General features: G+C 35.7%; 3 protein-coding genes and 2 pseudogenes across 5 annotated transcripts; all 5 read right to left on the reverse strand.

Moving 5' to 3' along the window:
• Positions 1-3,713: 3,713 nt before the first annotated feature.
• LOC147501588 (protein NRT1/ PTR FAMILY 4.5-like) lies at positions 3,714-8,207 on the reverse strand. Its single transcript, XM_086606630.1, has 6 exons — positions 8,069-8,207; positions 7,890-7,968; positions 7,543-7,760; positions 5,374-5,823; positions 4,949-5,073; positions 3,714-4,726 (listed from the first exon to the last, which is right to left on the reverse strand). Exons 1-6 carry the CDS (start codon positions 8,069-8,071, stop codon positions 3,847-3,849), a joined length of 1,755 nt encoding a protein of 584 aa, XP_086462756.1. The 5' UTR covers positions 8,072-8,207; the 3' UTR covers positions 3,714-3,846.
• A 6,208-nt stretch (positions 8,208-14,415) lies between these two features.
• LOC147501589 (protein NRT1/ PTR FAMILY 4.5-like) lies at positions 14,416-23,527 on the reverse strand (annotated as a pseudogene). The gene is made up of 5 exons (XR_015219835.1): positions 23,454-23,527; positions 23,106-23,323; positions 22,336-22,776; positions 19,795-19,919; positions 14,416-15,353 (listed from the first exon to the last, which is right to left on the reverse strand). The product of XR_015219835.1 is annotated as a protein NRT1/ PTR FAMILY 4.5-like (transcript).
• A 12,133-nt stretch (positions 23,528-35,660) lies between these two features.
• On the reverse strand, positions 35,661-36,912 carry LOC147501590 (uncharacterized). Its single transcript, XM_086603805.1, has one exon. The coding sequence runs from the start codon at positions 36,565-36,567 to the stop codon at positions 35,821-35,823; it is 747 nt and encodes a 248-aa protein (XP_086459931.1). The 5' UTR covers positions 36,568-36,912; the 3' UTR covers positions 35,661-35,820.
• A 434-nt stretch (positions 36,913-37,346) lies between these two features.
• LOC147501591 (protein ROOT INITIATION DEFECTIVE 3-like) lies at positions 37,347-44,782 on the reverse strand. Of its 2 annotated transcripts, XM_086606632.1 has the most exons (9): positions 44,532-44,775; positions 44,349-44,462; positions 44,140-44,273; positions 43,910-44,057; positions 42,953-43,152; positions 42,644-42,771; positions 42,125-42,372; positions 40,943-41,151; positions 37,347-37,466 (listed from the first exon to the last, which is right to left on the reverse strand). In XM_086606632.1, the coding sequence occupies exons 1-8, from the start codon at positions 44,736-44,738 to the stop codon at positions 40,990-40,992; spliced, it is 1,341 nt and encodes a 446-aa protein (XP_086462758.1). In that variant the 5' UTR covers positions 44,739-44,775; the 3' UTR covers positions 37,347-37,466; positions 40,943-40,989. The 2 variants fall into 2 exon arrangements, with proteins under 2 accessions (XP_086462758.1, XP_086462757.1); XM_086606631.1 differs by lacking the exon at positions 37,347-37,466 and having other exon boundaries at positions 40,809-41,151; positions 44,532-44,782.
• A 12,936-nt stretch (positions 44,783-57,718) lies between these two features.
• Positions 57,719-58,321, reverse strand: LOC147501592 (ethylene receptor 2 pseudogene; annotated as a pseudogene).
• Between the last annotated feature and the right edge of the window lie 2,993 nt (positions 58,322-61,314).

Consider the following 61,314-nt stretch of genomic DNA (forward strand, 5'->3'; position numbering starts at 1 on the left):
TCGGCTGGTGTAGTTATACAAACGAGTCAAAGCCCCAGGAGCTCAGCTTACTATCCAGCTCTGTAAAAGAATACTATATGTGACCACATGAATGGTTGAAGGAAACATGATAGATCTTAAGCTTGTTTATTATTGGACGCGAACCCATAACTAAATTTGAAACAAGTGCGGATAACTTGACCTCATGTGCGCCTAATGCCTCTATCAAGTCAATTCAAATTAACAAGAGAAACTATCCAGGACAAATCGGGGAAGGAAGTATTTTGTAAGTACACATATTTTTTTTAATCACTCACAAGAATTGGGTAGATGAAAATTCAAGTATACCCTTCGACGTAAATTAAAACGGTTCGGGTATATGAAATGTCAAGTATAACCCTAGTATGAAATAATAAACGCCCGCCCAACCGAAATGACACAGATATATAGTATGAACAATGATTGTTCATACCTATTTGGAAAGATTTAACAATCACTATTCATACATTAACATGAAGCTATGAACACTCATTGTTCATATAAACAATTATTGTTGATTGTTCATACTTATTCGAAAGATGAACAATCGGTGTTCATACTTCAACATACATGTATGCTCAAGAAAAACACATATTGGAGTATGAACAATCATTATTTATACCTCAACATGACTCTATGAACAATCATTGTTCATACTTATTTTTTGGTATTTAACAATCAATGTTCATACTTCAACATAATGTATGATCAATAAAACATTTATTTGGGTCCGAATAAATCATTGTTCATACCAATAGGTATGAACAATCAATGTTCATACCTTAACATAATGTATGATCAATAAGAACACTTATCGAGTATGAACAATCATCATTGTTAAATACTACTTAGGGTATGAACAATCAATGTTCATACCTAAACATAATATATGATCAATAATAACACTTATTGGAGTATGAACAATAATTGTTCATACCTATTTTGGGTATGAACAATCATTGTTTATACATCAACATGAGCTATGAACAGTCATTGTTCATACATATATTAGGGTATGAACAATTATTGTTAATACCTAAATATAATGTATGATCAATAAGAACACTTATTGAAGTATGAACAATGATGAACAATTATTGTTAATACCTATTTGGGGTATGAACAATCAATGTTCATACCTTAACATAATGTATGGTCAGTAAGAACACCTATTGGAGTAGGAACAATCAATGTTTATACATCAACATGATCTATGAATAATCATTGTTCATACATCAATATATTGTATAAGGTACGTTCACTTATTTGGGTATGAACAACTATTGTTAATACATCAGCAGAAGGTATGAACACTCATTGTTCATAATAAAATGACAGAAAGGATAAAATTGGAAAATATTTATTTTAAATCCGGACCATTTGTCCTTGAGGGTTATTTTCACGCGAAAAATTGGTTTTCAGAGTTATTTTCACACGAAATTTGTCCTTGTGAGTGATTATAAAAAAACTTTGTCCTCTAGAGTTGTTTTGAATCGAAATTGAGTCTTGGGACCAATTTCTTGTCAAATTAAAAAGAGGTCGGGCAAAGCCTAACAACAGATAATCAAGTGGTATATATAGGCAAACCCAATTGGATCTCCAAATAGGAGTCTTATGATGTCACTTATTATAAATTTGAAACAACCTTAATTAGGAAACATGCTCCTAATTAAGCCAAACTCTTGTAACACCTTTTTCACATGAATACAAATTGTTAACTTAACTATTAAAAATAAATAAAAAAATAAAAATAAAATACTTCTGTTTTGATATATAGAACTTTCACTAGTTGCATACCTCCATGCATATATGGTATTTGTGTATTATAACCTCAATGCTTCATGGCTTATAACAGGCACCTTCACACCCAACCGTCCCTGGCTATGTACTTAAAGTTAACTTTTCCGTCCAATTTGACTTTGTTTAAAAAATTATCAATCTGATCATGCGCTCAAAGGTTTTGTTCAATAAGTTGCACATGTTCGGGTGCAAGTAGTATATAAATTGTGCTTGGCATGTGTCAGGAATTTTGTATGCAGTAACATCTCGTAAACTTTTGGATGAAGCTTAGGCGATATAAGTAGTTTAGATTTCAAGTCAAATATCCATGATAAATAATGGGACGAAGTAGGACCGGTTCAAGCCAAAATATGGCCTTAGGAGATGCCTTTATTTCCCAGGCCATCTATAATCACCAAAAAAATTCACTATATATTCACAATTTTATTATAAATTAAGAACCAAAATTCAATATCAAAACACAAATCAAACAAAAACTACGAGAATTAACCAAATAAACATCAAAACTATAAATAAATAAAATAATAGATTTATATTGAAATTTTTAAAAAAAAAAAATCAAGTTTCGCAAAAACTACGAGTATTAGATGATGAATTGATGATTAACCATTTAAAACTCAAATAGTGAAATTGATAAATGGTTAAACTTGAAATTGGTGAAATAGAACAAGTGAGAGAGAAAAATTTAATTAGAGAAGTGTAATAGCAATTTATTTAATTAAGACAATTTAATTAAGAGAGAAGAAGAAAAGGCATAGAATGTGGAGATTCTTTCACTAAACGTGAGATTTCTCCATTTGTTTTTATTCTTCTATTGAAACAATTTGATTAAATGAGCACTCCCACAAAAACTGAAATTAGCCATTGGATTCATATTAATACTTCGAGATGTCATTTGTGCGGTGGACTATTGGATTGTATACACTCCAAATTAATTCACTCCGAAATTTAGTGGGAGAATAGAAAAGTCATTTGCCATTTGTAAACAAATTGACTTTCATATCATTTTTTAGTGTTTTTTTCTTTATAAAATTAAGTAATAATAAACAAATATGTGGACAAATTAGGTAATATGAGGCCTTCCAAATTTGAAGCCTTAGAGCGGCTAAATTGGGATGCTAAAAGGCACCACATAGGTCTTTTTTAAGATGTCCAACCATATTTGGTAGCCCAAAATCAAAACCATTTCAATCACACTTTTAGTTGTTGTTAAGTTGAATAACGAACGCGTAAGTTCTCGGGCCATCATGCATTAAATTAATTAAAACAGGGAGGCGGGGCCGGTATAGTGGCCCCAGATTTCATAGATAACCAACATAAATAGAAACTTCGTCCGTCCGTCTCTCGAAACTTATTATGGCAGCTGCTAGCGAAGGTCTTAACTTTGGCTAGATTTATGACAACTTCCAAATTTAAGACCCTTTTAACAGCTCTATTGGAATGACATTTTTGTGGTTGGGGTGTTATATAGCCCTTTAGTAGTCTATATAGCACTCCATTGGACTTGTTCTAATTAGGCGGCCGCCTGACTTGCCTAATGGTTGAGCCGGGGACGAAGATGGCAAGTTTATCAGCTTATGCTTCGAATCCTTCTTCGATGGGGATAGCAGAGGCATCTATCACTTCGCATTTGACTTGCTCACTGCAATAATGACAAAGCTTATGTGGCTATAGAGATTGGGGAATGCAGACGCAATATGGAGGCGATTAATGTAAGGGTGGCGGGATTTAATCCCTATTCCCCAATTATGCTTGTGCACTATTTTCTTCAAATTTTTTTTGGTGCAATGGGCCAATATATGGTTGACATAAAGGTCTGTGCGAAGAAGACATGCCATAAAACATAGACGAATCCCAAACCAAAATTGGAAGCGTCAGATTTCAACAACAGAACAAAACAAAACATCCATTCGCCGTTATTTATATCTTTACAAAGCACTCCTCGCACAAGATTCATACTGTATGTTACATATTACTAAATTCATATGAGATACATTAATTACTTCAATCAAAACAGTCTAGATACCCTCATCCGTGCACCTTTCCCATCTCATTGTTAGCCTCACCTTCACCATTACTACCTATTTGCTTCAGTTCTTCCACTTTTTTGTATCTATACCAAGAAGCACATAACAAATAAATTCCAAAATTAATCACACTCAATCCTGCCAAGAGCCAGTAAAAGTAGTTCAACTTGTCCCTATTCAAGTTGTTACTAGCCAACCATCCCCCACTCACCTTGTTCACCACCTCCACCACCACAGAACTCAAGTAGAACCCAAATGCCAAAGAAGACCATGAAATTGCTGTACCTAGTGACTTCATACCAACTGAGCTTTCTTGATAAAAAAATTCCAAGATTCCAGCGAATGTAAACAAATCAGCTGCACCAAATATTGCATATTGGAATCCCAACCAAAAGACACTCATAGGCAATGGGTTAAAGGAGTCAACCATGTTATGTTTAACTGCTACTGATTTTCGACGAGTTTCCATGATTCCAGCTATAGCCATAGAGATCGCTGAGAGCACGAGTCCAACTCCAATTCGTTGAAGAGATCGAATTCCTGTTGGAATCCCAGTGAACTTCCGAGCCATTGGCACAAATACCCGATCGTATATTGGAACAAGGAATGCCATGATCACTAGAGGGATAACTGGGAGGGATGGCCCTGGAACATGGAATCCGAATAGCGACGTGTCCATTGTGAGACTCTGTTGTACAGAGAATGTTTGGAGCTGAGCTAAGCAGGTGTTCATGAATATGGTACTGACTATAATAGGGAGCATTCGGATGAGGATCTTTGTCTCTTCGACTTGCGTCACTGTACATAAGTGCCATAATCCAGTCATATTCTGGGAGGAGGTGGTATAGGCATCCATGGTAATTGCAGCTCGATCTAAAAATCTGTGTGAAGGAAAATTATGCTAATTGAGTGAACTGAAACTTTCATTTGTTCTGTTAGTAAGGAAATCTAAGACTGGTAGATAACAAGAATAAGGTCTTAAAAAACTAACGAGAAGTCTAAATATATAAGCCTGCAAATTGTTCGATGGCATCCGAAAAAGGGGATGAATGAAATCTATTTATAGGCTAATGTTCCCCGAGACATATCTAATTATCTCATACCTAAATTGATCAGTTCTATGAAGAACTTCAGTTCCCATGCCAGCTTCTTTATCGTGTAGCTCATGTAGTTCGTCGGTCAACTCTGGTAGTGGAAGATTTCGCTTTCGAATGGCAGCTACAAATACCTGAAACTAAAATTGTCACACATCTAAAAATCGATGAAAAGCAACCATACTAGCTTGTTCGCAATTGGAAGTTTAATTAAATAACAAATATGAATGTATTGGTCAATATCATTCAATTTCGAACATAATCAAGAGGTCCCTTAATTCTCATAACCAATAAGTACTTGAGAGTCATAGGACATGTTTTTTTGTGTCTAGTACACTGCTGTCTGCTGATACTAATGAACTTCGAACCTTACTTGTGTGTTGTCTGCAAAAAGAAAAACATTGAACTCGGAGATAAAAAAAAAAAGTTGATACCTGTAGAACACGAATAATGGGGCTTCCTGTAGGAACATTATTTCGATAGAATGACTTGCCCATGCAGAGAAACAGAATTCCAAAGAAGACGGCAATTACACATACTCCAAATGCCCAATCCCAACCTTGGTTGGTACTGATCCAGACCAGAAAGATCACACCAGTTACTGCTCCTATAGTAAGGCTAAACAAGAACCAATTAAAGTAGCTGGATAAAAGGCGTGCCTCCTTTGGGTCTTTTTTTTCGTCGAATTGGTCTGCACCTAGTGATGGCAATCCTGCCTTGACTCCTCCTGTCCCAAAAGCAACTAGATACAAACCTGATAACAGCATTGCAACTTGTCCATTGTCTGCAGACTCACATTTCCCCATGTTGCTTGGTGCTACACCTTTGCAAGGAAATGGTCTTAGGAAAGTCGAGTGTGCTTGCACTGTTAGAATGGCGTACCCCTACAAAATTTTGCACCAGAATAGACATTTACATCGGATTAAACTTCTTTTCTTTGTATCATCAAAAATCAAAGTATATATATGGATTTAAAAGAGACACACACAGCTACTGAATGGGAGTACGGGACAAGTCTGACAAACACACACTAGACTGATTTTGGCAGTTTGGAACGGTTTGTTCACTGCGTCCTGCCTGCCTAAAATGAAAGCACACTAAATTTACTGTTCTCTCATTTTAGCCAGTAGCCACGCACCAAACAAGCCCACCGCAAGTTCGTTCCAAACTGGTAAAATTCGTATAGTGACAGGAGCAATGCTTCTTAACATTTTTAGTATATCCAATATTATTAGCCATCAAATTCATAGTTTGTGTCAATCGAACTGGGACGCTAGAAGCAATATAATGGCCTTGAAGAAAAGCCCATAAAATAAGTTGGGAATCTGAAAGATGTATTTACTATCTAGTTGCTGCAGACGAATGTGGATGAGTGATGACAAGGACATAACTGTCCTAAAATCAATTACTTAATTGAAAATAAATACCATAATCTCTCACTAAAACTTCTCTCACTAAAACTTGATTAGGACACCTAAGCGGGTGACTTTGGTAGTTCTACTCAGATTCCCTCTATAACTTCTTTGGGACTCCAAATCCTATTTTCTCTTTCAGAAATTCAAAAAGCAAGGGTATATAAACAAATTAATTATAAATAATTTACCTAATTAAATAGCTAATACAAAAAATAGTAACAAATAAATAAAAAAAACTTACTTATATTTCCATAATTAAACATATCAAACAAATAAATTAATTTAGTAAAAAAAAAAATTGGGTAAGTTATTAGTTGTTTATTTGTTTCTATTTTTATTTTTTTATTTTTGGAAAGAGAAATATAATTTGGATGCCAAATAATATATGGAGTGAGTTATTAAGGGAGTATAAATAGATTTTTCGGTAGATTATATATGATTATGACTTATGTCATAAATGTAACAGTACGTATCTTTAGCTCGTAACTATGACCCACCTTTTGAAACAAATAATAAAAACTAAAAATGAAATAGATTAATTATTCCACCTTTTCTAAATCAATTATATCATTTTCCTAATTAACAAATATTTCTTGGATCATATTGTAAACCAACAAGGGAAAAGTAATCCATTTTTTATTGCATATCCATAAATACTAGTACTTAGGTACTACATATTATAAACCTGGCCTCGTCGATGATTGTTATGAGTTGTTAGTACGTGCAAAAAAAATTTCTATGATAGATGCATTTACTTAGGATTCTCTTTATAAAGATAGTATTTATTGTAAATTTTAATAGTACAACTTACTAATTTTCGGTCGTACAAGAAATTATGCACTAAAAATATATGAAACTCGAGATAGAAATAGTGTTGAAGTAAATCATTCAATTGAAGTTACGTCCTACAACATAGTGGCCTAAATGCCAGTTAGAACTTAGAAGTTATAACATATTTTAAATAGCTAAGCTCATTGAGTCATTGTTGTCGCAATGGAATCAGTTATAGACACATTCTGGAATAGGGACATAGCGTACTAACGCCCTTGATGAATGTTGATCACCTAATGCTGCATAGTCTAGCTTACGTACAAACGGAAGACATGTCATTATCCACTAAAAAACAAAAACAAAAATCAAATAACAAAGACTGAAAAACCTGCAAGAAACTTTGCGGAATAGACTTACCACTAATTCTATACAACCAAAAAGGACAGAAGTCCTAAATCTTGATATGTATGTATCAGAAATAAATCCTCCAAATAGAGCTAACAAAAATGAAGTCCCCATCCAATTTGTCAGTGTTGTAGCCGATTTTGTTAAACTGAAGTTCATGTAACCATAAAAGTATGTGACCAAGCTAACAGCATTTGCGATAAATGCCATGTTCTCAAGCCCCTCCATAGCTGCATTAATCAATCAACATAGAACCAACGTAACTTATTAGGATTAGTAATCAATACTGGAAAATCATCTGTATCTACAAGTTCGATAAACATTTAGTAAAAAGAATCCATGTGAACAGATAAGATTACCATATACAAAGAGAACAGCCCTAGTTCCTCCAAGCCTATTTTGTTGGACTTTTTCAGTATTTCCATCTCTGCAAATGCCCTGTTATCACAAACCAAAGGAACTCAACAATAGTTCAATGCAAGTATGTAGCTAAGTTTTATGAGGAAACAGCCTTCTTAGGAGTGGACAATAACATTACCATCCTTTAGGGAGTTGAATGTTCCTCGAAATGCACCTGGTACTGATTCTAATCACACATTTTCAACTGGTATATATAGAATAAAAAGTTTGTCTTCATTACTTAAAATAAAGAGCAAATCACCAAAAAGGCACCTAATTTGCATACATGAATCCGGATTATTATGTACTCCAGAAAGTTAGATAGTAAATTAGTATAACATATATAACCACTAAATTATACCCAAGTATATATATAAGGGAGAGATCCATATACAACACTTTTTGTACAACAGTTTATACAACACCCTTTTTTAAGTTGAACTAAAAGCTAATCACTATCAAGATCATATCTACATTTCGAAATCTCAACGCCTTCCAAAAGTTTATTTATTTTTAACGGCCAAAATTTAAAATTTTGTAACCTTCTTTTGGCATCTTTAGAAATTTCCAAAGAAGTCCATTTTTTACAGGGTTGTTATCCACAGTGGAAATATGACACTACAAAAAATCAAATCGAAATTAAATTTGTAAAGTGATATATAGGTCATTATATAAATTGTTGTAAAAAAGTGTTATATATGGATCCCTATGTATATATTTTTGGATTATAATGTAATATATAATTTGGAATACGTGATCGATCATCAACTAGACATGCTCATGTATTGAGATGGCAGTCAGAGAAAGCATGGAGTTTAATGGCCACTAAGCTCTAGGGGGTATAAGATCAACATACTATGTAGTTTTAGTTTGTCTCATTTAGGGATAGGAATCTTCAGGATGATGTAGACTTCTGACTTTTGAGTTCAAATAATACTTTGAACTGTTAATATTGTAATATTATTAGTTAGTGCCACTTATTTTAGTTTTCTGTGTGAAGACTTGTAATTATATATGTGACAGATTACTAGATGACAAGGATGACGATAGTTAATTTAACAAAACAAACTTGCCTATAGTTGACCTCTTAGGGTATAGTATTATACATGTATACAGAACATTCGATCGGATTCCAAAAGCTATGAACACCAAGTCACCAACAGCAGAACTATGCCATAGGCCGAATATATGAAGTACCGAAGTGGCGAACGTACTAGTAAAGAAACAAGATAGTCTAAAACTAAAACCAAAATTGGATAGAGTCCAGATGGTCGGAAGTGAAAATATGAAGTGGTGAACGAGAGGATCGTACAATTAGAAAAGCAAATGAATCCTCCAATAGTAAAATGAATTGGAATGGCGAAGATACATTGCAGATTTCCCTCTTTTCCTTAAATAGGCTAGTGCGCTGTGTGCACGATATCTTAATAATTAGTAAATCATATCATTTCCCAATCACAGAAAATTTGTTCATGCGTTGGTTGTACTCCTGCGTTAGTTAGGATTTAGGAATACATATAAGTAGGGTGGGGCAATCTGCGAGGAGCATGAGCACAATCGTACATGTTGAAACAAAGCCTACCATCATCGTCAGCTAAGTCTACTATATATCTCGTTTTAAATTAATAATGAACCGACAAAATTGAGCAAAATACAAAATTCAAATTAAAAACAACTACGTGCAATTATCTAAAGATTAATTAATCTCACGGTCAAGAGGGTTTGCAAGTGGACGAAAGCAATTGATCTGCCTCGAGTTGCAATGAAAATCTTGATTGTTAAAGAGGAGAATCTTAATTTCATAACTTAGTGCTAAGAGACTCCTAATAGCCAGAATACTGACGAGTGATAGAGTTGTGTCTAATAAAATAAAACTTTGAAGGTTGAAAGGTTGAAACATGTGTGGTTGTTAACGAGCTATGTCAATGTCCCCAAAAATGGAGGCCTGGAGGCTGGATGGGATGTCAATTTATCATTCGGTGAAATTGATCCTAGCAATAAACATGTCAAATTTACCAGAAAAGGAACATGTCAAAACTCAAAAGTTCACACAATTGTGGCCCTTATATGAGTTTATTAATAGAGTAATATTATGAGTTCAGAACTAATATGAAACTGCTCTAAAACAAAAAAGTAATTTATTGTACGCAAAAAAATAACATAAATTAATTCGGTGAAATGGTGTCAATAGTTGTGAATGCAAGTGTCGACAAGCAAAATCGGTAAAATCTTTGAGTGATGATACCAGAAGTTTGAGGTTTGAACTCCACCAACATCAAAGAGTTATTGATCTCATTTAAAACGGACTTAAAATAAATAAATAAATAAAATAAAATAAAATAGTTGTGAATATGTTAATCCACAAGTATTATTTATTTATTATTTTGCTTTATTTTTCAATTTTGTATTGACTCGAAGTCTGGAATAGTTCACATTTTCGTTGCAAAAAGTTTGTCAACGATTACTTCTCTAGCTGTATCATGAAGAAATTCTTGATGACTTATTAATTGAAACCATTTGTTAATGTCTGTCTGACAATTTTAACTCTGGACTTCAATATATTTTTGCATATATCTTCTTATATTTTTTCGATAGAATTTTACATATATCAATATGCATGGTACTTAATGTCCAGTTTTGTATTTTTTTTTTGCTGGTAAATTTTTTTCTCTGTTTTTGGATAAAATGATCAAAACTATTGTTCATATTGGTGGACTTTATTCTTTCCAAATGACTCTTAAAATAATCACTTTACGACATACAAAACTTAATTTGATGAGTTTGAACGAAAACACTCTGCGCCTGCAAGGCTGCAAATAAATATAATTCCCAGCGTATGTATGATAAAACTCTTATAACATGTCAAATAATTGAATGGAGCTAGGTTAGTTAATTAATGAAGATTCTGTTCTCTAGAAACTAAAGATACCGTTTGCTTACTTGTCTATCACCTTCTGTTTGGTTACTCCTTTCTGGCTTAATTATTTAAAGAATTATTCCAAAGAATATGAGCTTTGAAGTTCAAGATGGTGATATTATTGGCACACATGATACTTAAGAAAAAGACAAGAAAGATGGGTCAAAAATATGGTTTTCTCGTTTCATTTGATCAAATTGACATGGCAAAAAAAACAACAACAACAATAATGTACAAAGGCAAAGTTTTAATGTGATACATAGGCTGTGTTTAAAGTGAACTTTTAGACCACAAAAGTGTATTTTCAGGCAAAGTAAGAACCTTTTCTAAGGATCCATATTAAAGTATTGCAGGTACCTGTTATCCACTTCATTTACATTTATCAATTTACATAACTGTTTAACGTTATTACCAACCCACTGTAAAAGGGTGATTTAGTTTTCCCTTACAAACAGTCGATGGGAGACTGGAATAGGTTTTTGGATGGACCGAGTTCGTCTTGAAAGCGAACTGCCTACGTATCTTACTCTAGGTTCTTTTTGAGGGAGAGTAGAATCAAGTCTGGCGTAGTTCATAGGAGAGGTATTTATAGATATTGAGAGTGTATCCTTGCCCACCACGTATAAAAGGTATCACAAACGAGGGGTGGAGATCGGGGATAACACGTGAGAACCGGCCCTCATAGGTCATTGTAATGATGTGGAGTGTCACCAGATAAGTAGCTTGCGGCCGTGACCGATGGTGGCTGACGGCCAAGATATGTGTAAGTACATCTTTAGTCATGATTGCTTCTGGAAGGGGTATCTGAGTCACTTTCCTAGCGTAGTTCGGCGTGATCGCGACACATGCCCGTATCGTTCTATTAGTTTCATGGATGCACTGGATCCATTGTGTCGATGTGTCATTTCCCCATGTGCGCGCGTGTCTTTGGATAGAGAATATCACTCCCCTACACCTACTAACAAATCTCACAATGGTTTAACCATTTCTTAACTTAGCATGTATAATCAAATTGACAACGTCCTCCTTAGAGCATATACAACACATAGCCGAGAGTAATAAAATACGACCAAACATAATATGAATCTAATCTTCAGAGATCAAATAGTGAGGATATACAAGTGTAGAAAGCCCAAGAACACAATTAGAAGAATGAGACTTAGCATTGTGCATTTTTGTTTTTCTGCTTTAGTGAAAAAGATGAGGAAGATCTGATATCATTACAGGAGTTTTTTTTTCCTTGCCCAAAATTAGAGAAGAACGATATCGTGGAACCGTTTCCAGCTTAGAAATGCATCAGACCATGTCATAAGATGTGAAAACGATTTGGAGCCGGATGGAGTAGTCAAGAAATGTCTACCATCGAGGCAATTCTTGTTGATATTTTTTGATACTAGTATATACTATATAGTCATATGGCAATGTTTAAAATTAGGCCCAAAAAAACCCCAACCCACTTAACGATAAAAGCTCTCAACAATGATCTAATACTCTTATGCCCAAATAATAAACTGCACATACCCTATAAGTCTTTAGATCCGCATGTCATAAATGAAACCAAGAGATAAGAGAGAGTTTAATGCCCAAATAATAAACTGCACATACCCTATAAGTCTTTAGATCCGCATGTCATAAATGAAACCAAGAGATATGAAGAATAGATATCCGGATATCTACTAAAGGGTCAATGTAAAATATTCTTTCGGTATCAAGTTAGAACAACCTATTCTTTGTGAAAACCCTGATTCAATGCCCAAAGAATTACCTTCCCGCTAGTTTTCATCTCAATTTTTGAGCATATATCCAAAATATTTATATTTCCATATTTCAGGAGTAGATATATTCCCATATCACGATATCTTGTAATATGCTTGTAACCACTGTTGAGAGAGAGTTCTTATATTTGTTCTCTCGTGGTAGTCGAGTGGAAGTTGTTTCAATCTCAGGGCCGGCTCTGAGGGGGAGTCAGCATAGGCACTTGCCTAGGGCCTCCGGCCAGTTGTTGCCAAAAAATAAGGCCCCCAATAGGCTTCATACCCACTACCCACGTCCATATCATTTTTCTTTTTTAGTCTGGTTTGGCCCATTCGGTCATAAGCCCAAGTGCACCTTAATACTAACAGAATGCCCGACCCTTTAGCGAAACAAAAGAAACAAAGCTAAGTCAGTAACTCGTCTCCTTCCACTATTTTAATTTTCTCTTAAAAAAAATTAATTCGATTATTTGGCCAAAAGGTCGAAAAAGAGGGTTTAGACTAGGACTGTCAATGGGTTTCGATAATCCCATAACTAGGGGTGTCAAAATGGCCCTCAAACCCTTAGCCCGCCCGCCCCGACCCGGCCCATAGGCCGAAAAAACCCTCAAAATGAGGCCTTCACACATTCGTGGGTTGGGCCGACCCGGCCCTCAAGCTTTTGAGGGGAGGGTAAGGGCCTAGACTTCGAAACTTAAGCCCTCCCTTAAGTCCGGCCCTCATTAGACCCTCAACATTTATTACATATATATTAATAAAAAGATTTACAATATATTTCATTTTAGGGTTTAGTTAAAAATCACTTAAAAAAACGTTTATCTATTAAGTTTGCCAACCTTATAATTTCATTATAATATTTTATGAAATGAATTTAATTGATTTAATTGACTAATACAACTTTAACAAGTTTTTTTAGTAGTTTGAAGGTTTAATTTTAAGTATTAGCCCGACCCGACCCGGCCCTCGAAGTAAATGAGGGTAGGGCTGGCCCGGCCCTCAAAGCATGAGGGCTTCATTATTTGAAGGCCGGGCCAGCCCGGCCCAGCCCATTTGACACCACTACCCATAACCAATCCGAACCAAACCGATAAAAAATGGTTTGGGTTTTGATAATTTTGTTTGCCCTCCACCAACCTGAAACCGAACCGAACCGATAAGATATTGGTTTGGTTTCAGATTTGTCTTCCACTGAACCAATATGAACCTGAACCAATAAAATGACATTTTAGTAATATTTATGATTAATTTTGTATATATTTAACAATTGTGTGGATGAAATTAATTGATTTAATTTAAGATTTAATTGATTTTATAGTTTTTAGTTCGAGTCGATTCAGTTTTGGTAGCAATATATCTTATTGGTTCGGTTCGGTTTCGGATGAAATATAATATTATCAGTTTGGTTTGGTTTCGGATTCCCAATTTTTTTATCGGTTCAAATTCGAATTTTCTAGAACCCGACCTAAACCGATCCATTGACAGCACTAGTTTAGACTTTAGACTTTATAGTTAGTCGGCATTATTTGTGTATTCTTCTAACAAAGGTATGCCTCAAATCTAAAATTCTTTGAATTGTTTGTTCTATTATTTCAATTTATTTTTTTTTTTTTTAAATTTTGAATATATAAAATGTTAGACAAAGTTTTGAAATGAATTAGGACTCTTGCTAACGGGTTGGTTCTATGTTGGCGCGTTTTTTTTTCCCTAAGACAAAAGGCCCATTTTTAGGAGCTAGCCTAGGGCCACCCAAACCTGAGAGCCGGCCCTGTTGAATCTCATAAACACTCCATAAGGAACGTGAATAATGAACAACAATTCAGAAACCAATGCATTTGCATATATGCATTGCAATTATTATTACAGGAGAAGCTCATCCATTCACCTTTCCGATCTCGACATTAACCTTGCCTTCAAAATCATTACCACCTATTTGTTTAACTTCTTCGACTTTTTTGTATCTATACCAAGAAGCACATAACAAATAAAATCCGAAATTAAGCACACTTAATCCTGACAAGAGCCGGTAGAAATAGTTCAGCTCGTCCCTATTTAAGTTGTTACTAGCCAGCCATCCCCCACTAACTTTGTTGACCACCTCCACCACCAGTGAACTCAAGTAATAACCAAATGCCATAGAAGACCATGAAATTGCTGTACTTAATGATTTCATACCTGCAGAGCTCTCCGCGTAAAAGAATTCTAATAGTCCAACGAGTGTGAACATATCAGCGGCACCAAATATGGCATATTGGAATCCTAGCCAAAAAATACTCATTGGCAATGGGTCCAAGGAGTCAACCATATTATGTTCAACTGCCACAGATTTTCGACGAGTTTCCATGATTCCAGCGATTGCCATAGAGATCGCTGAGAGCACTAGCCCAACTCCAATTCGTTGGAGGGATTGAACTCCTCTTGGAATACCTGTGAACTTTCGAGCAAGTGGCACAAAGACACCGTCATATATTGGAACCATAATTGCCATAATAACCATAGGGATAACTGGGAGTGATGGCCCTGGCACATGGAACCCTAATATGCCTGTGTCCATTGTGGTACTCTGTTGGACAGAGAAGGTTTGTAGTTGGGCTAAGCATGTGTTCATGAATATGGTGCTGATTATGATAGGGAGCATTCGGATGAGGATTTTTGTCTCTTCGACTTGTGTCACTGTACATAAGTACCATGATCCAGTCATGTTCAGGGAGTGTGAGCTATGTGCATTTATCATGATTGCAGCACGATCTAAGAACCTGCAAGGACGACAATGATTTTATTTTGTGCAGTAAGGAAGACAAGTGTTGAAAATTGCTTACATGCAGATTAGTGTCTTGCAAGTTGCAACTACCTGTTAGGATATATATCAAGTTTCCTATCATATAATTACGTGATAAGAAACTTCCCATAGAATGGTATCAATCCCTTATTCTTCTCCTAGAATTATGGGATTTACTTGTAACAATTAGTCTATATAAACTCATGTAATGGTTACAGTAAATATACAAGAAATAATACTCTTACATGGTATCAGAGCAGGTATCGATCCACTCTACAAACCCTAGCCGCCATCTTCTTCGTTCTTTTTCCATTTGCTTTACACACCATATCTACACCTGAAAACGCACCGGTGAGAACGAGTAATGGTTATCGAGGAAATATTATCCTTGTTAACCCCTCGAGCGCCTAGATGGCACGAACTACATTGAGTGGTCCTTAAATGCTCGGAATAAACTTCGAGGCGAAGCTACGGGGATTCATCTCGAACTAAGGTCGCTCCGGTCGACACTTCCTCCTCGAATATGAGGTTTGGGAGGACGACAACCGTATGATTAAATCATGGTTGCTTGATGCCATGACTAAGGATATCGATCCTTGTTTCTTAGATTATCCACGCAAAGGAAATCGGGATCTTCGCTAAGCTCACCTACTCTGTCAATCAAGATGCTTCCAAAGCATACCAATTGCATTGTGAGGTATTATCTATTCGTCAAAATAGTGGCCTTTGTTATTCAATATTTTTGCGAAGTTATGCAAATTATGGCGGGAATATGGTGCCATTGATGATCAGATTATGGAGTGTCCCATCGATATTGGGCGATATACATCCAAAGTCAATTCCCAACGAGTGTATGCCTTTCTTCTTTGGTTTAGACTCTTACTTGGATGGGGTTATGCGGTCTTTCTTTCCAGTCCCTCTCCCAAATCTTCAAACGACTTATGCCATGATATGTGATGAAGCCAACCGGCATGATGCTATGATGGGCAGTGCACCTGTGGATAGCGTCGCTATGGCTGCTCGCAGAAATTTATCTCGACCTGACTTGAAGAAAGGAGGGCACAAATGTAGCCATTGTAATGGAGATAATCACGTTATTGAAACATGTTTCAAACTCCATGGCTACCCGGACTGGCATCCTAAGGGTAAGAAGGTATCTGGTACAAGTTCTACTTTCAAACATGATGTTCCTCCAACCCTACAACCGAGTGAACCTTCTGCAGGTTTGGTGGCATCAACTGGTATGTCCAAATCTGTTCATAGTTTTTCTACTTGTACTACGTCTAGTGATTGGATAATTGACACAGGTGCTACTGATCATATGACATGCAACTCATCTAACTTTAGCCAATTATTTGCTTCTCATTCTAAACATGCCATTACTACTGCCAATGGCGCTTCAGTACCAATTGTTGGTATCGGTACAGTTATTTTACCTACTTCATTACCTATCTCTGATGTTCTATATGTTCCTTCTCTTGCATGCAATTTGCTCTCGGTAAATAAATTTATCCAAGTTTATAATTGTGTTGGCTTGTTCTTTCCTACTCACTGTCTTTTTCAGAACTTCCATACCAAGGAGAGGATTGGCAGTGGTAAGCTGCGTGATGGATTGTACTATCTGGAAGGTGATGTTCCACCAGTTAATAAAAGCTTGGCACATGCAGTAAGTTCACAGAAATTGGAAGACAATATAGAGCAAATATGGCTGTGGCATAAGAGATTAGGTCATCCGTCACTTGGTTATCTTCGACGGCTTTTTCCTTCATTATTTATTGGCTGTAATATTTCGGATATGGTTTGTGAAACTTGTGCTCTGTCTAAAAGTCATCGCACTCATTTTCCTTCATCAACAACTAGAAGTATAACTCATTTTTTATTGATACATTCAGATGTGTGGGGGCCATCTCCAGTATCTACCCCCACTGGATTAAAATGGTTTGTTTCATTTGTGGATGATTACACTAGAATGACTTGGGTATATTTGATGAAACATAAAAGTGATGTTTGTATGATATTTCAACGTTTTTATCAAATGATACTCACACAATTTGGTATATCTGTCAAAGTTGTTCGCACCGATAATGGAGGTGAATTCTTTAAGCAAGAATTGACTGATTTTATGCATTCTAATGGAATCATTCATCATACTTCATGTCCAGAATCTCCTCAACAAAACGGTACTGCAGAACGGAAGAATCGCCACCTTCTGGAAATTTCTCGCTCCTTATTGATTGGAGGTAATACTCCAAAAGACTTATGGGGGGAAGCCCTTAGTACTGCTGTGTATTTGATGAATAGAACACCATCTAGTGTTCTGTCTTTTAGACGACCTTTAGATGTCTTTGCGAGAACAATCGTACTCTTCCACCTCATGTTCGTTTGCCTCCACGGATTTTTGGATGCGTAGTTTATGTGCACTTATCCTCCAAACATCGCACTAAACTTGATTCACGAGCTATACGATGTACCTTTGTTGGATATGGAACAACTCAGAAAGGATATAGATGCTACGATCCCATTACTCACAAATTTTATATCTCTATGGATGTTGTATTCCATGAATCCGAATTGTATTACTCCACCAAAGAAACCTGCACCGCACGGAATTTCGGAACTTTGATCCCAAACGGTGTTGAGAATACTCTAGAAGGTGTTCCAGAAGTCAGTATTGCCGGTATTGAGAGTGGCCCTAGTGGGGAGAATACTCCAGAAGATAGTATTGCCAGTGTTGACCATGCTACTGATTTACCACCAGATAGTCCAATCCATCATGCAACTTCATCGCCACCGCCCTCTTCGGCATTACCTGAGGTATCTCTTTCTCCTTCAACTGAACATATTTTAAATTCTCACTACACCCTTCCACCACGTACTAATCGAGGTATACCACCTATTCAATATGAACCTGACCCCAAAGCCAAGATCAAATACCCAATAGGTAATCATGTTTCCTCATGCAAACTCTCGAACTCATATGCATCTTATGTGTGTCAATTATCATCTGTCACTACACCTAGTACATTGCAGGAAGCTTTGACAGATACTCAATGGACAAAGGCTATGGATGAGGAAATGGATGCTCTTAAAAGAAATGGCACTTGGGATCTTGTTGCTTTACCATATGGAAAAAAGACTGTTGGTTGCCGATGGATATTTACCATCAAACACAAAGCAGATGGTACTATTGAAAGATTTAAAGCTCGCTTGGTGGCAAAAGGATATACTCAATCCTATGGTGTGGATTATCAAGATACATTTGCACCTGTGGCTAAGCTCAATACAATGCGAGTTCTCTTATCCTTGGCTGTTAATAAAGACTGGCCTCTTCTACAGTTTGACGTTAAAAATGCTTTCTTACATGGCAATCTTACTGAAGATGTGTACATGGATCCCCCTCCGGGAATTTCGGAATTCGAGAATACTTCATTAGTATGCAAGCTCAAGAAGGCCTTGTATGGACTCAAGCAATCTCCACGGGCATGGTTTGGTCGATTCACACAATCTATGGTCAAGTTTGGGTACAAACAAAGCAATGCTGATCACACTTTGTTCTTGAAGCATAAAAATGGTAAACTCACTGTGTTGATCATATACGTGGATGACATGATAGTCACAGGTAATGATGCTGATGAAATTTCCTGTCTACAATGTCATTTGACTTCTGAATTTGAGATGAAACAACTTGGCAATCTCAAGTATTTTCTCAAAATTGAGGTTGCCCGCTCTCAGCATGGTATATTTCTATCTCAAAGAAAGTACATCTTAGACCTGTTGACCGAAATAGGGTTTCTCGGGTGCAAACCAGCTAATACACCCATTGAACAGCACCACTCACTTTCCCATTGCTTGAGTGATCCAAGTACAGACAAAGGACGCTACCAAAGACTTGTTGGGAGATTGATTTATTTGTCTCATACTCGACCTGATATTGCCTATGCGGTAAGTACAGTAAGCCAATTTATGCATGATCCACGCCAGCCACATATGGATGCTGTAGAGCGCATTCTGAGATACTTAAAGTCGACTCCGGGCAAAGGTCTATTATTCTCTAAACATGGACATTTGAATGTGGATGGATTTATAGATGCCGATTGGGCAGGTTCCGTTGATAATCGAAGATCTACCTCTGGCTATCTAACTTTTGTTGGGGGGAACCTTGTGACTTGGAGGAGTAAGAAACAATCGGTAGTCTCGAGATCCAGCGCAGAAGCTGAATACCGCGGTATGGCATTAGGAGTGTGTGAGTTACTATGGCTGAAAATATTACTAACTGAATTGGGATTTCCTCCTCTACAAATAATGAATCTCTATTGTGATAACACGTCTACCTAGAGTATATATAATTATAAACACCATAAAGAATATGTTACCAAATGTATGGAAAAAGGTAATGCACATGCTATCTGGTGATCTACCTTAACTGATCAGTTCTTTGAAGAACTTCAAGTCCTATGCACGCTTCCTTATCATCTAACTCATGTTATTCATCAGTCAACTCAGGTATTGGAAGATGCCGCTTTCGAATGGCAGCTACAATTACCTAAAAGTAAAGATGTTTAACTTGTTACAATCTGAACAATGGTAGTGGAAAACAACCTAATTGATGTCAACTGGAAAGTGAATAAGATAACAAACAACACTAGTTATTTATGTGAAGGAAAACCCCATGGTTATATAAATGTGGTCGACGTTCCTGATTTGACCTACTATAGGTTTGACTGAGTTTGAAGTCTTGAACTGAACTAATTAGAGAGGCTATTCTCTACTACTGTATACTAGCTTGTACACTTTTTTTTTTCTTTCATCCTTAATACAATTCCATTCCACTTAGCAAAAAAAAAGACATTACCATTTATGCTCGTAATAGCAAAGGGGCTGTTGGAATCTCTTGTGTATTTCTAAATACTAGTGTGTGTGCAAAGTGGAGGAGATGAACAAATAGTGTTCTCTCCACTTTAGTGCATAATAGATAGTCCCACATTGGTTATCCACCACATCGGGTCGGGTTCAGGCTTAGGCTTGGGCTTGGGCTTACTGTTGTGGGTAGTGGTTTGATCAATTGCCTAAACTTGTTTTGCTTTTTTCTTGAGCATCTCAGAGAAGCAGAAACTATAACCTATCCTATTCTTCTTCTCTTCTTCATGTAGTCGCCAGAGAGAGTTATATTAGCTGTTCTAGAGGATAGTCTGTTCTAGTGCAAAGTCAGACTGCTGTTAACTATTGAATCCTGTGAGGAAGACGCCACTGCTGCCTTTCTGCACCATAAGAAGGGGCGAAATCTTTCCTTAAGGACAACCTAATCCGCGCCTTGGTTATTACCTGTTAATTCTGTCATTGTCTACTGTTCCTTCTGTTCTACTCTAGTTGTTGTGTTGATACAACTATTCTAACAATCTTAAGGAAAGATTCGTAGTAGAACAAAGGAGAGTGCTTTAAATACGGCAATCAAAAGATAAGTATTTTATTTTGAGTTATTATTTGTGTTATTGGGTTATGACTTTAGAAATTTTCTGATAATTTTGTTTTTGTTAGGGAAACCAATTAAAGATTAAATCTTAATTGATCTTTTTTGGTTTATCAAACCCTATATAGTTGTAGACCTTTCTCCTACGTTTGTGGGAGACAAATTTGATATTTCTATCCAAAAAAACGTCAAAGTTCGTCTTTTTGACAGCTGCGTCGCTCGTTACGAAAACTGCTATAACTTTCAGCTCAGAGCTCGGTTTTGCAATCCACTTTTTGTGTTGGATAGCTGATTCAAAAAGCTTTCCAGTGGTATAAGGCTTGATACCCAATTCATCCTGAGCTGGTTCAGAATTACAGTTCTTTTGAACTGTTTTTTCTAGAAGGAGGAAAATATGGTAATCCGGTTTTTCAATCGGTTAGGTATCGTATTCTTTCACTCTTTGCAATTCTTTTGGTTTGATTATATAGTGATATTCTTGCCTTGAGTTGCATGCTAGTTTTTCTTAGGAGGGAAATCCCTAAGCTTAAACTTTTTTAATAATCTAGTCAACAAATTATATATATTTATCACTAAGATATTAATTGGTTTGACTAGAAGTAGTTTGATATTATTTTTCTTTGTACATATGTAGATATATGTAGATGGTCTAAGAGAGACCTTAAGATATTTAATATCAATCACACTCAAATCTTGGATAGTAATTATAATGTATTCAATACATAATTGTTTACCTCTATTGAGTGTACGTGTTATTAGACGATGGTTATAATTGTACTATTATGAAAATACATGTTAGATGAAGTAACTTGTAGATTATATCCAATATAGCATATGTTAAAGTTGTATAGCATGCTAGTGTGTGTACAAAGTGGAGGAGATGAACAAATAGTGTTCTCTCCACTTTAGTGCATAATAGATAGTCCCACATTGGTTATCCACCACATCGGGTCGGGTTCAGGCTTAGCTTGGGCTTACTGTTGTGGGTAGTGGTTTGACCAATTGCCTAAACTTGTTTTGTTTTTTTCTTGAGCAGCAAGTTTTGGTGTTCTATTAGGAGTTGGTCTCTCTTTCTTATCTGTTTAGGAGACCGACCTAACCTCTATAAATAGGACTGTGAGTCCATAGAGGGTATAGACTTTAATAGATTAGAAACCCATCTCAGAGAAACATAAACTATAACATATCCTATTCTTCTTCTCTTCTTCCTGTAGCCGCCAGAGAGAGTTATATTGCTGTTCTAGAGAGTAGTCTGTTCTAGTGCAAAGTCAGATTGCTATTAACCATTGAATTCTGTGAGGAAGACGCGTCGGCTGGCCGCTTTGCCTTTTCTCGCACCATTGGAAGGAGCGAAATCTTTCCTTAAGGACAGCCTAATCCGCGCCTTGGTTATTACCTGTTAATTCTGTCCTTATCTACTATTCCTTCTGTTCTACTCTAGTTGTTGTGTTGATACAACTATTCTAACAGGAGCTACATCAGCAGTCTATACCTGTGTAATGCGGGTAATGGGGCTTCCCTTAGGAACATTATTTCGGTAGAAAGACTTTCCCATGTAAAGAAACAGAGTTCCAAAGAAGACAGCAACCGCACATACTCCAAATGCCCAATCCCAGCCTTGGTTTGAACTGATCCTTACCACAAAGATCACGCCAATTGTTGCTCCAATTGTAAGGCTAAACAATAACCAATTAAAGAAACTGGACAAAAGACCTGTTTCCTTTGGGTCTTTTTCGTCGAACTGGTCTGCTCCTAGTGACGGCAGTCCTGCCTTTACTCCTCCTGTCCCCAATGCAACTAGATACAGACCTGATAACAGGACTGCAACTTGACCATAGTCAGCAGCTTCACATTGACTTCCTGGTGCTACATCTTTGCAAGGAAATGGTCTTAACAGAGTAGAATGTGCTTGTACAGTTAGGAGGGTGTACCCCTGCATATGTGTGAACCAGAAAGATCATTACAACAAATCAAACTGCATGCATTAGAGTTAACAAATGTTGAGGTATCTTTTAAATGGGGCAAACAGAAGCTAAACGGTTAACATGGTTCACTATCCAAAACGCTGTTGAGTTAATACTTAATAGTACTTTTTTTAAAGCAAATGAGAAACAATTGGTCGGCATTAAGTCCAGAGAACGTGTACACAAAAAAACTTGGAAATAATGGAAGACATGGCTTCATATAAGGTTGGTTGAAGGATTATGATATTTGAAAAAAGACTTCACAACAGAAGATTTGGAACTTCAGAAAGAATCATACCACCAATTCTATGCAACCAAAAAGAACAGTAGCCCTGAACCTTGACAAATAAGTATCAGAAATGAATCCTCCAAAGAGAACCAATAGGAATGAGGACCCCAGCCAATTTGTAAGCGTCGTAGCTGATTTCATTAAGCTAAAGTTCATGTATCCATAGAAGTAAGTCACCAAACTTACAGCATTTGAGATATATGCCATGTTCTCAAGTCCCTGCATAGCTGCAATGATCAATCAACAGACGCCCAACTCTGTATATGTTATTCTACATTCAACACTAAAATAGCTGAATTAGCCGGATAGGGACTGCAATTATATAGAGCCTGTATTGGACAAGCAACATTATATTACCATATACAAAGAGAACTGCTCTAGCTCCTCCCAGCCTTTTCTGGTTGACTGTTTGAGTGTTTCCATCTCTACATTTGCCCTGTTATCAACAAACAATGCTAGTCAAGCATTGTTTGCAAATGTAACTAAAGTAGAAAGTATAGAGAATAAACAGTACCATCCTTTTGTCTGTGAAGGAAACTTGCCCTAATTACATAGATTCAACACAAACATATATATAGAGAAATGCTGTCTTCTTTAATTCTTTCCTTTAAGTATACAACAAATCAACAAAGAAGCACCTAGTACTAATAAAAAAAAAGTATACTGTTATCTTGTGTTATCTTGTCGAATGTCGAACTATATGGCTTTCTGGTTGAACTTGAGGTAGAATGTATACACCAACAATATTATAACCAATCAGACAGATTTATGTTTCTAGGTGTACTGAACCTCAGGACGGAAGCTAGGCTTCATTTCATTATTAGTTTGCAACCAAAATAAGTTAATCACTGACGTCGGGCGCAGAAAAGACATCGAGCTAAATGGCCACCAAACTCAAGGGAGTAAAGTATCAGCAAATTTGTGACCATGTTTGTCTCATTTAGAGGTAGAATCTCTTCTTCCTGATTCCTGATTCAACAAGAACCTCAGCATGCCAAACTTGACTTCAAGAAATTGCAATAATGTTTTGTAGGACTACTTGATGCTTCCAATTCATAAAGCCATCAAAGTTTCTATTATTATTAGGAAGACTGACAGTTCAGCTTCTATACATGGCAAACATGACGATTTGTTGAAGTTTCAAATAACAGCAATGTGCTTCAAGTTTGTTCAGATACATTAATTTTTAGAAATTTCTTTAGTTTGTCCATGGGATTTTTCTTGTGTGTTCGACGCAAGTAATTCTTAGCTTGTTCCGGTAAATTTTTTTCTCTAGGTGATATACTGATATTATATCTCCACTAGGGTAAAAATTACGAAAGGAAGACTCGTATTAGTAAGACAACCAGGCAGACAAATTACACGATTTGATCATTTATATATTTTATATGAAAATGCGAGAATCACAAAGAGAATGACAATACCGATTCTAATAGTCTTATGAACAGTAAAGATATATAAATTTATCATCAAGCTTGTCATATATTATATGGCATACGCTCGATCGTACCCTATTGCAAATTTTAATATACATTATGTACAGAGAAATAATACAGGTTGTGAAAGTTGTGTAAACCCGCCATGGTCTTTAGTTAATCTAAAATGGCATACCGAGTCAAATAAATAATTGTTGAGAATACTTATCTAACATTAATGTGAAGGTCCCAGGTTTGCAAGTTGATGAAAGCTATTGCATATTAATTAGGAAGAGGTTGACTAGATATGCCACGGGCCGGTAGCCATTTTCACGAAAGATATCCAGGTTTGGGTTCCTGAGCCCAAACTGATATCATTTCCTGAAGCCTTCTCACTTTCTCAGTCATCTATGGGGCCTGGTCTCTGGTTAGGGACTAGAGCACGCTTACTTCTCACGCTTGATTTATAAATCCGTCCTATTCAAAATTCATCCAGGCCTCCATCATCAGCTTAGACCAGAGTTTTCAATTTCGTGCTCTTTTCAGCTCATGTGCTCGTGAATGCATTCGTTTACACGATCATAACATTTGGGTTCAAGGCATATTCACTCTGGGACCGTAGTAGGTAAACTAGAAAGGGAAAGAGAGATCATCCTAGGCTTTGTTGATTTACTACACGACGATTTTATTGAAAAAGACCGAAGTCGCGGTATTTACTTCACTCAAGATTGGGCATCTCTACCAGGTGTTCTGCCTGTTGCTTCAGGGGGTATTCACGTTTGGCATATGCCTGCTTTGACCGAGATCTTTGGGAATGATTCCGTACTACAGTTCGGTGGAGGAACTTTAGGACACCCTTGGGGAAATGCACCGAGTGTCGTAGCTAATCGAGTAGCCCTTGTTCACCACCAAATTTTCTTTTATAGATCCAAATCTAATCTTAGAAGCAATCTCCCCAAATTTTAATTTTCTGTTAATAACCATACCAATATGCTATTTTACTCGTATAATATAATTAAAATCGCAAAAAAATAAACACTAAATACGAAATTTCATTTTTCACTTCTAAAATCTTACTATATTAGAAAAATGTGGAGGTTGATGAACACGAAAATTCACTGTCACGTTTCATGTTCGTCACAAGGGCATTTTCATCATTTTTCAGGGTTTTTTTTTTTTTTTTTTTTTTTTAAATAATTTTAGGTCTCTATACTTTATATAAACTACACAACAGTCCCTAATGCATCGAAATCAAAATATATTTTATCGTAATTGAATTAGGGTTCTCATATAGACAATACTGATTTTACCAAGGACACCACACACTAACCACAAAACAAACGAGTCCTACCATTAGGAGTGAAAAGAATAATCTTTTAAATTAGTTTAATAATCAAAACACAATTTTTCTTTATAATATTCAAAATCAAACAAGAAAGATTTATAAAATTTATTTCTAATTGAAGATACTCATTGATTTATTTATTTTATTTTAAAAAAAATTGATTGAATTATAAAATTTATCAAAGTTTGGTGGAACCCCAACATGAAAACAAATAAGCAGTCTCATAATAATTTACGAATCAAATCTATAATCTTTTCTCCACATTATTACAATTGAAATCAAAGCAAAACTTTTAACGAATTTATTCAATCACTCATTTGAATATACTCATTTGTTCAATTTTATGGAAGATGATTAAAATTTTGAATTTTGTCAACATTGAAAAAACACATTGATTCAATGGAACATAAGATAAAACCACACTAATCAAAATTGAACAATTTTTTTTATAAAAAAAAATAAAAATCTTAAGTGGTGTCTATTAAATTGTCAAGTGGTGCCCATTTGGTTTTAGGATCTGTATGGTTTTGTTTTGGGTGTGAGCAGCTCTTGGTAAAATAAGTGGTGCCTTTATAAAAACCCTTAAATTAAGGTATACGCTCTTGTTTTGGGGAAAAAGTTTGCACATGAGGGAAAAATAGCAATTTCACTTCAAAAAAAAAAAAAAAAAAAAAAGAAGGTGTTGTGGCTCATCCATGTTGGGATGTTCCACGTGCCCAAGCACGTGGCATGAAGGTAGCCTTCTTAGAAAGCCATTTGTCATCACGTCATGTACCATATAGTTCAAGATAGGGGTGGCAGTTTTGTACACGACCCGTTAACCCGACATGAAATTAGTCGGGTCGGATTGGGAAAAAAAAATTGGGTCATTTAAGAGTTGACCTGTCAAACCTATCAAATAAATGGGTTCATTGGGTTAGGGTCACATATGTTAACCCGAGTAACCCGTTAGTACACCCGATTAATTCTCAGATCTAATAGGTCTGGTCATCAACCCATGACCTGTATAATTTGTTTTAAGATAAGTTCCCATATTTTTTAAGATCTGATCATCCCAATTACCTAAAATAAACGACTAAATAAAAGGAGAATTATTAGCCATCGTATTGATTCATTCGATAAAGATGTGTTTTGTTATTCAATTTTTATTATTATGTAATCGAATTGTGGATAGTTTTTGAGAATTAATATATATATAATCTTTAAATACTAAATATTTTGTATACAGGTTATATGTGAATCCGATCCGAAACTTATCCGAACTTGACCCGCTGGCTTAGCGGGTCACCCGTTGGGTAATCTATTATATAGGCGGTTGGGTTTAGGCTTGACAAATTCAACACAAATAATAATTGGGTTGGGTTTGGGGTTGGGGTTGTTCTCCTAACACATGACCCAAATATGACATAACACGAACCCCACCCAACTCGACCCATCCCTAGTTCAAGATCAAACACAATTTATTCAAGCCTATACGATGAGAATAATTAACAAATTAATAAATATCTAAAGTAAAAGGAGCTTAACTTGAGCTAACTTTAATCTTTCCAATGCATAAAAATCTTGTTTTTATCGGGGGGCTTTGTTCTTATTAGGAGAGTTGTAAAATCTTGTAAGCAGCAAAATAGCCTTCGCCCAAACATTACGCAAATTAAGCTGATGCCATACTGTGATAACTCTCCTTGAACCATAGAAGAATTTCAGTCGGATTAGATGCAAAAGACCGTAAATCCAGTTCAGTCTTAAACTAACAATTTGGTGAGAGCATAACTTGAGGTCTTCTTGTTGATGTGTTCCGAAAATGGGACAAAGTACCATAACTGTGCTAAGGAACGCGGGAGATGGGAAGATGGGAAGAACTCAAGTTCGTTCCAAAATGGCAAAGATGGTCTAGTTCATTTTATCAGACACTACATCAGCTGAAAAGTTAAACGTATTTTTCAGCTTTTAAAATATAATTGTATTGGCTTATAAAAGAAGTACGTCTTCGCGACTCAACGTACTTAATCAGGGGACATTCAGACCTAGGATCAAGTGACCTGTGTTTTTTTCTCGAAGGAGAAAACTTATGTGTTAAAAAGTTTGGACAAGTACCAAAAGCACTGCTATCAGTCATCCCACCTCCCACGAGGATTGTTTGAAAGATCTTTGAAATGGCAAATCAAATACATCTCTTCTAACCAAAAAGACAAAGAAACCAAATATTTGGTCCAAGAAATGAGATTCCAATGTCCTTTTACACGTACCTCCCTCCCTTCAAAGGGACTCCTCTGCCAAAATCTAATCCAACCAACCAACACGTTTCAATGATTTAATATCATCTCGTTGGCCCATAACCTTCTTATCGTCACCTCCCCCCGAACTTTTAGTGCATCTCCTACCCCACATCATGTCTAGGTTTATGTTGGCTTCTGATTCCTTTCATGAATCAAGATCCTATACACTCTCGAGTTAGATAGGAACCTATCTATCAAGTGGCCTTACATACACATATTAAGCATAAATAGGCAAAAAGAATAGAAAAAGAATATGAAGCCTAGGAATAATCTCACCAGCAGCAGCCGTATTGTCCGTAATAAGGTGCGGCGTTTTAATTGTAAAGGCTTCTGTGCTAGCTTGCTGGAGAGTCACACTTACAAGTTACATCCGTAATGACTATATCTCAACTCTTGAATTTGTTGTTTAGATGCGCAAACGACGAACTTATATATAATGTGACATATTGCTGATGATTTGGTGCTGTTTCTGATAGATATTGCAGCCATTATTTTGATTAGAGGTCTTGCATTTTCCTAAACCTTGATGAGATACGTACATAAATTTTGGTTTAGAGATACAAACCAAAGGTTTTGTATACTATGGTTCAGCCACAAACTTATAGTTCAGAGGTCCCAATTAGCCACAGCCCACAAGTGCTGAGAGAATATTGGAATGAAGTAGCAAGGAGCAACTCAACGTCTCAACCCCCAGGATTACTAGATCGGGGTCGTCGTATATTTGATCTCTACCGATCTTAAGAATTGTATCTTTCTATCTACATCAAACATCGAAGTATAAATGTAGATAGATAGAGGTGTCAGAATTTGGTACAGTGCACCTGGGAAGGAGAAGGGAAGGGGGTACTTACCTATTTTTATGACAAGGGGGGACTATTCTCAAGTATGTTATAACCCAAGGTATGTTGGGATCTTAGTGAGATGTGTCACATGGGCCTTATCAATTTGTGGTTTGACCGCTTTCTTCACATTATTCTCTCCTAGATTGCATTTTGATATAAACAAATGAACATTTATTGGTGAAGCATGATCCTTCCAACATGAACATTCCTATCATTCGATCTTGCCTTGGGGAGCAACCTACCATCTTCAACTCGTGTGATAGTTTGACCAATTTTTTTCCATCAACTAAACACGCATTATGGGGCGTTTGTTTAAAAAATGGTATTGAAACTTGTCGTTTCAGTTAAATTCCCAATAAATAAATAAACGAAAATTCTACAGTAACACACAATATGGACCTAATAGCCAAACACAATGACGTGGCATGGAAAACGCACGTGGCTTATCATCTCTTTCATTGGAAGTTACAATTTATAAAACATCATCAATGTAGTTAATATTAGAACTCATATAACCTCATCATGTAGTTTTATAGTCGTCGTTGTTGAAATTGATATAGTTGTTGGTGCTAGAATTTTTTAGGGGATCCTAACAAAATTACAATTGCAGTTTAAGGTTATGTATGGATGATTAGAATTCCAGGGCTGAACGATTTCTTATTCGAATAACACAAGAGTTAGAGGAACGAAATAGAGAAACCCAACTAACATAAGCTCACAAATAGTAACCCCATTTAATAACATTGCAAGAAATTAGCACCCTTTGAGAGGAGATCGAAGCAAACATGGTGTTCTCACTTCTCTGAGAAAAAGTATGGAGAGAATTAAGTTCTACCTTGGAGAGAATAAGTTCTACCTTAGAGAGAAGGAAAAGACAAGTTGTTCTTTGGAAGGAAAAGAAAAGGGATTGCACGTGATTCACTTAGCCACGTCAGTTTGTTTGGAAATTTCGGTTCACTTTGTGTGTTGTTGTAGAAAAACTCATAAATAAATCAAACAAAGTTTCTCTCTTAAGAAAATCACTCCAAAATGTAGTCTTCTAATCAATCAATCCAAAAAATAATAAATTGTACTAAAGCAGAGAACATGTGTGTGTGTGTGTGTGTGTGTGTGTGTGTGTGTGTGTGTGTGTGTTACAAAGTGAACTATGCTGCTACTCTTTTCTAGAATACACTAGTCACCATATATGGATATAGGGGGGGTGTGTGTGGAGGCAGTCGCACCCATCAGATTAAAAAGTTCTACTACCACATAATTAATTGTCTAGAAAAATCTTCAAATTATAAGGACTTGCACCCCCTCCCAATTTTTTTTAGCAAACAACCTCCAAAATTTTCACAACTATAGTGAGAATATAATCAACAAAAAAAATAGTATGAAAAAAAAAATTAATAAAAAACATTCTAATAAGCCAATGTTTTTTTTACTTCTCTTTTTGCCCTTACAAAATTATCATTTATCATTTATTTTGAATCCAAACCCATTAAAAAGTAACAAATGTGTCTTTGAATGTTTGATAGGTTAATGAGACTAAAACAAATAGTCAAATGCCCAAAGCCCAACCGGTTAGTTTGTATAATTCTAATCACCCATAACAAACCTGTAAGCTCTCTTTTCTTTTTTTCACTCTCAATTCTTAAACAAGCAGACCTCAACTCAAAACAAAAAACAAATTCAAAAAAGACTTGTGGCGCAGCTTGTTGCACGTTTGTCCTAATTATATGTAAAATTCGTTATCATTATCAATAAAATTTGAACTTAAAAAAAAACACACAAAACAAAAAAAATGTAATTTTTTATTTTCAATAATATTAATCTTTTATAGTTTTCTCCACATTATAGTAAGGTTATATATACTTATATATAACATTATAGGAAGTTAACAATTTGTTGAATTGTTGTAGACTTGTGGACTAGATTATGTAGATATATATACACATAGTATATTATCAATCAATGGTTTAAGTGTTTAAGTAGTTTACTTCGTTAGTCCATATTAAATTCTTAGTAGTCAACACACTCTAGTTTTATGAATTAAAATAAATGCATAATTTTATTGATTTTTATTGTTTAGACCTTCTGACAAAAAAAAAAATAAATAAAAAATTGCATACTTTTTTTTTTGAGTGGAGTGGGGTGTGCACATAATCTCGCAGCTCCTGACTTAGAATCCTGGCTCCTTCCCTGCTAGTCACTATACACGTGGTACATACCCACGTGGGGCAATATTGAAGTTTTTTTACTTCCTTCATTAATTTATACATTTAAAATTATTACTATACTCCTAGGTGTAAACCTTTCTCTCAACACAGGGACCCACGGAACCCCACACATTTATATAAAAAAAACTATATTTAAAATAGCAAAATTACCAATTTACCCATAAAAAAACAAAAAAATATATTAAAAAATTTAAAAACTACCGAAATGTCGAAAATACTCATATGACGTACATGAATTTACTATTCATCGACCGCCATATTTTTCTATATAGTAAAGATCTAGAATACATATGATGATGCAGCGAAAAAAAAAAAATAAATATGATGATTGTCTTACAACTTACAAGTGGGCTTGGGTATAACCTCTATATTCCAATAAATATGTTTTTCAAGAGGACAAACTTTGTTATTCATAAAAGATCGACTAGTGCTAGTGGCAAAGTTTGTAGGGCGCTTCTCCCTGCTTGAACTTTTGTATAATTTATTTTGATAGTTCAATCAAAATATTTTGAAAAAAAAATCTCACTTGACAATAGATGACCAATGTTGTGAGCTAGACCAATGGCTGACAAATTGACAACAATGATACTAAGTAGTCAACCAACAAGAGCGTGAAGGTCTATTGTCAATTTGTCATGAGTTATAAATAAAATCACATGAAATAGTGTCCTTACTATTGGTTACATTGGTTACAGTTACTATATATCCCGAATCAACCGCTTTTGAATGTCACAGCTGAAAATAAAAATTAACAATTTCGATCTCTAGAACGTTGTTAAAACCGTTTCTATCACTCAACAATTGCTAAAATCGAAACTATTTTTGTGAGAATTATAGAAATGCCTAGACAACTTTAGCCATCTCATTTTTGGGAATAAGGCAAACAAAAATTATTTTAGATATATAATTTAAAAAAAAATAAAATGGGACGAAGCACTACTTCTCTTGTCCTAAAGAAAAAAAAAACATAATTTTAGGAAAAAATGCGTTGAAGCTTAAGGGGGTGTTTGGATCCTATTTATTTATTGCCAAAAAGTGTTTATTAGTGAAAAAATATTTTTTGAAAAAATAAATGTATTTGATTTACTATTTAAAAAAAATATTTTTTCATCCAAAAAACACTTTTTGGTCCCAAAAACTATAATTAGGTAAAACTTGTTTTTCAAGTTAAAAAACTATTTTTCTTTGAAGGAAACACTTTGGGTGCTAAAGGCAAATGAACTCTCCGGATGTTTTAGACTTTAGTGATTTATGCTACGATATGCCAAAATAAATCGAGAAACATAATGCGAAATCTAATTTGATAAAATAGCTTTTAAAAAAAATCGCAACCAAATATGTTTATTGAAAAATTGTTTTTAGAATAAATACTTTTTCATAAAAATATTTTTTAAGAAAAAATGAAAACCAAACACCACTAAGATGGGCAATTTTTGTTTCTATTTTTGCTGATGTGTTGAAAGAAATGAAAATGAAAATTGTGTTAATGATGTTCTTACTGTTGCTATTCATCATTCTAAGTTATTTATTGGTTGTATGATGATATTCATCACTTATATTGAGTACCATATTAAAGAGAACAAAGTTTTAGCATCGAACAATTGTTTATATAGAAAACAAAAATTAAGTTGTACTTTTTAGCTGGAACGATCTCAACGCTATGAAAATCATGTGCAGCAAATTTAGTAAAAAACGAACCCGATCAAAACAAAAAAAAACTAGTGAGGAGTGAGGAGTGTTACCTGGTAAGTGATGACTAAGTGGAAACGTGCCTTGTGAGTTGGCACTTGGCAGCAGTGCTACTCAGACTTGACAATCTAATTTTGTGAATTTGTGACTCACTATTTAAATAAGGTTAGTTGGTTTGCACTAACCTATCCGTAGCTGCGTTTCTCAAAATAAATTAATGATTATCAATTAATAGGTCTGTTAAGTAAGTCTAGTTAATTGTTTTGATGGTATTGATGGTAGAAAGGAAGTAAGAATACATGAGGCTTGTTGTATCCTACTTGCGAAGCACTTTCAAATCTCAAAACAAAAAATGTGTTTTCCGTGGGTCCCTAGGCAAGGAGAAGTGTGTTGCTTGCGAGATAGCATTCCTCTATCGTTAGCCCCTAAATTGGTGTTTTTCTTTTCGGATAAAAATTGGTCTTACCGTACTATACCAAAATTGGCGTTCTGAACTTCTGATGCTTACTTGGATTTATGGGAGGAAACAGGTATATGACTAATTTCAAAGTTCATATTTAATTTGTAGAGAGCGCAGAATTTTATATAAAAAGCCCCAGGCTATAAACTGCTTGTAAACTTGTAACTTCTAACTGTTCAACTCCCGTGTGTCACTGGTAAGCAAGCTGGCCAGAAACATTTGGTTCATCTGGAATTGTAGGGCAGGAGTAACAAAATTAATGGAAATGTCATCTTACTCTTCGAGTCTTTTATCTAATATATAATGTTGTAGTTTCGGATTTGGAATACCACCTCATGTCAGAGTTTCACGTGGACTGCCCGTGTATCCCATGAATCCATGAGCAAGTAACCGGCCTTTACTCCATTTGTCCCTAAAATATACGTGTTTTTACATTTTTTGCCTCTTGAATATATCTGACATATATGGATTGAAAACACGCCAAAAAATCAATTTCAAATTCAATAGCCAACAACATCTCAAATATCCCTAGTTGTATCTAGAAGGAAAAAAATGAAACATTCTAGTCGGCAGCACCTTATTAATTACTATCTTTTTCCGTTCTTCAAATCTTAACCTCCTCTTATTGCATGCATTAATTTTGTTGAACATTATTTCTTTTCTTGCTAAAAGTTGCAGTTACCAACAACCAGCCAGGCAATATACTGAGCAGTGAGCACTACTTTGCATGTCGAGAAATATGTTGAACACGAGTTCAGCACATATTTGGCAGCCTCAGTACGTAAAATTCAATAGAAATTCTCGAAGCTTTACTCGAGCAAATAATGACGAGCTTGCATTGTCATTTCCTGAATTTACAGTACCAAGAAATTGGGCTAGAGAGTCTCAATTTAAAAAAAAAAAAACAACTCAAAAGTCTTACCCATAATATTTTTGGATTTTAATCATAGTTCGTGATTCCGAACGAAACTTTGGAATTTTGTCTCGAAATTCGGTTTTTCAAAAAAAACGGAATTCCGAATATAGAGTTGAAATATTTGAAATTTCGAAATCATTTGAAATTCTGAATGTAATAGGAGTCGAAATTTAATGAATTTCGGATTTTGGATTTGTCAGAATTCCAAGAATTCCGAAATTCCAAACTATGGTTTTAATACTCCTACATTGTTTTTATCTCCCGTAAGTGTTTTTTTATAGAAAATATTTAGAATCTAAACTTTTGACTCGAGACTAGTCGCCATCTGTTATTTTTTAATATAATTTATTCTCTTTTTCATCCTTCCAAGATAAGATAACTACCAGAATAAAATTGAATAATATAACTACATATAGATAAGATAACTACTATAACAAAAAGAGTAGATTTTGGGTTTGAATAGAATTTAACAAAAGTTACGTGTATTGCTCCACAAAGTAAATAAGAGACCCAAGAAGAACAACTCGTGTTTGGCTTGGTACGTTTGAAACTGCTAAAGATGCTTATGTCAATTCCAGCTTCTCCTCCTAGTTACGGAAAAAATTTGTTCTTTTTTTTATTTGATTATAATTTTTGAGAATTTGATACTGATGAAAAAGATGAACAGTGTTTACTTTTGTATATCTATTTTATTGATCAAAATGTACTATTAGATTTTCATTTATTTTGAATATTCTATATATTTTTTTTAAATTTGAAAATTGTCAATGCCATTTCAGTTGTAGTAGTTCAATTCTTATATATTGCTATTTGATCATTCCAAAGAGTGTATTAAATCTAAAATGTATTGGTGTATTGTTCAACAAAAAAAAGTTCTTTTTTATTTGATTATAATCTTGTCAAAAGGCCTAGAAGTCCTGAGTAAATAACTTAAATATATGTTTTAAAATGTTGAGTTTCAAAATAACTAAATACATTTAAAATTTATGAATTTTTAAGAGATTATGAGAGAGAAAATCTCGTTGTTTCACATATTGTAGAAATACTTGCAAAAGAATTAAATAGGGTATTTTTGTCAATTGATTTAAAAAAAAGTAGTTAAACATGTGTCAAATTTTGGTTTTGGTCAAATTTGGGTGTAAAAACTAAAAATATTATGTCTCTGTCTTAGGAGTCCAAACAATTCTTAAGAGACTCTCTCAAACTAATTTTCTGTTTACTGTACACGCATTGTGTCGAGACATAGTGTTTCCCTACACGAGTTAAATCGTAATTTCCTTCGGGACATGGGAGTTGCTATGAAGCCTCCTTGTAGTACTGAAAACAGTTACTTTTGTTATAAAGTTCTACTTTGTGCTGAAGGGAATCCATGCATTAAGATGTAATGAGAATGAAGAAATTGTTGTGCAACAAAATTATTCATAATCGATAACAATGACAAACCTACAGATGACAACACAAGTAGTGATTGTTAAGCAAAATCACATAATCTTCCTTTACAAGCACACAAAACATTATTTCTAAACAATGTACTTAGGTTTAAATACGACTAATCTCCTTCAGGTAAGCATCTGGTTAGCACTGAACATTTGAACAGGCTGATAAACTTTTGCCAAAGATGAATAGCTTGCATTACAAACTGAAGCCGTCGAGAAACCAAACCCAGCAGGCCTAGTTGTTGAAGCTCGCTCCAAGGACTGAACTTGATTCTTCAAGAACTTTACATAATGAATAGCTTCATCCAACATTGAGGCTGTATCCATTTTGGTTCCTCCAGGAACTAATCTCTGCAGTATCCTTATCTTCTCACTTATCCTTTCACGCCTGTGTCTGGCTGCTACACTCTGAGGATCCTTTGATATTTTAACATTCCTTCGCTTTGGCGGCTTTACAGATTCTGGATCAATGTGAATTGGTTGCATTGCGGCAATCCTGAATATCATCTCCCTCATTGCTGCCATAGAATTTCTCTTCTGTGGAGGTGAAGACAATGCATTCGATAGTTCACCCGAGTTTCTTAACCTCTCGGGCATGGAATTGGATAACATAGCTAGTGTAATTGGCTCTTGAAAAGTATTGTTGATAAATGATATGGAGGAAGGACTAAACAATGTAGGTGAACTTAAATTTGAGTTATCAAAGATAGGTAGTGTAGGATCATTGCTAGTAGCAGTGCCACTTGATAACTCTGCCAAAGGCATTTCAGAGTAGGGTGGTCCAAGAAATTCAGTTAGCTTATCCATCTGCATCATCATCATCATCTCCATTTGATCTTCTGTTGCAGACTTTAGTAAGTCCACATCCATGGAATCTACCTAACTCTATTTAACTTCCAAAAAATAGAAAAAGAAGAAAACTTAGAGCACAAGGAAAGAAAGCAACTGACTGAGGAAGACTGAAAAAACTGGACAGAGGGATGGAGAAGAGGTCAGAATTATGGGATACCAACTATGGAATGAGTATGTGAGCAATATGGTATATATAACATTTGGTGCAACTGCACAAAGAGTTTTACATTCTATCATCACAGAACTGTAACTTTTAAGGTTTAATTTTTTTTCCTTCGATTTGAATGTCAACGTCGTTTTCCAATAATCTAGATAATCCGAAAGTCAATCGAGCGGTTGATTATTTTCTAGGTGGGGCATGGTTCGTTCATCATATTAGTTTGAGCCTTTAATACTCACAGGAAAGGTACATATAGTGCATTTTTTTTGAGATACAGGCAATGCAATGAACCTTCTTTTTCTTAAAGTTATACATCCATCGAGTGAAATTCAGCTTTGGAAGTAAGGTTTATCTAAACGCCATTAATTTACTTTAAATCCAAAGAACCCCACATTCACATGAAATGAGTCAGAAGAACAACCCCCCACAAGTCAGCAAGCAGACGCATACACCTTCAATTGAGTAATCCACTAATACCAGTCATCGAGATTATGGAATATAATCTCAGTCATTCAATCATAGATCTGGACATGTGAACCGTCAGATAAAAGTGAGCCCACCTCTTACTCATTATTATACTACTACAGCTGCACCTCCCCCATCACTGCTGGAGAACACTTCTCTAGGTGGATGCTACTGCTAATCTTGTAAACTAATCTATATTCGGGTGAAGTAAACAGGTTTTCCACAATGAACTGACAGGTTGTTAACAAGAATTGCAACTGCTCTTCATTTGTGCTCTACGAACTAAAGAAACCTGATACAAGAGCAAAGAGTTACTTTGATCTTCATCGAAATTGCGCAGCACACTAGGACAAGTAAATCTTAGGACGACTTTCCGTTTGTCTGGAATGTGGAGTTAAGGTGGAGTTCATAAAACCATCCCCAACAAAAAAAAATTATTTATAAGGCGCATTCACTGTAAAGATCTCGAATTTGTTCAACTGTGGTTAATCAGAGGCTCAAAGCACAGAATACTATATATTGTTCGAATCACCAAATACACCACAAATGAACTGACTATCCAAATCAATTTGTTTGAGGTGAATGAACACCAAACAGATATAATGACAACTATCGAGGCAATTCCAAATTGATCAATTCACCACAATGAATAAAAGTATTCACATCCCTGCTCCGGTTTATTTTTAGTTTTATCCAATAACAATTATTATAAGATAATAGTATCTAAAACTCAGGGAGGTGATTCTAATATGTAAGAAAAGGGAGAAAAAACAAGCTTGTACATTTGTACGCATGAGACTTGAGAGAATAAAATGCAGGAAGTCGGGCTATGGTCTCATTTATATACACATTCGAGAGTAATGGAGATGTAACAAAAAGAGTGCAGATGAGATTTTAAGTTCGGACCAACACATTCGAGTTGAGGATGTTTAACCCTTGACCCTTCCCTATATCAGTTTACAATTTTACATCAGTTTGCTCTTATATCCAGCTCTGATTCAGGCAGTACCAAAAAAGAAACTGAACAAGAGATCTCTCAAGTCACTGAATGATGAATATGACCAAATCCCACTGTTATCACTCACGGGTCAGACTAATCTCCATTATTTAGCTCAAATACGCTATCTTTGAACAACCAAAATTTAGTCATCTTCAACATTTTATACTCCAACCAAAATTTAGTAATCTTCAACATTTTATACTCCAACCAAAATTTAGTCATCTTCAACATTTTTATACTACAGTCCTAAAAATGACTTGAAAAGTTTTTAAAGAGAATAATCTGATCATTACACATCAAGGGGCAGAACTTCTGACTCTCAGATGCTCAAAAAGTTTGGTAATAAAATTATATGAATCATGCGTAATATAGTTGTACTTTGCACAGGTGGGGGAGCGGAAGAAAAACAAAGAAAGAGGAAGAATCTTATGAGTTGTGTTGTTGTGTATTGCTTGTGCACTCTTTTCTGCAAGAACAATCCAAAGACACCCTTCTCACCCTCCCTACAGGTAAACATTAATAACAAATTCCTACATGTTCTGCAGGCAGAGTCAGTCTGGACTGTGGAAAAGGAAAGAATCCAACAGATGAGTGCTAGATACTGTTTGCTGGGTGGGTTTTTCTTTCATTTTTTATACTCCGAATTATTACTAAGGGAGCAACACCTTATCTTATCTACCTCAACAGCACATTTAAAATCCAAATGATATACTATAATAAAAAGAAATTGTGAGGAAGTGAAGAGCTCCCCCACCACCACTGCCTCTTCCCTTTCCCTCCATAAGGAGCTCTGCAAAGAGCAGAAGACTAAAACAACATACAAGCATACAGATCAACAAGTGAATACTCATTCAGTACAGATGAAAATATGGATCCTAACCAGTAAACTTCCACATTTAACCGTAAAAAACTTAATGCCCAAACAAACCTTAATTCCCAAAGTATGTACTCCATGTCCAACGACAAATCTCATCTGTATACAAAGCTGCCAAATGGAGTATGTACTCCATATAACTGCCAAAGATACAATATTCCACAACTGGCAACTGTCATTGGAACAAAACTCTCGAGACCAGGATGAAATCATTACTTCACCTGATTACAGGACTACCCACCCCACCCCACCCCACCGATGGACACAGTGACAATAAACGAGCCAATAATACCTGGTGATGGATGAAAGTATTACTGAACCGACTGCTCATTGCACATACATTAAAGGCACAAGTTAACAATCAGCTTCTTCTCGTAACGAAGTTATCTACAGTTGATCTAACCCTGTGCAGCAGACCACATGAGGAAACAGACCATGGAAGAAATTTTGCATTTCAGAATGAGCTACTAAGTTCGGGAGCGGACTAACTTGATGTGAATACAGGTGGGACTTGGGAGCAAAAGGAAATATAGAGAGACCTGGAAGAGAATCTCCAATTCTTGCAATGCCCATAATCTAACCAGTAACCACATGATATCACAAATGGAGATAAACTTGAAAACAGAGTTAACAAAAAGTCTCAGGACGTCAAAAGTTTCCACTTGTGCTTGTTGCGCCAATAACAAGTACGTAAGAGTAGTTAGAACAATTTAACTTCTATCTATCCTAAAACCAATAAGGAAAAAAATAAGTGTTTAAGTTATAGAACTCATTTGCATTAGATATAAGTAGAAACAGACCAATGTACCTGTCAGGTCAAAGGCTAACAACGAAATTCTTTGGACTCAGAATTAGATCCCAAATTATGACTAACCTTAAATCGCTAAACATAATGACCCTCCCTGTAATATGAAATTTAATTAATTGACAACCTAGATTCCCATGATGGCCATCAATCAATTGAACTCCCAATCCCATCACAATAGACGCACCCTCTGTGTGTTCCGTGCAAGCCATTAAAATAGGCAGTGAATTGAAACCATTTCCTTTGGACAGAATAGCGGACACCCAAACACTGGACCTTAACACAACACATTAGAGGGTAAATAAGACACATCTTCTGGAGGCCATCAAAGACACCAAGAACAACTTCTAAAGGGCCGCCACCCGTGGAAGAGCTTTGGACACACCAGATTGGTGCTTTGCACTCTGAAAGTTGCAATTTGCCCTAAGAATCAACCAAAACAACAATAACTTGCACTTGAAAAGGCTACTTCGAAGATTTTGTTACTAAATCCCTTAAAACCTTGTCAAACATTTCACATATGATTCCCACCAATGAAATTCCTCAGACTTCCTCAACTATAAATAACAGGTCTGAGGAGAGCAAAAAGATCTTTTTGCATTCTCTTCTCCTTTTTTGTAGTCTTGTCATTTTTTGGTGTCTTTCCCCTTTAGCTAAGTGTCTTTTTTGGTTTTTACACATTCATAGTTCCTAACCTCTGAAACAAAAGAGATAATCCTATTCCTATGACCAAAACATTTTCTATTCACATTGTCGTTAGATGATCTTGAAATTCTGTCATGACTCATGATATTACTCATTCCCAGATCCCTTACATAGCATCACTTAAGGTTTTAGCTGATATCAATTGTTTTAGCTACAAGTCAATTAGTCTTCAAATCTTTAATGTCATAAGGGTCTTTATTTGAGCAACTCTCAATAGGTGTAAGTCGTAACAATCGCTAAGCATATACAATTTAGCTCAACTGCATGTTATCTTATCATCAAATACGAAAAATGTCACGGTATGAATCATACAAATTACTAAAAAAAAAGAGAGATGGATAGACAAAAAGAAAAGCTAAATTACTTAAAACACTTGGACTATACCTACAAAACTTGAATAGTTGGTTGTCAGATGTGGGCAGTATTTGCGGTCACATCCGCTTATTCTGATCACCATCAACAAGCTCATCCACGCAAAAGTGATGAAGGTCTTCATACATTTTCATCCATTGATGGGTCATCTCAAGTGATCTTTTGGAATCAAGTCTTAGTCTCGCCATCTCCATTTCAGAGGCAGCCGATGAACCTTGTTGCTGAAATGAAGGACCACAGAGATTTAGGAAACAGTTCTTGGGCTTACCAAGTACCCTAAAGCGTACCAACAGGAAATTAAAGAATAATATAAGTAGTTAATGAAGACTCAAACTTCAAAACAACTTGCTTATAGCAATGTAGTATCATAGGAAGGCTTGTATACATAAAAGATACGTCGGAAGAAACAAGTTGGATAAAAAATAACATGTCCTACAGAGCAACTGTGCAAGATCAGAGGCAAATTCATCGCATATGCGGTATATTGCACTGTCCATGACAAACTAAACATTACATGGTAAAATGACTTGAAGCCTAGTGTACAATGTATGATCGTTGCATGAAGATCGTCACTTCAATTTCAATGATCTCCACAAATTGTCACTACCAGTTAATGTTTTAATATTATCAAAAAGAGGAAAGCAAATTTAAAATTTTTGCAAGCCATATCTATCTGATTGACTGATCATAAACTCTAAAACTAGATATGTTTATAAGTCTAGGTAAGCCCTTTCACTCATCCCCAAACGCTCTCACTAAGGGGTTTCAACTTTCAAATTTCCGCCAAAAAGGAGGTGGCACAGTTACCTAAGAGTATAATCCGAATATGATACTCAGCTTTTCTTTTTTACCCTTCTTATATGTAAATCGATCAAGAATCATATTGTTACCTTGCATAACCACACATGTGAGAAATCATAGAAAATACTGGAGATTAATGCCAGATCTTAGCTGATGTCTCTAGTGGCAAGTAATTAAGTCTTTGTCTTATGCAAAACTCAAATTTCCTGGGAAAAATTCTTGACTGACTTAATTTTTCTCGAACAAAACAATATTGGACTAGCAAAATTATAATAAATACACAAACAAGGGATGTTATACAAAACATATACAAAGATTAAATGCATAAAAAGAAACAATCTGCCAAACGTATATGTGCAAGGTTAAAGAAGACTGGAAAAACTAAAAAATAACCTGAAATTCTTTGATATGACTGCTCATCACATGAGAAGTGTAATATAGTCGACCATCAGGTGTTTCAGTGCAGTGTGACGGAAGAGAGATTATGGGATTTACGTCAATGTCATCATCTTTTGAATTTGTGTACTTATCCAAAGGTGGTGGTAATGATGATTCATGCCTTCTAGAAGCCTGTCTGTTCGCTGCTGTCTGAGGATTTTTGGAGAGTGAGCGCCTAATCACAAGAACATTATTGACGGGACCTGGCAAGTAAAGCACGTATATGACAATAAATTAACATGAATGCCTCAACCTGAACGTGAACAGGAGCTATATACAAACTCTGACTTACGAATACAACAAAATATAATGACCTAAACTTGTTTCTTTACAGTTAAAGAGAGAAAAAAGAGTATGTGGCAGCTTAAGTGCATAGCAACAGATTAATTAGTTTGAAACAAAGAACCAATTTTCCACATACACCAAAATGTTCAAGAAGCTGAAGTGAACAAATAGATAATTTTTCTCATATACCTTTTGAATGTTTTAACATGCGAACAATCTGAAGAGTTTTAGTATCCCAAACACGAATCGTTCCATCCACCAATCCAGATACAAGTAAGTTCCCATCCATGTTTAAGGCTAAGCAAGAAACAGCCTTGCTGTTAAATGAAATCAACAGTTAACTGTTAAAGACGAAATACAGTAAACTGTTTAAGCATTTAAAGCTTTTTTAGATATGCTTGTGTGTAAAGCATGCGACTATAAAGAGTAAGCTAAGTTCAAGGAAAACTAAGAATTATAAGCTACAGCTGACTTAATTATAAGTTGAAGTCTGCAAACCTGTGCTCAGATAATGCACCAATTATATGCATCCCAAAACTGCTACTAGAGGTCCTTTCACCATCAAGTGCAGCAATGTATATCTTGCCATCTCTACTGCCAGCAAAAAAACTCTTTTCACCAGGATCCAGTGCAATTGCATCAATTATAGAAGGGAACTCAACTGTTCTTAACAACCTCCCCTCAGATATGCCCCAAACCTGAGACATCAATCATGAAAAAAAATCTGAGCAAGTGCTTAAGCAAATAACTACAAAAAGAATGCTAACAGGCAACACACTCTCAAAAAACACACTTCACACGAAAACACACTTTTGGTCTCCAGGTTCCAAAACTGCACTTGATATTTAACATTTTAGATAAAAAATGTGCCTCTTAGTAAGATGGAATGTTAGCATTCCTCCAACTATCAATGGTTTTCTTCTCAAAAATTAAAACCACTTTTGTAGAACTATATAACTCGGGTGATCCTACCAAAAACACATGGGTAGAGAGTACAAACGAAGAGAAGTCATTGGTTTTTGGTGTTTGATCTTTCACGTGTAGTGTTTTCCTTGTATTGTAGGCTTCCTTGGGCTGCTTTTTCTTATCAATGAATTTTAATTTCCCAAGCAAAACAAAGATGTTGAAGTCATGGTCAGATAAATGTACACTTCAATTCCAAGTACGTACAGCTGCATCAAGATTAGTCGGCCATGGAAAGAGGATTAAGGATTGAAAGTTATGGATGTGTTAGTCAGCAAAACTCCTATTTGTCTTGTTAATTGAAAACATAATCATGTCAGTAAGAAATTTGAGTGACATACAACTTTACAAAGTATCTTTGTTTCCGAAAAAAAAAAAAAAAAGAGAAAAGAAATAGATAATTGTACTGAACCTATAAGCATGATATAACTATAATTCTCAAGCACAAAGATGATTACAATTTTAAAAAGTGAAAATTAGAACGTACCTCACCTTGCATGTTCGATCTTCAGAAGCTGAAATGACAATTGCACTGCATCCCCCAGATCCACAAACAACATCAGTGACACGCAAAGTGTGTTCTGAGAAACTATGTTCATAGGGCTGTTTCGCCTTCTGTATCTCAATAACATTAAACAGCCTGTGAACAGAACAGAACAGGGAACAACCCATATTATTAGAACCTAGTAATGGCTGAGCAATAAATTTTAGAAAATACATACTTGTACAAGGACCAAACGCGGACAGAACCATCTTCAGACCCAGAAATTAATAAAGATTCATCATCAGATAATACCAAGCAAGTAACAGCTCTATAATGAGCATGCCATTTATTCAACAATCTACCACTTGCAACCTGAAATAATAGAATCAATCATTTTTACGCCATAATGGAATCAATTAAAAAAAAAAAAAAAAAAAAGTTACTTACATCCCAGTAGTAAATATCACCACGTGATCCTCCTCCAATAATGTAAGTCCCCTCCCTATTAGAAACAAGTGGACTTATTGGCTCAGCTGGAAAACTTCTAACCTCTGCCTGCAGCTGCAATCAATAATAAAAAAATAGTTATAACATAAAACTGTAAGAAGAAGAGTAAAGTTATTATTATACCTTGTTCCAGGACCAATAAAGAATGGAACCGGAAGAAGCGGAAGAGTCACGAAGCTGAGAAGAAGCGAGAAAGCGGCCACCTATAGAAAGTAGACCATGAGAGGGAGAAGAGCATGATTTGAAACGAGATTGTTCTGCACCCGTTTGGAGATCGAAACAACTTATTCCTCCTGAATCCACTGATGATGACGCAATCACTAATTCCATTTTTTTTCTTTTTTTCTGTTATTTGCCTGTGTCTCAAAATGAAACATGGGTTTAGGGTTTTAGAATTTAGGGTCTTAAATTTTAATATTTTCGGCCCAGCCCATGTTAATATTTTCGGCCCGGCCCATTGATACTTAACAGGACGAGGCTTTCTTCAATGTTGTTTCTCATAAGTTTTCAATTTTTCATGTAGAGTTCACCACCTCTTATTAAACTATGTTTGGTTTGAGTTTAACGGCATATATGTTATATTAGTTTGAGTTCAAGGACTTCTTGTTTACTTCTCTTATATGATTTACTTAGTTCTCTTACTCCTTGCAATTGGGAAGGTCTATAGTAGTAGATGGGGAACCAAATTAAATATTTGGCATTTGTTACAACCTTAGTTTAAATATTGCATATTTGTTTAGAATTATGAGCACCCTTAACCAGTGATTGCCCTGCTGCCCTGATTTCGAACGCAATCTTATCATAGTTAGAGTTAGTGTTGGTCCGGGGACAAACTACATAAAAAGATAGTAATTTGTGTCTATTTTCTTATGAATCATGTTTCATTGCATTTGGACATCGAGTTAGAAACTATGCTTAGTCGAAAATGGGCTGGTCAAAATTTTTTTTTAATAGTGAATTATGGTGTATCGTTTGGAAGTCACATTGATATTAAAAGATGAATATTGTATTGATATTTTTCTAAGATCAGGTGATCTACATCAGCATCATTAGTAATTTGTTGTGAGAGTATCTACTTATAGAATTTTATAATATTCCTTTAATTGTTGCATTGATTAGGTGATGATGCCTACTTTTAATGAAGATGATGAGTAGGTTAGAAATGTTCGTCTTGATGCATGCCCTGACGAGGAAAGTAATTGTTCTGACATTGAAACAGATATTTGTGTGGAGCTAGTCATTGTAAACTTAGAAGACATACATACATTGGATGGCTTAAAGTGAAGGAGAAGATGATTTTTTGAAGAAGGGGATAAAAATGAAAGAGAAGAGGTAGGAGGATGTGATAAAGAGGATATGAATTCTTTTAATCAGCCCGGTGCAAAGGAAAATGGAGAAGGTACAGATTGTAATGACGAGAATGCAATCATGTTCTCTATGTGTTTTAAAACTAGTGGCGAGGCTTATGATTTCTACAATAAGTATGCTAAATTTGTTGGATTTAGTGTTCACAGGGGTATCCGTAGATTTAATAAAGATGTTGAGCATAAGTGAAGATTTCTGTGCTCGTGTGAAGGTAAGAGAGATAAGAAATATTTTGTCCTAACCCCATGCCAAAAAAAAAACCCCCCCACAGAGAGAGACTCGATGTATGCGTCTTGCTCATTTTGAAGTGATTTTAGATGTTAAATCCAAAATGTGGGTTGTTAGTGGTTTTTTTGGAGAACACACTCATCCGTTTGCGTCCTATCCAAGCTCAATATTTAGCCGATCACATAGAAATGTGGGTAATGAGGATGCAACATTAGCTACAAGCCTTAGAAGTGTGGGCATAACAACATGTCAAGTGATGGATTTTTTTGGGAGTAAGGCTGGCGCTTTTTGGAAAGTTGGATATATAAGAAAAGACCTTTATAATCGGATCGATAGAATGAGGAGAATTCAGTATATGAATGGGGATGCCAGCACACTTCTTACCAGCATGATGAACAAGTCGATGATTGATCCATCATTTTTCTACGATCACGAGATAAATGTACATGGTCAATTGGTTAGATTGTTTTGGGCTGATTTAGCGTGTCGCTCATATTACTGTTGCTTTGGCGATGTGTTATTGTTTGATTCGACATGCCAGACAAATCATTACAAAATGCTGGTTGTTGTGTTTGCTGGAGTGAATAACCATATGCAAACTATAGTTTTTGGTTTTGCAGTTATGACGAGAGAGTTAAAATAGTCTTACATCTGGGCTTTAAAGTGTTTTCTACAAGCTATGGGCAATATGCCACCAAAGTCGGTCATAACTAATGGTGACCACGCAATTTGCAAGACTATCAAAGTTTGCTTACCTAGTGCCAAACACCGCTTATGTGCATGGCACATTCTCAAAAATTCCATTAGCAATGTCCGTGTCTCTGGGTTTCAAAAAGACTTTTGTTCGCTCATGTTCATGAAGTGTTCTGAAGACGTGTTTTAGCAAAAATGGAAGGATTTGTTAGCAGCACACGGAGTCAATGACCACAAGTGGGTGAAGGAGATATACAAGAAAAAGATGAGGTGGGCAGAGGCATATCTCCATGGCACGCTCTTTGGTGGTTGTAAAACCAACCAACGTTGTGAAAGCATAAACTCTGTTATTCAGCGTCACGTGAAGCCCGGTATGAGAATGGTTGAACTCTATAATAAATTGGAATTGGCACTTGAAAAGATTCGTTACCGACTCACCGTGAGCACAAAGAGGAAGTGATTACTTTGACAACCAAGCCAGTAATTGAGGCCCACTTGATTGGGTATTTAAATCGTAGAATCAGTCTACACACCATGCTTTTGATGTGTTTAATAAGCAATTGCAGTAGAAGGCGCATGTACATTGTAGATTCAAAAGGGATTTAGGCCACAATATTCTTTCCTACACTTTGCGTGGTCATTTGAGTAGAGGCCGCAAGTCCATTGTGCATTACAATGTTATTGATCAAAGCGCCAAATGTTTTTGTAGACTATTTGAATCTTGGGGTTTTCCATGCAGACACATTATCTCTGTTTTCAAAAATGAAGATGCCCGCAAAATGCCCTCTAGTTGCATATTAAGGAGGTGGGCTTAAACATGTGAAATCAGCTATTCCAATTGTTCTTCCTAATATTTGTGCAATGGGAAGTTGCTTATGTTATGCTACGCATGGATGAGCTTATGGGGATCTGCAAGAACATATGTATGGGGGTTGCCTAATCTGAGGGAGCTAGTGGAGAATTTAAAGATTTCCTATCTGCTTATATTATGTCAAAGGAGACCCCATTAAGTGGTGAAAGAAACACTCAAGTTCCCATTCAGAGCCATTAGATACTCCGGAGATACCACCAGTTGTTTGATTAGGGATCCACCCCATGTAGCACCTAAGGGTCAATGTGAAGAAAAGACTTAAATCCCACAATGAGATAACAAAGAACACTTGTGGCTTTTGTGGTGTTATAGGGTATACAAGGCTCACATGCCCAGAAGTAGGGCGTAAACACCGCTTTAAGTTTTTCAATACTAGTATTAATATATTCAAGAACTCTATAAATGTGTTACACTCATAGTAATTCTTGATTTTATTAACTACAATTTTATTTGTGTTTGCTCAGGTCCAAGTACAAACTTAGACCATTTGGAGAAATATGCTCAATCGGCCGAGTTGAGTGACGAATAGGAGATACATTCCACGAGTGGTAAGTACTGCCTTTTGCTCAATTTTGGTTTCCAGTCCTTAATATAGTTCACAATTTTTTTTTCTAATATAGGTGCATGTGGTTTTGTTGCTACGGAGAATTCGGATAAAAGGAAAGGACAAGCTCGAATCAACAGTGTGGAACCGCCGCGGAACCGGGCATATGAAGCCTAAGTGTCCATGGCCTAAACCTAAATCACAAGGTTGTGCCCATGCTCTTTGATATCGCGGAACTATGTATATATTTCTTTGATATTAGTATTTTCAAAACCTTTGTATTTCATTATCTAATTTATTGCATGAATTAATTTTAAACAACTTCTTCTTCTAAGGTTCCAACAGCTCCACCTTCTAAGGTAATTGTATTTATGTTAATATCCTTCTCTGTAGGATCCATGAATTATGGTTTTTTTTTTTATCTGTTGTCTTGTGTTTGTTGAAATCTTTGTTAAACATTGGAGTACATAAAAATGTTGATTATGTATCGTAATAGTTTATCAATTATTTTTTGGCACATAAACATAATGTGATGTGTGGAACTTGCGCCTTATTCATAATTTGTGAGTGTATGCATTTCACATTTACTAGGTTTAAAAGGTTGACTGTGAAAGTCTGTGTGGATGTTAATGGGAGTTCTAGATTTGGTTCATATTTTGGCCATTCGGTTTTGACACCGAAAAAAGCCCTTCTAATTATGAGGTTAGTTCTCATTTGACTGGGCTTCATTAGCTTGATATTGAAACGGGGAGGATGGTTTCAGAATGGAATTTTGAGAAAAAGTGGGTGATATTAGCAATAGTAAGGGGTCTCAGTTGGACCCTTCAGTATCGACATTCTTGGGTTTGGATGATAATAGGCTTTATAGGTGGGATAAGCATGATCGAAAAGATATGGTTTAGAATCTCGCAAGTGAGAGTACAGTGGTTTTGAAATGAACTCAAGGACATCAGTTTTCTAGAGGGATGAACTTTTAGCGGCAATTTGTTGCTTTATATCCCTAAAGTCTGCTTAATTTCTTTGAAGATTCTATGCTACTACTCTTGCCAAATGATTTGCAGGTTGAATAAAGCTTGGATGATGCTTAGTACATGGAGAGGTAATAAGCATCTAAGTAATTTCCCTCTTCAAGCAGTACAATTTAAATTTATTTCTTTTAAGTGAGCGATTCTAAGTTACTCGATTTAACTGCAAAAATCAATGTTCTTCGTACTGATTATGTTCTTAAATTTGGGTTTCTATTCTTTAAATTTTATAGTCATTATGGAACAACAAATGGTAGCTGAAATTCATTGGGAGTGGGGTATGATATCAATTTGGCAATGCTCAAATATGTATACTATTCGTGCTATAGTAACATGTTATTTCTTCAATTAAGATTACATTATGATATGTGAATTAAGAAAACCTCTTGAGTTGATTTAGGACTGACTATATAAGAGCATCTATAGAGATGCGTCGAGATTTGTCAATACCATCCACTCTCAACCACTCGTGGTAGACCACGTGTCCACTCTCAACCACAGGTCAACAAGCACTACGCTTAAGGTCAGTCGTCCGGGCGACCTAGAAAAATGTAACCATTGTGTGCTCTGATCAACAACATCATTAATGAGAGACTTTACTCAGAACGGTCTCCAAGTCTTTACTTCATAACAGACGCATCTAGAAAGGGAGGAAACAACTTGATGCCTATAAAAGGGAAGCTCCATCTTCTCCGAAATTGAAATCTTCAAAATAAAATCAAAGATATTTGATTGTTTGAAAGGGAAATTAACCTTGTTGATTATATTATTCTCTCTAAAATAGAGATTCTCAATCTTATTTTTTACAAAAATAGAAAGATTGAAAGATATATGTACATATATATATATGCACACGGACTCGAGTTTTTTGGTTTTTGGATATTCTAACCCGAGCCCAACCCAAAACTGAGTCGGGTTTTGATTTTACAAAACCAAGTCCGGACCACAAATCTGACATGTTAGCCCAGGACCAACAAAGTCGGATTCTGCAAATGAGCTACTTGTTTAGGCTTGGAGATTGGCATGTATGATCTGCTCCACGTTTTTTTTCTTATGCACTCTTGCACACTCTTTGGATTTGAAGAACTATATCTGCAGCCAATCATAACATTTCACTTCTTGGTTGAAATATTAATGTGTGTTTTGGTTTGTGTTGTATTTGGGGTGTTAATGCTATATCTACTTTAGCATTGGTTCACCAACTCCATCACCAGTTCAAAGAGTTCGTGATTACAAAGAAATATCGATCAAGCACCAAGGGGTTTTCTACCTTGTTGATTGCGTTTATAGCTCTCAATGAGTCCGATTCCAACTCAACTTCTTTGAATCCTTCTAGAATGCATCTGCCTAGGCAAATCTCTATCGCTTTTAATTCCTGAAAAATCACCGATTTGAGCCCATCACTCCCACTGAAACAAACCAGTACTCTTCCCTCAGAGTTTCTCATCACCCCACCATGTCCTGGGCCTTTACTATTCAAAGACCCATTTGTGTTTGCTTTAATTCTTCCTCCTTGAGGCGACATCCATGAACACTCTGAGTTCCTCTGCTGCTTGAGCTGAAACTCAATATTTAGTCTGTACATTAGATTTCTCAATGTATGAGTGTCTCTAACATCGGGCTTCAGCACCTGTAAATAGTTCTTTAGGTCTCTTACCATTTTGTTAAACACGACATCAACTGGTTTATTCGTTTGTTGAAATCTACGTGCATTCCTCTCCTACTATATACAATTCACTGCCGCACAAATGAACACTCCACGTTGGTGCTTTACATGCCCTCATGAGTGAAGTCAGAAGATTTTATATAGGCTCAATAACCGATTTTTTTATTTTTTAGGAGTCATGTACGTGTTTTTTGCATCATCATCTAGCTACCAGTGGTAATTCTTAGAAATTGACATAAACAAACATGGTTCGGTAAAGTAACACAACACACACAACAATAAATACACATTATCTGTGATGTTTTAAGAAATACACATTAAAAAGAATATTAAAGGAGTGGATGGAGTTGAGAGGGAGAAGATTCTTTTGATTGGACTCGTCCTCATAAACCTTGAACAGACACCAAGACGCCAACAAAGAGAGAGGAAAATCACAAGTACATTAGGAATTGAACTGAACTGCAATTGGAATTGTTTACCGTGAAATGTAGTTTGAACTATCTAAACAAACTACAAAATGCATAGCAGATGGTTGAAAAATAGACAAAATGTGAATTCCATTTGAAATTATTGATGAGACTTTATAAATGTTCCCATTGGCTGCCACTTTTCTATAAAAAAAATTTACAACCTTGTGTAGGGAAACTAAGCACGACATAATACTATATACAGTAACTTAGACAACGATTTAGTCTGAACAATGGCATCGCTAAACATAACTGTAAAAGTGAAGGGTCGTAAACGAAGGAAAAAGTTAAATAGGCTATGGACTATATATAAAAGGTAATAAAGAAGGGGAGAACTTTTTAGCTACGTTGCATTTAAGATTGGTAAACTGAAATGATGTCAAAAGTAATGCATCCAAAGAGATGTCTTATTACATCGTGAGTCAACACTTAAGAGATGTACAAAGACCCACAAAAGAATGGTAGCAGACACCTAAGTGAAGATTAATCTTATATTAAACAAATAATCCGGAGCACACTGAAATCATTCACAACAAAAAGAATATTATTATTTGGGGGAAACAAAATAGCAACATATAACAGAATGAATGATACCAACTATAAAATGAAGAACATAAGCAACAACTTTATGGCAATCCATTCTGGTTCACATAGAATCAGGTAATAAATTAGTAGTACTTATTTATTAAGAATGCACTAAACTCTCGAGATAATCACCAAGGACGAAACTTGAATGGAACACACCTGAAAAATGGGAGTCGTGGATTAATTGTTGATAGCATGATGGTGCTCTGATCTAAACAAAATAATTTCGAGATAATCACCATTGATGAAAATTGAATGGAACACACCTAAAAAATGGGAGTCGCAGAACACACACCCCTGGATTAATTGTTGATAGTCTGATAGTGTTATTGCAATATGAAAGTACAATAAAATCACTCTAAATATAAATCTGATCTAAACAAAATAATAAATGATAATGGGAAAAAAATGAATGAAAATGTGAAATAACTTATCCTCGATGGTCATCTTGCAGATGGAAGAGTTGTTGACATTATATGCGCACTGGATCTGTTACTCCCTGGAAGCAACATTGGTGTAGATTGAGTAAAGATAGATGAGCGTAGAAGGTATTTAAAAGTTCTTTTGAGTGACATAGCATGAAACTTTTTCTTCTTAACTTAGTTAAAGCTTTAAAGAAATGTAAAGAAAATGCAGTAACTCCTATTGTGCTGAAGGAAACAAACTATTTATTACTATGTTCAAATTGAACAGTTGGAGCAAACGACATAGAAGAACAACTAAAAGTGGCAATCTTAACATGTCAAAACACAAACAACAAAAATTATAATAAAATAAATAAATCGATGAAGATGGCAGTAAATGTCATCTAAATTTGAGTTTCTGTTTCTAGCTATTCGCAGTGAGTTTGTTAGTCGCAGGCGTGTGTTCCCGGGGCTCTGATTTGAAAAAAAAAAAGTGTTAAAAAGAAGAATAAGTTAGAATGGAGGCAAAAAATAAAGTTTTAAACATAATGAGATAACTTTTGGCAACGGATTAAGTTAAAATGTTAGAAGATAAGTGTTGCTGATTGATTTGCCTTTGATAGTGATTTCTATGATTAATAGAACAAAATGAATGAAAAAGAAATAGTGAATTAGAATATGTGGATGAGAGAGTTTCGGATGATGAGGAGAGTTGGGATGATGATGAAAAACCGTTGGAGATAATTTGTGTGCTGTTTTTTTTCCCCCGTTGTGATTTAAGGAGGGATGGAAAGGGTACATCTGTTTGGATTTTTTCGGTTTTAATTTAAGTGATGGAAAAGGTGAAGTGTGTTTACGATTTTACCCCTTTGTGTGAAGAGCAAAAAGAAAGTGGTTGTCTAACTTTCTGGTACCCTTTTGATTAAAAACTTTGGGTTACCGGAAATATAGGAACTAATTGAAAAAACAAGTTTTCGCATTATATTTAAGATAAATATTGAACATTAATTGTATTAAAAAATGTGATACTTAGGAAATATTGTTGTTCATATCAAGATTTTTATAAAACACGCGTAGTATGGACTAGTGTATTTAATTAAGACAATCATTGAGCATAAACACATCAAAGACCATTAATACTGAGTAGTTGAGAATGCTCCCAGTGACCCACGTCATTTCCCCTTTTTTTCTCTGAGAATGACACATCAGATTTTACATAAAAAAAATAATTCTACGCCTTTTTTTGCCGATTTCAATTGTTCGTAACCCAAAATACATAAACACCTCTTTCTATACTCTTTTTTCAATTCTACAAAACACTCCCAACTCTCAAAACAAAAAATCATCTCTTCAAACCCTCTCTCTTATTCTTCTCTGCTTGATTGCAGATAGACCTAAGGAAGAGGATTACTTTTATGCCAATCCAGAGGAATGTTTGCAACAACCAGATGATCCACTAAGTCTCATATGATCTTACCTTTGCTAAGAAATTTTTACTATTAGATCATACTAAACTCCCTCTCTAATTGGTCAAAAGTCAATGATCGACATTTCACTGGGCGAGTTGGAAGGAATAGGAATCCTAAACAAAATAAAAAAGAAATGATCGGCGAAGATGATTTTACAGGAGCGAATGGATAACAGCTATATCCCACGTATTATATTCCCGCCGGTATAGAAAATACTCTGCCATTTCAGGGGAATATAAAAATCAGTTGGGATTAACCTATGTATCAAGTTCTTCACTGGGTCGGTTAATATTTTGGCAGTTGTCCCTCTTCGATATGTGCCTTCCTCCACTCCTGGAGAAGCTGAAATTAGGAGGTGTTTTCTCAAGGTCTCTTCCTGTCAATGAGGTATGCACCCACAACAACAGGAGTTACTTCCCAAGACTCAAGTCGTGTGCCATCTATGTAGAGAAAAAGGTCCTATACTCAACAAAAAAAGGTCCTATACTCAACAATCTACAATTCACCGAATTCCACACTCCCCAAGGGCTTCAACCAGATTACTGCTATTCGGTGCTTGCATTTTGAAGGCTGTGAATCCCTTGACTTCGAGCTCAAGGATTTGAAACATCTAACCATGCTTCAAGAATTGTGCATCACCAATTACCCAGTGCTGAAAGAGCGGTTAGGACAGAGAGGATTGGAGCATCCTACCTCATGTTCCAAAAGTCATTGTTGATAAGGAGGAGATTACAAACAGCAAGTGACTTATTCACTATATCAAGAACTGGAGGAGCAGCGATGCACCTAACACCAAACAGGTAATAATCCATTTAACTTATTTTGTTTTATTTTTTTTATTCTTCTTCCCATCTCAATGTAGAATTACTACTTTCCTTTTGCTTTGGAACTGGCCCGGTACTAAGATTGTAACTCCTAAATTCCACATTTTCATATATCAAGAATTACTACTTTCCTTTTGCTTAGAATTACTACTTTCCTTTTGTTAAGGTATATCAGAGTATTAAGAAAATACCCTGCCATTTCAGGGGAATATAAAAATCAGCCGGGATTAACCTATGTATCAAGTTCTTCACTGGGTCGGTTGATATTTTGGCAGTTGTCCCTCTTCGATACGCCTTCCCGTTCTCTTCTCCAGGATCTTATGATTTTCTAGATTTCATTACATTCTAAGTTCACCCATTTCTTTGGGATCATAATTGGACGGATACCTACAATCTTTTGTATTTGTTCGATTTATATAATTACTTAATATCACAATAAATGATGTTGTATTTTACTTCAGCTCATATACTTTTTGTTTTGATGTTCATTTAACCTACCATAAATGGATTACCACTTGGAATATTCTAATTGTTTAAAGAGTTTAGAGCATTTCCAATCAGGGTCTTTCGATTGGAATTAGCAATGGAGAATACGTAAAATTAGTATGAGGACCAGTGGTGGTTCAAACACTCAACATTCATGAACCGGTTGGTTTTGATCGTGAGCGAGAGACAGGTTGCAAAAGTTTAGCTTGTTTTATATGTCCAGCCCGGTCCGGGGACATCAAAATGAAAACCATTTTCTTTTCTTTTCACCATTGCGGTGATCCGTTTTGGTGTCTATATTCAATGACTCCTTATAATAGTATTATAAGCTGTTTTGCTACTAATAACCTAGAAAATTCCAATCGGTGGGACATGTTTGAAGTGCATGTGAGTATGTGACACGCCCCTCGAATTATTTTCTATTTACAATGAGTTGGCAAAAACTTACACAACCAGTTTAACATCCAAAGTTAGCTTTTTCTAAAATAATATGATGGTATCTTTTTTTTTTTTTTTTTTGTGAAGATATAATGGTATCTCGCAAACGATGTTGGTTGATGAAATCGCACGCGTTGCGGTGATCGGGCCTCGGATGTCGACCGGTATCTGAAGTGCATTGCCCTTGGAGGACTATATTCGCGAACAGAGATTTACATGCCGATTGATAAGTCACCAAGTAATATCCTCTTTACTGGTGTGATTTTAGTTTCTTCTTTTTCGACTGGACATACTTGGTGCATAACTGGACTATATGGTGATACCAACGTCTGGATGATCAAGCAGAGGATAAATTGTGGGTGTTCTTTTCTACTGTTTGCTTATGGTTTTTAGTATGAGGATTAAACTCGACATTCTAGGTCATCAACTCATCATCTTATTAGGCTCCCCTGAAAATGACGCAGATTATGTACTCATTTCTAGACCAACTTATAAACTTGGGGCTTCCTAGGACAAGGGATTTTCAGGGTGTCAGCCCGAACAGTTTTGATGGGCATGGAAATTATAGCATTGGTATGCGAGAGCAAGGTGTCTTCCCAGAGATCCATTATGATGCCCTTGGTAAACCAAGGGGGATGGATGTTTGCATAACCACCACAGCGAAAACTGATACAGAAGGTCAAAAGCTACTTGCACTCATGGGGATGCCATTCAAAGAGGGTGGAAGCCAAATTGTCAGTAGTTTAAGAAAAAGAAGTTGAAGAAACATCATTTTGATTCCAAATCTAAAGGAAGGAGGTAAAAGTGAAGAGTGTTTTCATTTGTACTTTTTGTGTATCCTTGAATTTTCAATGTCATATTCTTTCAAACAAATTGTGTGAAAGAAGACAAATAGTTATGGTTTCCTCAAGTAGTTAGATTTAAAAGATACTCCAAGCCTTTGGCAGTTTTGCTTTTGTCTTGGTCAGTGTTGTTGTAAGAGGAATTTTAAGTGTTGGAGGTGTTAGTTCTACATTGAAATTATAGATGAAAGAGAGAAGGCATCACTACGTTAGATGTCAGTATTAGTATCTCGGGTACTACAACAACACCAATGTGGGTCTTTCATTAGCACGTCTAGGTTTCTCAGTTGTTGCCATAGATGCTGACGTTGGTCTTTGAAATCTCGATTTTATGTATTTCGAAACCAAGATAAGCAAGATATGGGTGCTAATATGCGAGATGAGAGTGGGAATGATACAAGAATAGCTAGCAGAGAGCTAATAACAGTTGTTAGAGACAAGGCATGGCATAAAATGCCTTTGATGGAGGTAGGTGATAATATTGGATTACCAACTGAAGTTGTTGATGCTGGGGCGATTGAGGAGAAAGGACTTTTCATAGCACTTCTACCTTTGTCAACTGACAAGGAGAAGGTTGAGATTGATGGTTTTTTATTGTCCAAGGAGTATTTGCCACTATATAACTAGGTTCGGGAGAAATATGGTTTGATGGCTTCTAATTCAGCTTTAGTAGATCCAGTTCTGCAGGGAGATACAGTGAAGAGGTTGCTGCAGACAATAGTGGAGATGAACCAATCAAGAGGTAGGGTCTCTCGATTGTTGTTGGAGGAAATGGGAGCAGATCTTTAATGTCCGCTGAAAATGTGAATTTCAATGTGGCCCGGTTTAGCAATATGTTGATTATTGTGAAGGCCCAACATGAAATGTTCATGAAATTAGTCGATGCAGAACTTGATGCAGCTAAGGCAGGTAAGGATGTATCTATGGCAATTAAAGATGCATCACATAATCAACTGAATATAGCTCAGACAGCACTGAACTAGCTTAATCATAAGATCATCCACTGAAATTGTCGGAGGAGCAAGAGCTGTCGCAGAGGAGAGAAGAAGAGATGAAGAGATGAAGACAAAAGAAAAAGCCAACAAGATCAGGTCAACATGCAGCTGTGGAAATCAGCTGCGAGCCACGTATAAGGAAACATGTCCGTGGTAAGTTTATGAGTGGACCGGTAGTCTCAACAACTCCTACTTCTGATGGCAATGCGGCCATTGATTCATTAGCATCACCACTGCTTGCAAGTCCAAGAGCGGAATCCGTACTTAGTGTTTTCACTCCCTCACTTTTTTTTATTTTCAATACATCTGGGTCATCATATGGGATTGAAAACACGACTCCTGCTTTTCAGTTCATGGATAAGATTCATCTCTGTCCTAATCCTCATTGGGCATCCAAACTGCACAATTCTAAAGATCCAAAGTATTGGACAGCTCAATCATTGTGGTGTACAAGATACTATGCCTGTCAAGAGACTTCCGAATCTCATGAGTCAACATTCGTACATGCGAACTTGCTTCCTTTTGTTTCTTCATCATCCCAACTTCCCTATCAAGCTCCCAAGCTTTCTTCTTCAAGAAGAGCTTTCTTACCTTTAACTGAAGAAGAAGAGGTATCAAAGTTATGAGAGTAATTGCAGTTGCACACGAGACCAAAGTAGTGAGGATTTTGAAAATAGTAAGCGCCAACATCAGCTGAAACGTATGAGGTGCATAAGTCCATCCATTTAGTAAATGCGTCATTCCACAAAGCACAATAAACGCTACAAACTGAGCCATAACCCATTTGAATGGGATGTTAGTACAACTTATTATGAAGTAGACGAGCTCGAGAGGGATTGAGAAATATGCAACCGCAATGCGAAAATCACTAACTAGCTGGCATTGCATAATGCTCTCAATACTCCAAAATCCTTCCTCATCGCGAATTACCCCGGGGAATTCATCATCTTCAGTGATGACCAATACAAGTAGACACAAGATCAAAATCATAGTAGCTATTCCTTTTGACATTACATCCAAATACTTCTTCTCTCAATCCATTCCTGCAATAATATTGAATTTCTGATAAGCCTAATTGTAAAAGAATAACTAAAAGAACATATCTTTGGTACAACATTGGATAGAAACTTAATATTATCAGTAACCGTTGGATGAAACCATAAGATTTCGACACATGTAAATTTTATTTGTTTTCAATAAAATCAGTACGTGTGTCACGTGTGAGGGGCATTTATGCCATTACGAAAATGTGAGTAGGAAAACATACGATGTAGTTAAAGTTGACTAATTCAACTAACATAACTGGGGCCAAAAACGAATTTAGCAACTTAGGAGAGCCAAACGCTAATATCCATATATAAAGTGGGGCCAAAAGCTAAATAACCCTAAATTTTTTGATACATACTAATAAAATAAAAAAATTATATAAAAATGGTCATAATGTTGTGTGTATAGTATTTTGATTGGTAGTTGTCTTTGATATGATTGCCTAAGCATTTGCAACAATGGTGATTCGCATGTAAGTCCTTGGCTCCCATTTGATTGGGATTTGAACCAATGCTCTGTAGTAGATTTCGGTTTTAAACAATTAATATATTTGCTACATTATTATACTTAATCGTCCTCCAATTCGTTTATGGTGCTGATATGGGAATGCCACCTAATGAGCTTACTTAGGTGGTTTTGCTCATGGTGCGAGAGGAATGGATATCGAGTGTTAATAATCAGCTTACACAAAGGGATTCATCTGAAGATGTTTACACAATTTTTTTTTTACTACCGCTATCATACATCATTTGCTCCCATTTTATGGGGAACCAAGCCAATCGTTTGTAGTAGATTTCGGTTTTAAACAATTAATATATTTTCTACGTATTACTTCTGGCCCTGTCCTCAAATTCGTTTATGATGCTGATATGGGAATGCCACCTAATGAGCTTCCTAATGTTAACTAGGTTTTGCCTATGATGCGTGAGGAATGGACATATGGAGTGTTAATAATCAGCTTACATAGAGGGATCCATCTGAAGATGATTACACAAAAAAAACTTTTACTACCACTATCATAAACAAAAGCATAGCTTAGGTTGCAAAATCTGTTTGAGTGTCGAAACATAGTATATCTTCCACTCTAAATTCTATGGGGGACTAAACAAAATACATCTTAGCCTATACAAGTATTTTTGGACCTACAGACCCTGTTTCAGACTTACACAATGGGTTGGTGGTAGTTTTACATTGGTGGTGGCCTGATTTTGTAATTCAAATTGTGTTTAGAGTTTGTCCCTTTGGATCTGAGCAAGGTATAATGATAGCTTAGTGCACAATTTAGAAATTTCTCCTACTCAATTTTCTTTTAACCGAAACCGTTCTCGCTACAGAGAAAGTAATGGCACCTGACGACCGTGACTTCAAGTCCTTAATCATGGTTCCTTCGTGGCATTCCTTCCCAACTCGGAAAATATTTTCTGTTACTATTAAAGTTGTTGGTGCTACACCATGGTATAGTTGGTTGGTATTGTTCTCTAATTTGAATTAGCTGGAGGCACATCTCATTTTTATTTCATTTGTTTAGTTGATAAATGTATAATCTAACTTGCTTTAAATGATATGAGCAGTGTTCGTTTTGCTACACACGATTGTGTTGTACATCATAAAGAAAGGAAAAAAAAAATTGAATTTGCATATATGTTTTTTGGTTTTTGTTTTTGATTTTACAGATAATATGTATGCCTAAACTGTCTTTTGATCCTTTCCAGAAGAATATTTCATATCAAGTACTTTTCTTAATTTAGCACTAAATTTTGGAATGAATTTGCATACTTGATAAAATTTATTGAATTCAAGCAAGATGGGGAGTACAATGCTTTTTCACTTTGAATTTATGTCGATTGTTTTAGTATATATACATATACGCAAGAAAATGGTTTTACTTCTAATAGGGATGACCTGTTAAAATGTACCTGCAATGCATATAATTTAAAGAGGTATGAAGAACAATGCAGTTCTGTGAAGCGTCATTAGGCAAAGTGCATTTCTTTGATAGTACATTTGTTTCATTCCAAATTGGATATAAGACAAATAACTTAGTTATGCGCGCTTGAATAAATGTGTTGCACTATATAAGTCGTGTATTAGGGTTTCAGGGATGTTTGTATATTTATAGTTTTCTTCTAGATTTGTCACCTATATCATGATATTCATCTAGATTTGAAATTGACATCGATTTGTCTTTCGCTATTGCTTATGCATCAGCCAGAAAAAATATGCATTATTACATTACTAGATTAAGGTTTGAGAGCTTACAATCTCTTAAAAAAAATAGAAAAGCATAAACTCTTCAAACAAAATATGCAATGAATCATTAGCTATCAATATACATATATTATTTATTCAATTGGATTTTAGGCTTTTGAGTCATTAGCTATCTATGTAGCAAGTCCGGCCATAGGCCGGGCCAAATGGCTCATTTTACAAAGAGTACAAGATTCCTAATGGATACGGAGCTCTGTATTGGATACAACCCAATTTCTCGATTATGGACCGGGGCTTGTGTCCAAGTGTCCAAGTATAACGAAATAACTAACATTTGTGTCTCTCTCCTCTAACGAACAAGCAGTTCTGCAACGGATTGGTCCACGTGGCCACTAAGAGCACGTGATTCTGTTATTCGTTCTGACAACATTTCCCGCGCTCCTCTTTCTTCTTACACCACCATTATAAAATGATGTCCACTCTAGAGAAAAATAATTCTTCAAGAAATTTTCTTTCACTTCACAGAGCTCCGAGACTAGTCAATTTTTTACGATTCACATCAATTCTAGCAGTTCTAGGTATTATATACTAAGCTTTTCTTTGTTTTTGTTCATAGTAGTCTAGCTTATTAGCTTGTTGAACAATTAGTATTTGAGTTGAGAATCGTTTTCAAATAAAATGAGTTGAATGATAACCTAGCAAGATTCAGCTTAATTAATTGAGTTTGGAAATTTATTATTCATCTTCTT

The sequence above is a fragment of the Coptis chinensis genome, chromosome 4, assembly GCF_015680905.1.
Source record: "Coptis chinensis isolate HL-2020 chromosome 4, ASM1568090v1, whole genome shotgun sequence".
NCBI classification, from domain to species: domain Eukaryota; kingdom Viridiplantae; phylum Streptophyta; class Magnoliopsida; order Ranunculales; family Ranunculaceae; genus Coptis; species Coptis chinensis.

Coding starts and splice junctions, on each gene's coding strand:
- LOC147501591 (XM_086606632.1), bottom strand. CDS start 44,738: ATGGAATTAGTGATTGCGTCATCATCAGTGGATTCAGGAGGAATAAGT. Junction 44,058..44,139: donor CGCGTTTGGTCCTTGTACAA/GTATGTATTTTC, acceptor TTCTGTTCACAG/GCTGTTTAATGTTATTGAGA. Junction 42,772..42,952: donor GGTGCATTATCTGAGCACAG/GTTTGCAGACTT, acceptor TTCATTTAACAG/CAAGGCTGTTTCTTGCTTAG.
- LOC147501590 (XM_086603805.1), bottom strand. CDS start 36,567: ATGGATGTGGACTTACTAAAGTCTGCAACAGAAGATCAAATGGAGATG.
- LOC147501588 (XM_086606630.1), bottom strand. Junction 5,824..7,542: donor TTGGTTGTATAGAATTAGTG/GTAAGTCTATTC, acceptor AAAATTTTGTAG/GGGTACGCCATTCTAACAGT. Junction 5,074..5,373: donor CCATTATTCGTGTTCTACAG/GTATCAACTTTT, acceptor TTTTAGTTTCAG/GTATTTGTAGCTGCCATTCG.